This window comes from Sapajus apella, unplaced genomic scaffold, assembly GCF_009761245.1.
Source record: "Sapajus apella isolate SASKATOON/1434 unplaced genomic scaffold, GSC_monkey_1.0 scaffold99, whole genome shotgun sequence".
In the NCBI taxonomy this organism is placed as follows: Eukaryota; Metazoa; Chordata; class Mammalia; order Primates; family Cebidae; genus Sapajus; species Sapajus apella.
The window spans coordinates 5,684,223-5,748,979 of NW_022437039.1; the positions used below are offsets into that span (position 1 = coordinate 5,684,223).

General features: G+C 47.8%; 2 protein-coding genes across 7 annotated transcripts in view; one reads left to right on the top strand and one right to left on the bottom strand.

Annotated features, from left to right (window-relative positions):
* Window positions 1–2,486, bottom strand: part of TMEM114 (transmembrane protein 114) — a 45,238-nt gene extending 42,752 nt beyond the window's left edge. The window contains exons 1-3 of one of the 5 annotated variants that reach the window (XM_032258069.1): window positions 2,307–2,486; window positions 1,617–1,867; window positions 1,233–1,313 (exon numbers count right to left, since the gene is read on the bottom strand). In XM_032258069.1, the coding sequence (XP_032113960.1) occupies window positions 1,233–1,313; window positions 1,617–1,836 (301 nt within the window). In that variant the 5' untranslated portion in view covers window positions 1,837–1,867; window positions 2,307–2,486. The other 4 variants (XM_032258068.1, XM_032258071.1, XM_032258070.1 and 1 more) reach the window with 4 other exon arrangements.
* A 30,955-nt stretch (window positions 2,487–33,441) lies between these two features.
* Window positions 33,442–57,772, top strand: METTL22 (methyltransferase like 22). 2 transcript variants are annotated; one of them, XM_032258072.1, is made up of 12 exons: window positions 33,442–33,577; window positions 37,517–37,823; window positions 40,480–40,860; window positions 46,639–46,679; window positions 46,768–46,912; window positions 50,579–50,650; window positions 51,100–51,216; window positions 52,598–52,651; window positions 53,587–53,667; window positions 53,926–54,028; window positions 56,101–56,269; window positions 57,658–57,772. In XM_032258072.1, the coding sequence occupies exons 2-12, from the start codon at window positions 37,691–37,693 to the stop codon at window positions 57,691–57,693; spliced, it is 1,332 nt and encodes a 443-aa protein (XP_032113963.1). In that variant the 5' UTR covers window positions 33,442–33,577; window positions 37,517–37,690; the 3' UTR covers window positions 57,694–57,772. The 2 variants fall into 2 exon arrangements, with proteins under 2 accessions (XP_032113963.1, XP_032113964.1); XM_032258073.1 differs by lacking the exon at window positions 51,100–51,216.
* The last annotated feature ends 6,985 nt before the right edge of the window (window positions 57,773–64,757 follow it).

Sequence of the window (64,757 nt, forward strand, 5' to 3'; positions counted from 1 at the left end):
AAGACCCTAACTCTATTTTTTTTTTAATTAAAAAGAAAAACTCAAGTGAGCTGCCCACCTCAGCCTTCCAAAGTGCTGGGATTACAGGTGTAAACCAGTGCAGTGGTCAGGAGTTCCAGACCAGCGTAGCCAACGTAGTGAAACCCCAACTGCACTAGAAATACAAAAAAGCCGGGTGCAGTGGCAGGTGCCTATAGTTTCAGCTACTCTGGAGGATGAGGCAGGAAAATTGCTTGGACCTGGGAGGAAGAGGTTACAGTGGGCTGAGATCGTGCCCCTGTACTCCAGCCTGGGCAACAGAGCACCATCCTGTCTCAAAAAAACGAAAACCTGCCCACATTTTCAAAGTCTATGAAACTCAGTCTTCATTTCCTCCTCAGATCCTCCTACAGAACCTTTCTGGGCCTCCTTATTGGAAAGAGAAAGGCAGAAATGGAGATACTAATAACTTCATAGGGTGTGGCTGTGGGAATCAAATGAAGATATACATGAAAAGCAGTTCACTCCATGTCTGGCTTGTAGCAAGCCTCAATGAATTGAACTGTTATTTTCCTCCCACCACAAGCACTCTTTCATTCCATTTGCTTTCTTCTTTCAGTCCTCACACCTTTTACTGAGTTCCAGACGTTCAGCTGGGTGCTAAGAACCAACCACGAATAACAGGGACACAATGGCCCTGGGAGGAGGGGCTGTTCCCGCCTCCTAATTGCCTGGCTCCAATCATAAATTTATATGCAAATTTTTATCGCATCCTACTAGTGCAAAGCCCTTCTTCTAGCAATGAGGATACAAACAATGCTGGCTTGGAATCTGGAATGAGACCTCTCTTTTACCATACACCTCCCCAGGCGAATTTAAGTGCCCGCAGGGGACTCTCGCCTTCCGCTCCTCACGCTGCTTGTCACTCTGAACTGTACGCATTTCCACATTTGTCCCCAACTACACTGAGCTCCTTGAGGGCATGGCCTGTGTCTTAACCATCAATCAAAACGGTGCAAAGAAAGCCATCGGTCAGTGTGAGCTGAAGGAACCCTAAACCATGCAATGTTACAGGTGGATCAGGAGACACCCCGCACCGCTTCTCAAACCCACTCGGTTCTCAGGCTGGGATGTCAGATGCCACCCCAGCCACCTCCTCCGCTAGCCCGGAAGCCCGGCTGTTTGGGGAAAGACTCCAGAACCCGTGGCTAGGACAGGGGCGCTCCCTCCCTCCTCACCCTCCCCGGACTCACTGAGAAGTTGCCGGCTCGATTCGCTGACTGTCACGTTCTCCAGCCAGAAGGGGTTCATCAGCGGTGTGCACGGGCTGTGGACTGGATGGGACGGAGGAAGCCATGGGCGCCAAACCCTGGAGTTCTACGCAGGGCCCCGGTCCGCGGCTTTTCCCCCATGCTTGCCCTAAATACCCCACCCGGGGAGGGCGTGCGGGGAGCTAGAGCAGTTGGGATCGCAGCCGGGAGCCTCTCCGAAGGGCTCTCGCAGCCCCGGCCTTCTTCCCACCTTCCCCCGAGTTCCTAGACACTGTATTCTAGGGACTTGGGGGAGGAGTGCGCGCCGAGCAACAGGTCCCAGGCGAGCAGGGCACTGCGCAGGGGGCGCTCGGGGTGCACCCTTACCCCGGCAGGTCCGCCAGAGGCCGGAGTGGGAGCTCAGAGGCTCGGGCTGGCTGCGATTGGCGGCCCCCAGCCGGTCCTGTGCCCCCGGGCCGCTCCTCTCCAGCCGCTCTGTGTCAATGATGTACCAGAAGTCCGTGCAGATGGCCGCCGCCAGGAGCACAAAGCTGAGCGCCCCGGTCAGCGCAGCCGCGCCGGCCAGCGCGCCCAGGTGCACTCGCATGGTGGAGCCCAGGACTGCAAGCCGCGGGTTCCTGCGGCGGAGGCGAGAACAGTCAATGCCTGCCCCCCGCAGCTGGCCACCGTGGGCTCCCGGCTCCATTGCGGAGCCGCCGAGCTCAGATCTGAAAGCCGGTCCTTAGGACCCCAGGCCCTAGCTCAGACCCTAGCTGCACCCTCAGACCCTCACCGGCGCGCTCCGACTTGCATGCGCGCCCTGCTCAGCCCCGGTCCTCGCTCCCAGCCTCCAATGCCAGTTCTACCTGCAGACCCCCTCGCCTGTGCCGTCTGACCTCCACCTCCGCCTTCAGACCCTCCTGGAAGCCCTAGTCCCTCCCCACCAGCACCTTAACCCACGTTGTTGTTCCTCAGCCTCACTCCACCCTGGGCCCTCCAGGTCCAGCCCAACGCACTCTGTCACTTCAAAATCCTCTTTTTCCCCATACTCCTACTCCCTCCATTCCCCTTCCTCACTCTCCACGAACTCTTCTCCCGCTCTCAGATGCTCCCTCTCTGCCTCTGGCTCTGGCTTTTGGCCCCAGCCTTTTTTCTTGGCCCCACACTGCCAGCTCCCCACGCCCAGCCCTGCGCTCTAGGGTATTCCCGCAGCTCCAGCTCTGGCCGGGGCGCAGTGGTTTGACCCTCTGCGCTCTTCTCGCCAAGGACAAGCTCCGAGTGCGCACGCAGCGTGGATGGGGGCGGTCCCCAGCCCTGGAGCGCTGGAGGCTTCGGGTGTGGAAGGGAAGGCGGCCTTGGGACCACCTGGGGCAGTAAGAAGGAGGGGCGTGGCAGGCCTCACGGTCTCACATGGGTTTGCAAATCACCTCCAGAGCCCCTCCAGCTCCAAGTACCCTTCCTCCAAAATCCACCTTCAAGTGTAGTCTGGGCTGACTAGAATGGGAAAAGGCACGTTCGTTTTTCATAAAAGTTCTCTAAGGCACTGAGGTAGTCCAGGTCCTCAGAATGTGTCATTTCTATCCCCACAGTCTTTCTTCATTATCATAGCCACCACCAGCGACACCGTGGACGAACCATCACCACCACGACCACCACCGTCACCAGCAGCAGCATCACCAACACCATCATCACTACCACCATCACTATCACCACCATTGCCATCACCACCACCATCATCATCACCATCCCCACCACCAGCATCACCACCACCACCATCACTATCACCACTATTGCCATCATCACCATCATCATCACCACCACCACCAACCACCACCATCACCATCACCATCCCCACCACCACCAGCACCAGCACCATCCTCACCACCATCCCCACCACCACCAGCATCCCCACCACCAGCATCCCCACCACCACCATCCCCACCACCACCAGCACCAGCACCCACTCTCCTCCTTATCATCGTCATCACTCTTACCAATTCCACCATCTTCTTCACCACCATAAAAACGTTTATTTTTTGCAGAAATACTTCTGGTACCTTCTATGTGTCTGATGCTATAGTCTATGTTAAGAATATAGTCAAGAACCATCTAAAAACAAGTCCTGCCCTTATATTTCTATATAGGGGGCCAGGCACAGTGGTTCATGCCTCTACTCCCAGCACTTTGGGAGGCCGAGGCGGAGGATCACCTGAGGTCAGGAGTTCAAGACCAGCCTGACCAACATGGAGAAACCCCGTCTCTACTAAAAATACAAAATTAGCCGGGTGTGGTGGCACATGCCTGTAATCCTAGCTGCTCAGGGGGGCTGGGAGAATCATTGAACCCGGGAGGCGGAGGTTATTGTGAGCCGAGATCATGCCAATGCACCCCAGCCTGGGTCACAAGAGTGAAACTCTGTCTCAAAAAATTGTTTTTTATTAAAAAAAAAAAAAAGAAATACAGGGTTCAGTCTTCCCAGCCTTTTACAAAGCAAGGGACACAAAGAAAATACCTGTATGTGTCTGGCCCCTAAATAGAAGAGGCTTCCAGATACTGGGGATGACAACCCTCAGGAGTTACAGCTACTACAGACCCCTTGAGGCTGACCTTATGGCTAAGGAATCAAAATCTTGCCACTCCTGTGATCCATCCTTAAGGAACCATTGTGTCAAGGTCCAAAAGTTGATAAGTGCTGGTCAGGTTGGGAGGAGGATCATCAAAGTGTGCTTAAGACAGGGTGCTATGAGAGAAAGTACCAGAGGGGAGATCTCATTGGGCTTCTCTGAGGAAGTGACATTGACGCTGAGACATGAAGGTTGTAAAAGTATCCATGTCTAGAGGATGGCTTATATGAGGGGTTTGGTACATTCTAGAGAAATCAAAGGAAGGGCAACCGGGCTAGAATGTAGCAAGGGAAGAGAAAGAGGAAAATGAGACTGAGGGTGTAAGAATTGGTCAGGTTATACGGGTCTTGAGATCCATGATAAAGAGTTTCAATTTTAGTCCAAACCACTGAACCATTTCCAGCAGGAAAGTAGAATGGTTTAACTTACACATTAGAAAATCTCACTCTGCTTGCTGTCGTGTGAAATATAGAATATAGAGAGACAAGAAAGGGAGCAAGAAGGCGAGTCAGGAGAACGTTGTAGAAGAAGCAAGATCCTGCTCACAGGCTAGGGTGGGGCAGCAGTGAGCAGGGAGTGAATGGATAGAGTTTTTAAAAGTTGAGGGAGTAGAATTGATAGGGCTTGATGATAGACTGGGGTTGAGAATTATCCTTTTCCTTGTTATTTTATTTTTCCTTGCCAATACCACCTTGGTCTATACCACTGTCATCTTCATTACCAAGGGCATCAGCAGGCACCCTGGCAGAGCCATCACCAGCAAGATTATACCCTCCCTTGATTCTGCAGACCATTCTGTTTCATCACCCCTCCACCACTCTCTTGATGAAGACAGATCGTTTCCAAAACTATCGCCACTGATAATTTTGCTGTCAGCCCCACCGCAGTACTGCTATTAACTTCATTTCCGGCATCATCAAAAGAGTCCTCACCATCAACTTGAGAGATGCAGGTAAAATTCAATTGAGGCGGATCCCAGGAGCCCTAACCGTGTTTTTGAGGTTCAATCTCTTTTCTCTTTCTCTATTTCTTGTCATCTGTCAGTTGTTTTCCTCTTGCTTGACTTCGCTTTTCAAGCAGGCTCTCATTTGTTCAATCATAGGAGCCAGTTTCACAGCTTAGCAACTCCAAGAAAAAGAAACAGTCTCTCAGTAGTGCCAGAGCTCCAGAATTAAATCTCATCGGCCTGTCTTTAGTCATGTGCCCATCTCTGAATCAATCTCTTTCATTCAAAAGGACCAAATATGCTAATTGGCCAAGCTCGGTCACCTGTCTACTCCTGGAGCCAGAGCAGGAGAAGCCAGTCCCACCCTAAATATTTGAGCTGAACTGTGATAGCAAAGGTATAGAATAAACCTAAATACCATCAATAGTAGATTGGATGAAGAAAATGTGGTACACTACACCATGGAATACTATGCAGCCATAAAAAAGAAGATTGTGTCCTTTGCAGGAACATGGATGGAGCTGGAGCCCATTATATTTAGCAAATTAACACAGGAACAGAAAACCAAATATGGCGTGTTCTTACAAGCGGGAGCTAAGAACACATGGACACATAGAAGGAAACGACAGACACTGAGGCCTACCTGAAGGTGGAGAGTCGGGGGAGAGAGAGGGTTAGAAAAAAGAAATAACTAATAGATACTAGGCTTAATCCCTGGGGGATGAAATGCTCTGTATAACAAGCCCCTGTAACGCGAGCTTACCTATCTAAGAAACCTGCACGTGTACTCTTGAAGTTAAAAGGTTTTTAAAAGCCATTTGAGCTGAAAGGTGTTATGATTGCTAAACATGGCAAATAAAAATATAGGAAATCTAGTTACATTTGAATTTTAAATGAATGGTGAATAATTTTTTAGTGTATAACCCATGCACTACTTGAGGTACACTAGAAAAGCTTTGTGTTGTTTATCTGAAGTTAAAATTTAAGCAGATGTCTTTGATTGTATCCAGCAAACCTAGCTGGCTCCCCAAAGAAAAACCAAGGTGCCATTATCAGAACCAAGAGAATGGACAGTGGCAGATCAACACAGCAAATGCCCTTACACCCAGCATGGGCATGTCGCTTCACTGGGTCCCACGCTCCTCATCTACATAAGGAGACCTTCTTCCAGGCTCCTAGGCAAAGATAACCTTACAGGTTTTGAAATTGTATTTTTCCTGAGGGTTTTAATGTACTTCACCTGAATCATGCTTTTTTTTTTTTTTTTAATGATTCTAGGGAGGAGAGGAGCACATCAAACATCATGTGATATCATTACTTAGCCAGTCAGCTGAAGAGGCATGATAAAATCTGAAAGCTCCCAAGGCCAGATCCAAACAAGCCATGGCGTTTCAGATTAAGGTTACACCAGGCACCATGCTAACTCTGTACAGCATGGGGGAGCGCAACAGTCAGCAGGAATTGCAGAGGCTGGTTTTCAGTCTTAAATCAGCATCTGACAGGCCATCTGAGCCCAGAGAAGTTGCCTTGCTTCTTTGAGCCTCAGATTCCTCAGCTGTAAAATGGGGTCACTCATACCTACTGTGTTGATCCATTTTGCATTCTGTAAAGAAACACTTCAGACTGGGTAATTTACAAAGAAAAGAGATTTATTTGGCTCACAGTTCTGTAGGCTGCACAAGCATGGCTCCAGCATCTGCTGGGCTTCTGGTGAGGCCTCAGGGAGTTTTGCTCATGGCAGAAAGTGATTTGGGAGCAGATGTGTCACAGGGCATGAGAGGGAGCAACAGAGAGAGAGGAGGAGGTGCCAGGCTTTTAAACAACCAGCTCTTCCATGAACTAACAGGGTAAGAACTCACTCATCGCTAAGAGGAGGGCACCATTTTCCATTAACCAAACACATCCCACCAGGCCCTACCTACAATGCTGAGGATTCCAACTTGAGATTTGGAGGGGACAAATATCCAAACTATATTACCGACCAATTCCACAGGGCTAACATGAAGATGGGATGAAATGATGGGTGTAAAAGTCATTTGTATGTGTGAAGAGTCATGCCAATGTTGTTATTAAAATAAGTAGAATGCTGGGCGTGGTGGCTCATGCCTGTAATCTCAGCATTTTGGGAGGCCGAGGTGGGTGGATCTCTTGAGATCAGGAGTTTGAGACCAGCCTGGCAAATATGATGAAACCCTGTCTTTACTAAAATTACAAAAATGAGCCAGGCATGGTGGCCTGCACCTGTAATCACAGCTGCTCAAGAGGCTGAGGCATGAGGATCACTTGAACCTGGGAAGCAGAAGTTTCAGTGAGCTGAGATCATGCCGCTGACTCCACCCTGGGTGACAGAATGAGACTCCATCTCAAAAAATAAATAAATTAAATAAATAATAAATAAAATAAGTGGAAAGCAGCCCAGTGCAGTGGCTCATGCTTGTAATCCCAGGACTTTGGGAGGCGAAGACGGGCAGAGCACCTGAGGTCAGGAGTTTGAGACCAGCCTAGCCAACACGGCAAAACTCCTGCTCTACTAATAATACAATATTAACTGGCCATGATGGCAGGTGCCTGCAATCCCAGCTACTCCGGCGGCTGAGCCAGAAGAATTGCTTGAACCCGGGAGGCAGAGGTTGGAGAGAGCTAAGGTGGCACCACTGCACTCCAGCCTGAGTGATAGAGTGAGACACTGTCTTGAAAAATAGGATAAGGAGAAAGCACTTTCAGAAGTGTGGAGGGAAATGCATGTTAAGAATGAAAAGAGGAAATATTTTGAAAGAAAGGGAAGGAAGGGGCTGGGCACAGTGGCTCATGCCTGTAATCCTGATGATTTGGGAGTCTCAGATGTGAGGATCACTTGAGGCCAAGAATCCCAAAACAGCCTGGGCAACATAGCAAGACTCCATCTCTACACAAAAAAAAAAATTAACTAGGTGTGATGGCACATCTGTCGTCCCAGCTACTTGGGAGGCTGAGGTAGGAGAATTGCTTTAGTTGAAGGGTTTGAGGCTGCAGTAAGCTATGCCATGCCACTGCACTCCAGCCTGGGCAACACAGTGAGACCCTGTGCCTAAAAAATAAAAAACATATATTTTTTAAAAAGAAAGAATGAAGGAAGAAGGAGGGAGGGATCAGGATGTAGGGAAGAAAGGTTACCTCTTATTATGTAGCACTGAGCCATCATAGGTTAAAAAAAAAATGCTATATTAAAAAAAAAAAGTCATAAATGAGACCTTGCTTTGGCTTTCAGCTTTTTTACTCACCAGCATGTGAACTTGGGTAAGTCCATTTTTCCTGGAGCCTCAGTTTTCCTCTTTTTTTTTTTTTTTTTTGAGATGGAGTCTTGCTCTGTTGCCCAAGCTGGAGTGCAGTGGCGTGATCTCAGCTCACCACAACCTCCATGTCCTGGATTCAAACGATTCTCCTGCCTCACCCTCCCAATGCACCTGGGACTACGGGCACGTGCCACCATGCCCAGCTAATTTTTTTGTATTTTTAGTAAAGACGGGGTTTCACCATGTTAGCCAGGATGGTCTCAGTCTCCTGACCTCATGATCTGTCACTCTTGGCCTCCCAAAGTGCTGGGATTACAGGCATGTGCCACCGTGCCCAGCCAGTTTCCCTATTTCTGTATGTATCTTACATGTAGAGTTGCAGAGGGATTCAGTAAGATAATGTATTGAAAGTGTCTGAAACATTAGTAGGTGTTCAATAAATCCATGAATGCTTTTCCCTTTTCCCAGTTTCCAGGAAACTCTCTGGCCTGGACAATTTGTCCTAACCCAGACTGAGCCCAGATGGATAAGCAGAGAAATCTTGGGGCATCAATTAAGCATTCAAGGCCAGGCACGTCAGCTCACACTTGTAATCTCAGCACTTTGGGAGGCCAACATGGGAGGATCACTGGAGCTCAGGAGTTCAAGACCAGCTTGGGCAACATGGCAGGACCCCATCTCTCCCAAAAACATACACAGAAAAAAGCCAGATATGGTGATGTGCACCTGTGGTCCCAACTACTCAGGAGGCTGAGATGGGAGGACCACTTGAGCCTAGGGGTGTGGAGGTTGCAGTGAGCTGAGATTGTACCACTTCCCTCTACTCTGGGTGACAGAGTGAGACCCTGTCTCAAAAAAAAAAAGCATCCACCCCATGCCATTGCCACACCCACAAAGTCCTCACAACTATTCAGTCAGAGAGGTGATGCATGCCCATTTTATAAATGCAGAAGCTGAGGTTCAGAGTTTGAGCAACTACCCCAAAGTCAGTAACTTTGCAGAGATGGGATAACTGTCTGACTCAGTAGATGACCATCCATGAGTGCTCTGAAAACTGGACTCTTGATCTCCTTCACGATCTCAGGGTGTTACCGCCTCAGGAGACAGAGCCATCCTCTCCTCTGTTGCCTTTACAGAAACATGGAAGCCATTGAGTGCTCTTCTCACCCACAAGTCCCACAACGAAGACATAACCAGCTCCTATCAGTTCTACTTCCAAAATGCAACATGCATCAGCAACTCTCCATGTTCACAGCCATGTCATTAATACCAGTCATCATTGTCTCTTGCCTGGATGCTACAGAACCTCCTACCTGGTTATAACCAACTGTCCTTTCCAAATCTGGTAGCAGCAATATTGCCCATGCCATGGGCTCTTCTCCAGTGGACTTTGCCACTCCCCAGCAAAATGTTGACTGTACTTCTCTACTGTCTCAAAGCTGAGGAGGCCTGTGCTTGTCTTGACCAATAGCATTTGGCAGAAGGGATGCTGGGCCAGTTCCAGGCACCACCCTTAACTTGCCTGGGAGCCTCCATTTTCAATCTCTTGGAAGCTGGCTACAAGGTAAGGATGCAGCTTCCTGGAGACCACCCTTCTGTGAGAAAGCCAGGCCATGAAGAAAGTTGAGGATGAGATGCTAGAGAGCAGGAGGGTGGAAGCCACCAAGATGCCAGGCTTATGAGGGGAGAAGCCATACTGGAAGTAGACTGTGTAACTCAATCAAGACAGTTGCAGGTAGAAGGAAAGAAAAAAAAAAGGAAGTAGACCATCCAGCTCCAGCAGCTCCATCTGCTGCCACATGGATCAGAGATGAACCACCCAGCTGAGCCCTTCCTCGATTCCCAACCCATCAAAGCATGAACAAAAAGCCAGCGCATCGGGGGGTAACTTGTTACACAGTTACTGATAACTTGAAGACTGGTATCCCTGCTTCTGCTGTGGTCTGCCATTGCCCCATCACCACTATGACCATCCATTCTTACAAGAGCCTGTATGGTCATTGTGAAACACAAGTCAAAATGTGTCATTCCTTTTCCCACAGTTCCTTCATGGCTTCACATTTGTTAAGGCAATCCTCCCTGAGGCCTGTCTCCACTCCCAACCTTTGTTAATTCAGATCTTCTAAGAAGGAGACACAGACAGGGTTAGATGTGCAAGGCTTTCAGTCAGAGAAATACCAGTGTGAAAGGGAATAGAATGGAGGATAAATAGCCCCCAGTGATCTCACCTGTTAGGGCAGGGGAAAGCTCTGAGAATGTTCTACTCTGTTTCCCAGAGGTTTTCAAGGAGACTGAGTTGCAGCATCCCACAGTGGTGTCCTGCTCAATAGCACATTTTTTATTGGTTGTCTTTCTTTCTCCCTCCTCCATCTCAGTTCCCCAACTCCTGTACCAGGATCACTCACCAAATAAAATTACTTTTCCTCAGCCAGGCACAGTAGCTCATGCCTGTAATCCCAGGACTTTGGGAGGCCGAGGCAGGTGGATCACTTGAGGCCAGGACTTCGAGAACAGCCTGGCCAACGTGGCAAAACCCCATGTCTACAAAAAAATACAAAGAATTAGCTGGGTGTGGTGGCACGTGCCTGTAGTCCCAGCTACTCAGGAGGGCGGCTAAGGCAGAAGAATCACTTGAACCTGGGAGATGGAGATTGCAGCGAGCCAAGATCACACCACTGCACTCCATCCTGGGTGACAGAGCAAGACTCCATCTCAAAAAAAAAAAAAATTACTTGCTCTTAAATCCTTATCTCAGGGTCTACTTCCAAAAAACCCAACCTAAGACACGTTATCTAGCACTCCTACACCTTCATAGAGACCTTCCTAATAGTAATTAAGGAATGTTTAACAATGAAATTATTTGCTACCTATGTGTCTGCTCCCTTGGACTATAAAGCTCATTTGGGCAATATGGTAGATTCTATAGAATGGCTCACTCAACACCATTCAGATCCACCTCCCTTTCACATTTCTAGACACCTTCCAGCCAGTAGTGGCCATGACATAATTCAGACCAGTAAGATAGAAGCAGTGTCTGTTGGGAAGGGCTCCCCCAAGCCAAATGACAAGGCCTTGGGAGAAGGCTTTTTGTCCACCTGGAATGTAAATGTGATGTCTGGAAGTGCAGCAGCTATTTTGCAGCCATCAGGATAAACCACCTGTGATGGCAAAAATAGAAGGATACAGAGACCTGAGCACCCAATAGTATCATGGAACATGCAACTCTCCATTGGGTGAACATATGAACGCCCAGTAGTATCACTGCCCCATCTTTGATTTGCCCACCTCCGGAATTCTTGTTAGAAGATAAAAATAAACCCTTATCTATTAAGCCATTACTTTAGAGTTGTCTGAATGCATTGTGAATTGAGGCAGACAGGGATTGCATTGGTCCTATCCAATGAGTATCATTGGCTTTTGAGTTAGTAAGTGACACACAGTATGTGTGTAATAGAAATTGTTGATTTAATAAATGAATCCTGCAAAAAGCCTCTTGTTGCAAGCACAGAGCTTATTTTTCGTAGCAAACTGTAAGAAACCACCTGAAGGCTTTAGAAATACAGCTAGGATGTGGTGCAGTTACTAAGATTGCTGTATTAGAGAGAAATGCCTCCTCTCTCTGTTAAGTTTCATGAGGTCATGATGTTCTGCTGATGGACTGGACTCCCTGGACCTGACCTGTACATAACCATTTAAGTGTAAAGCCTTTATCTGTCCATTAAGGACATCTAGAAGAGCTAGCTGCCACTCTCCATATCCTAGGTGATGCAATTAGCTTAGAATGAAAAGAGATCAGTAACCCACTGGCTAATTTTGCCATTACCCACCTGGCATAACACCAAGAGATAAAGCCTGGGCTGAGCTCTCTTTCTTTGGGGAAACTTCTTCTCAAATTGGAGTAAAAAAATCTTCAGCCAGAGAGAAGCTTCTTCCAGGCATCACGTGGCTAAAGGGCAATAATTTAGACCAGGAACCAGGACAGCTGGGTTCTAGCACCAGCTCTGCCTTTAGCCTGCTGAAAGGTCCTGATCTGGTTACTTCTCCTTTTTGGGCCTCAGCTTCCTTATCCGTAAGAGGGGCTATTAAAAGCCCTTCTCTGGGAATCTATTTCCAGCGATAGCTGATATGTGCCGAATTGTGACAATGGCGCAGGCACATCAGGCACATTCCTTTTGGGACCTTCACATCAATTTTGGGAGAAAGGTATGCCTAATGCAACCATGCTGCAGATAGGAACACCAAGGCTCAGAGAGGTTGAGCAAGTGAATCAGTATCACACAGCTATTAAGTAGAGGATCCAGGATTCAAACACAAACTTGTCTAACTCCAAAGCCACACTTTTTAATGTGGGATTGGTTTCATGCATTTGAGTAACAAGAGCATAAAGCAAGACCAATGTGCCAATATTCATTCATTCATTCATTCATTCATTCAGAGACAGGACCTCACTCTGTCGCCCAAGCTACAGTGCAGTGGCAGGATCTCAGCTCACTGTAGCCTCCACCTCCCAGGTTCAAGCAATTCTCCTGCCTCAGCCTCCCAGGTAGTTGGGATTACAAGCCCCCACCATCATGCCCAGCTAATTTTTGTATTTTTAGTAGAAACAGCGTTTCACCATGTGGGTCAGGTTGGTCTCAAGCTCCTGGCCTTAAAAGGATCCACCCGCCTCCACCTCCCAAAGTGCTGGGATTACAGGCGTGAGCAACCAGTCAATACTTATTAATTCGTATTGCCTGGCAATAGCTTAATATGTGAGATGTAGTGGAAAGGACTGAAAAATCAAAGAATTCATTTCAAATGCCACCCCCACCACTTATATGCCAAGGGACACTGATCAAGGGCTTTAGTTGTTTGAACTTCATTTTCCTTTTCAGAAGAATACGGTTATAGTCTAAATTAAATCAGGCAATATATTAGAGGCTGGGCACAGTAGCTCACACCTATAATCCTAGGATCTTGAAAGACCAAGGCATGGAGGATGGCTAGAGCCTGGAGTTTGAGACCAGCCTGGGCAACATAGTGACACCCCCATCTACAAATAAAAATTTAAAAAATTAGGCGGGCATAATGGTGAGCACCTGTGGTCCCGGCTACTTAAGAGGCTGAGGTGGGAGGATCACTTGAGCCTAGGAGTTCAAGGCTGCAGTGAAAGAAGAGAAGACGTAAAGACAATCCTGACCACAAGATTATGAGGACACGACCTGGAATCACTCATGCCAAACCCTGAGCAGAGTCCCAGGCAGCCCGTAAAAAAACAGCTGGTAAACATTAGCTCCAGCTGTTAGCTCAAGTCCCTCTTCTACGGAATGCCATACGGCAGCTCAGGGTTGGGCCCAGCAAGGTCACAGAGCTAATAAGGCATAAACCTGGCATTTAAACCCAAGCCTGGCTCCAAATTCAAGGCTGTTGCTCCCCAGGTATTAATCTGAACAATTAGGTCTGACACGTTCGTCTGCCTCACAGGTAGCAGACAGCCTACCCCGCTCCTCCCCACCGAAGCATCTGCAGTTCACCAGGACAGCATCTCTACAGATTGTTAAAGCCAGAATCACCACATCAGTGTCCGGCACCAGCCTCCAGCCAGCTCCGCCCACCCCCGCCCACTCTATGTGGCTAGGGCATACAAGGGCCATGCTAGAAATTCACTGACAGATATTCTGAGCATCACAGGGCATGGCGGGTGCAGGGACAGGAGTCAGACGGGTCTCCCTGGGTATGTTGCCTTGAAACTGCTTGCTGCTGGTGCCCCTGGCAACCCACTCCCCCAGCCCAGGCCTGCAATGAGAGCATTTGAGAGACAGATTTTGTCCTTCTCCCTACTGTGGTGTGGTGGGGATCCAGGGTGGGGCAAAGCACGGGAACCACAGAGCTGGGAGAAGCCGTAGTATCTGCCCATCATATAACAGAGAAGAAAAGTGAGACCCAGAAAAGAAATAAGACAGTTACTCAAGGCCTCACCAAAGACAAGAAGAAAGGTATCTCAGCTCAGCCCAGCCACAGCCTGCCTCCAGAGCCCGTATGCTGACTACAGACGCCACAGCTCCTCTGATAGAAACAATATCTGCCTCCCAGGGTTGTTGGGTTAATGAAAGATGATGGAGGCGATCAGTGTCTGACCCACAGCAGGAGTTCACATCCAGCAAGTGGTGCTGTTGTGATGACTAACACTTGTCAACCCCAACATTGTCATTGCACCATCATCCTCCTCATCCTCATTCCTGAGTTCTTCTCATCCTGTTTCCTCTTGTTCAGGCCTAGGTAAGTCAGATATAGACTTTTAAAAATCTGTGCATGTATTTAAAGCACTCGTTTATTGAGCACCTACTGTATGCCAGGCACTAGGGATACAACAGGAATAGGACAAGATCCTCTGCCTCCTCCAGGGAGCTTGCAGTGTCCTGGGGAGAACAGACAAGGAAAGAAATACATGTAACAACATGTCGCACCTGTAGTCCTAAAAAGAAATAGAAATAATACTATTTAATGATAACCACCATTTGCTGAGTGCCGAAATTAAAAAGCGCTTCACATAGCCCCCACACCTGCCTTCACCCCAGTGACTCTCCCGTAACCTCATTGTGGCAGTGAAATTTTATCTTCACAGCAACTCTGTATTAGTGTCTCATGGCTGCTGTGTCAGATTCTCACACATTTTGTGGCTTAAAACAACACAAATGTATTCTTAGAATTCTGGCGCTTGGAAGTCTGAAATCAGTCTCTCTGGTCTAAAATAAAGGTGTCGGTAGCGCTCTGCCCCTTCTGGAGGCTCCAGGGGAGAAATCATTTCCTTGCCATTGCTGGCTTTTAGAGGCCACCTGCATTCCTTGGCTTGTGGCTTCTCCCTCATCTGCAAGTTGACCTCTGCTTCCACCCTTCCCTCTTCTCTTTCTGATCCTCTTGCCTGTGTCTTATAAGGTACCTTGTGTTCACGCCAGGCCCACCCAGATAGTCGAGAATAATTTCACTACCTTGAGATCCTTAACTAAGTCGCACCTGTAAAGTCACCTTTGCCGTAGTCACAGGTTCAGGGGATTAAAATGCGGACATCTTTGGTAGGCCATGATTGTGCCTTCCACAAACCTTAATAAGGTGGGACTCATGATCACTCCTGCACTAGAGTTAAGGAAACTGAGGCTTAGGGAGGTAATGCGGCATGCGAAGTCACAAAAGCGGCTGGGGTTGGAACCCAGGTTTATCTTGTCCATGAGACCAGGGTCTGGTTTTCACTGTGCTGCAAAAGGCAATGCAGAAGTAAAGAGTAGGCTGGAGAAGATGGCTTCCAGGAAGAGGGGGTCCCGAGACAAGTTATGCAAGATAAATAGGGCATTCCAGCGTGGCAACTCTACACCGTGGCTCTCCAGAGTGCCGCCTATGCATGCAATGTCCCCAGAACACACCAGGCCAGGTTCCCCTACAATTCCATGACGTCGAGGCAAAAACAGTAGCTGGAGTAAGGGCTTGAACAAGTCAGCTGGTGATCTCCATTCCAGAATTCAGGTGAATGTCTGGGACCCTTCTTGAAGATCAGTCTCCTGTCTGAAAAATGGGCATTACGAACGCCTGTTAATGCAAGCACACTAGCCATTCTCCTCTACCTGCTTTTTTTCTTCTTTCTGACCCTGGAGAGTTTTTTCTTGTTGTTGTTGTTATTTTGTTGTTGCTGATGTTTGAGACAAGGTCTTACCCAGGCTGGAATGCAGTGGTGCAATCTCACCTCACTACAACCTCTGCCCCCGGGGCTCAAGCAACCCTCCCATTTCAGGCCCCCTGTGTAGCTAGGACTACAGGCACGCCACCATACCCGGCTAATTTTTGTACTTTTGTAGAGACAGGGTCTCACTATGTTGCCCATGCTGGGCTCAAGCTGTCCTTCCACTTTGGCCTCCCAAACTGCTGGGATTACAGGTGTGAGCTGTCTTGCCTGGCCTTTTCGTTTGTTTGTTTTGTTCTCTTTTGTTTGGAGAAAGAGTCCCGCTCTGTCGCCCAGGCTGGAGGGCAGTGGTGCAGTCTCCGCTCACTGCAACCTCCACCTCCTGTGTTCAAACGTTCTCCTGCCTCAGCCTCCTAAGTAGCTGGGACTACAGGCACGAGCCACCATGCCCCCTAATTTTTGTATTTTAGTAGAGACAGGGTATCACCATGTTTACCAGGCTGGTCTCGAACTCCTGGTCTCAGGTGATCTGCTTAGCCTCCCCCAGTGCTAGGATTACAGGCATGAGCCATGGTGCCCATCGCTTGTTTTTTAATAGACTTTTTAAAATGTGTGCAAATGTAGCAGATCCAGGTGCAATTTTATTACATGCACGTATCGCCTAGCGGCGAAATCTTGGCTTTTAGTATATTCATCCCTCAGATAAGGTACATTGTACCTATTAAGCAATTTGCCGTCGGCCACTCCCCTTCTGCCGCCAATCTTCCAAGCCTCCAATGTCAGTCATTCCACACTGCATGTCCATGTGTACACATTAGTTAGCTCCCACTTATAAGTGAGAACATGCCCTATTTGACGTTCTGTTTCTGAATTTTGTTTCACTTAAAATAATGGCCTCCTATAACCCCAGCTACTCAGGAGGATCACTTGAGCCTAGGAGTTCAAAACCAGCCTGGGAAACATAGTGTGACGCCATCTCAAAATGAAATAAATACATAAACTTTTTTAGAGAGAAATCTTAGTTTCAGAGAAAAACTGAGCAAAAGGTACCCAGACTTCCTGTGTGCCCCCTCCCTATGTCTGTATAGCCTCCCCCATTATCAGCATTCTGATATATTATGATCTCCCAGAGGCTGGGGTTTTGTTCAAAAACGTCTTCAAGTATTAACGAGCATCTTGTTTCTACAGCAGGCAAGGGAAATAAGCTGTCTAGACATAGGCCAGACTAGCCTGGCCTTTTCCAACCTCAGCCATTACTTAAAGTCTGAATAGAATCCCTCAGAGGACTTGCAAGCAGAGACTCCTGGGGTCATCCAGGCTGGGAAGGAATAAATATGCTTATTCTAAAAATCATATGTAACTTTTTTAAACTTTAGGAAAAATAAGAAAATACAAGTCACCTATGATCTCACAACCAGAGAAAATTCTATTAACATGTCAGGAGCATTTCTTTTATGATGCTTTTTCAATTAATAAAATAATGATAATGGCACCTACTGAACTTATCCTGTGTGCAGGGACCTATTTTAAGTGTTTATGTGCATGGTCCCAATCCTCTATGCCACCCTTCAAGGCAGGGGTATTACCGTCTTAGTTAACAGGTGAAAATATGGAGGCAAAGAGAGATGAAACTATCAAAGGATGAATAGATGGAAATATATATGAATGGAAACGGAAGCCAGGATGGTGTATGAGAGTATTGTCTTTGGAGGAAGACTGTTTCCTATTTTTCTCTGATTTTGTATATTCCTTATATAGGCAGTATTGATGCAAGTTGTAAAACGCATGTGTTTTAAAATTCAAAAGGTAAAGAATGCCATACTGTGAAAAATCCCCTTCCCTCTCCTGAGCCCAGCTACTCAGAGGCAACCACAATTAGCAGCTTCTTTGTATCTTTCCAGAGTTGTTTTATGCAGGCAAATATAGCTTTAGAGAGGGGTGTGTGTGTGTGTGTGTGTGTGTGTGTGCGCGTGTGTCTGTGCATGCATTTCCCTTCACACAGGTGACAGTATATTCTACGCTTTGCTTTGTTAATATAACAAAACATTTCACAGGTCATTACATGTCATTCAAGAGTGGTTCCTAATTTATCAGTTGCATGGTCTTAGGAGGATATTTAACTAGTTCCACCTCTATTTAGGTCATTGTGAGAAGTAAATAAAATCATGCAGGTAAAACACTTACCCAGAGCTTGTAACATAGTAAGTACTCACATGTAAGATATTATTATTAGAATTTTAATCATTCTGCGTGTAGACTTTTCCATTTGGTTCTTTTTAACTAAAATTATGTCACTTCATTGGCTATCACTTGCAAAAGTAAAAATAAACCTCTATTCTTACCTTGTACCATATAAAAAATTAACGTAAATGGATGCCACACGTGCACATGGGACAGCTCCTGGCTAGAAACTCGTGTCCCTGTCTCATTTCCATGATACTCATTTTCACAGCTGGTTTCTCTTCATGGCAAGAAATGACACTTTTTTGTTTCAGTAGCAGCACACAGAATTGTTTTAAAAATTATTTTACCAGGATACGTCAATTTAAAGGAAAGTATTAAGTGAGTAATGGGAAATATAGATTTTGGCAAAAATCGTGAAGCAGGAATTTAGGGGCAGATGTTATAAAGCATATATATTACAGCTGTGCTGTCCAAAATGATAACCTCTAGTCACACATGGCTATTTAATTTTAAACTAATTAGAATTTTAAGAGCTTGAAGTGTGGTTCTTAGTATATATGCAGTATATAGCATGCACTCTGATAAGTACTTGTTGGGTGAATAGACACATTTCTTAGCATGAAATCTCCATCAAACATGAAAAACAAATACACAAGAAGAAAGACATGGAGGATTTCCCATTTCAAGAAAAAATAGGTGACAGCATATTCACCTACAGATGTGTTTATAGAAGCAAAGGACATATTGGCATAACCAGACAGCCCTCTGTGAGTATTTCAGTTTGGGTCCCCTAGTCTACAGAGAGTATCAGTGAGATCTAGAGAGAGGTGAGGCTCTAACTAAAAGATACATATGTTATCTATACAAGGGGTTGGCCATCTTTTTTTTTTTTTTTTTTTTTTTTTTTTTTGAGATGGAGTCTCATTCTGTCACCCAGGCTAAAGTGCAGTGGTGCAGTCTCAGCTAACTGCAAACTCCATCTTCCAGGTTCAAGTGATTTTCCCACCTCAGCCTCCTGAGTAGCTGGGATTACAGGTGTGCGCCACCACACCCGGCTAATTTTTATATTTTTAGTAGACATGGGGTTTTGCCCTGTTGGCCAAGCTGGTCTCGAACTCCTGACCTCCGGTGATCAACCTGCCTTGGCCTCCCAAAGTGCTGGGATTACAGGCTTGAGTCACCGTGCTTGGCCTTTTTCTTAAGGGCCAGACAGTAACTACCTGAGGCTTTCCAGGCCACAGCATCTCTATCCCAGCTGCTCAACTCTTGACACCGTAGCAAAAAGGCACCCATAAACAAGTGTAAATAAAGGGACCTGGTTGTGTTTCAATAAAGCTTTATTAACAAAAGCAGATGGCCAGGTCCACTGGCTCACGCCTGTAATCCCAGTGGTTTCAGAGACTGAAGTGGGAGGATCACTTGAGCCCAGAAATTTGAGACCAGCCTGGACAATATAGTGAGACTTTGTCTCTAAAAAAAAAAAAAAAACAGAAATTAGCTGAACATGGTGGCATATGCCTATAGTTTCAGCTACTCAGGAGGCCCAGGAGGTTGGAGGATCACATGGGCCCAGGAGGTTGAGGCTGCAGTGAGCTATGGTGGTGCCACCGTCCTCCAGCCTGGGGCACAGAGCAAGACCCCATCTCTAAATAAAATAACATAAAGGAAAATGTGCTAATTGAACAACAATTATCTACCGGTACCAAGTTGGGCTGTTTCATTTAATCCTTAAAACAACTCTGTCAGGTGGGCACTCTTATCTTCATTCACAAATGAAGGAAAATGAGGCTCCCAGTTACTAATAACTTGTGCAAAGTCATGTAGCTCATTAGGGAAAGGGGCAGAACTTGAATCTAAGATGCCAGAGCCCAGGCTTTTGTGCTTACATCACGCTGCCTCCCCTGGATATCCCATCATAGGTCCTTTGGTGCCCGTGTGCCCCCGGGCATTCTAGCCTCCCCCATCCAGCTCTCCCAGGCTCCCTCCCTCCCAGCCCATGCCGCCTCTTTCGCCCTCTTCTCCACAGAGCTCGGCAGCTTTGCTCTGTCTGCACACATTTTCCCAGGTCGGAAGGAAAAAGTCGAAATTTTGTTTTCATACAAGCAGTCCTTTTCGCCTGTGGCTAAAATTCCCCCCATAGAACAGGAATAACAACCAGTCACACAAAAGGGAAGCTGGAAACTTGGCCCTCCTTCAGGAATATTCATTGAGCTTGCACCGTGGCCAGCAGCTGCCTGGGGGTTGGAGAGATGAGGAGGAAGAAAACCAAGCCTCCTGGGGCACTGATTGAAACAAGCACAGGTCCCTCATAGAACAGAGGCCCCTTAATTCAGCCTGCTCAGGCAATGGACTAAATCTCCAAAGGATGGAGAGTGTGGAAAGTAAAAAAGTTCCTCTTCAAGGTTTCCTTTCTTGTTAAAAAATAAATTTGCTAATAACTCCTTGTTAAGCCCTATCCTATGTAGCTGTTAAACATGCCATGCTTACAGGCACGTAGTATATTCTATGTCCTTGAACTTTAACCAAGACATCTGTGCTGGACCTGTTCACAGGCATGTGCCAGCTCACAGCCTATGCCCCTTACCTGTTTAAAAAGTTTTACGTTGTTAGCCAATCGGGTTTTAGTTTAAATTGTGAGGTCTGGCTCCTACCAATGGAAATCAGACACAGCGGTAAGGACAACCCCAAATGCATAAGGGATAAATATGTCTGCTTTTCCTTTCTTCATTGTACTGCCATGGCAAAATGGCTAACAAGGGTACCCTTCCACAGTATAGGAAGTAAAAAAGTAAAAATTGCTTTGCTAAGAGATCTGTTTTCTCAGTGCTAATTTTTCTTTGTGACACTAAGCATCTGTTTCCAACAGAGAGCTTGAATAAATTAATCAGTGGGCAAGTCAGAAGGGAGAGCATTTCAGGTGCAAAGATCCAGAGGGAGAGCATGGTCTCTGAAAAGCAACCAACAGCCCAGTGTGGCTGTCACACCAGGAGTGAGCAGGGGCTGTGTGGTGGGCATCCAAGGATTAGGGCTGCCCAGCACCTCTTCTTCCTTCTTCAGGTCATAGTACCCCAATTTTCCTTAGAGGAACCATCTCTTCCCACTGCACAGTCTTAGTGGGACTGCCAATCAAGTTGACCCACCCACCTACAGCCAAGGTAAACCGGAGCTCTCTCCCTGGAATTTGCATCATAAATAGAAAAGATAATGATGGAAAGTATCTGGGGCATAAGGCTCACTCATTTCTGAGATAATGCCTTGAAGAAGGTCCCTGCTTTTGTCCTAAATTTCCTGAGCCTTTCTAGACCCTGTCTTTTTCAAGACTTGGGTTTTCCAGCTTTTCTTTCCATTTGGTGTGAGATACGCATCATTACATTTTTTAGCATAAATTAGCCATTGCTGGTTTCAGGGCTGGTTGTAGAGGCTTCCGATCAAGCCATACAAACAGATGCAGAAATGTGTGACGTCAATGGCCAAGAGGAGTGTGGTGAACGGATTAGACATTATAAGGAGTGAGTTTGGGGTCAGAAATGCCAGGTAAAAGGCTACAGAAGATACACAGGTGAGCAACGAGGTGGCCTGAACTGTAACAATGACCTTTGGAATACAGAGAAGGGCTCATGGCCCGACCCAAAAACTACACATATGTATCACTCATTCAATCACAAGCATTTCTTAAGCACCTAAAGTGTGACCAACATTTGCCCATCTTTGTGGCCACCTGCCTGTTTCTTTGTCATCTGCCATTTGTATCCTGGATCAGCTACCTATTGCTGTGTAATATATTACCGCAAAACTTACTAGCATAAAACCATAACTATCATGAAGGTCCACTGTCTTCTGTGGGTCAAGAATTCAGGAGAGTCTTGGGTGGTCTCATGAGGTTGCAGTCAAGATGTCAGCCAGGGCTGCCATCACTTGAAGGCTTGACTGGGGCTGGAGGATTTGCTGCCAAGGTGGTTCCCTCATATGGCTGGCAAGTTTCTGATTGCTGCCAAGGAGTGGTGAAAAGAACACCACCTCTAGAAAAGGGCTTGGAGCATAAGCAGCCATGTGGAGAGAGAGGCCAGGAGCCATCAGTATAGCAGACACATGAGTGAGGAATCCAGCCCGGAAGTGGATCCTGCAGCTCTAACTACCCTGGCCCACACCACATGTATCAGAGAAAAACAGCCCAGCCAAACCCTTCCTAAATTCCTGCCTCATAGATCTAGAAGCAAAATAAAACAGTTGCATTAAGACACTACATTCTAGAGTAGTTTTTTTCCCCTTTCTTCTTTTTCTTTTGAGACAGAGTCTTGCTCTGTTGCCCAGACTAGCATGCAATGGTATGATCTTGGCTTACTGCAACCTCCACCTCCCAGGTTCAAGCGATTCTCATGCCTCAGCCTCCCAAGTAGCTGAGATTATAGGTGCCCACCACCACATGTGGCTAATTTTTGCATTTTTAGTAGAGACAGAGTTTCACCATGTTGACCATGCTGGTCTCAAACTTCTGACCTCAGGTAATCCCCATGCCTCAGCCTCTCAAAGTGCTAAACTTATAGGTATAAGCCACTGCACCAGGCCAATTCCTGTTGTTTTAAGCCACATAGTTGTGGTAATTTCTTAAAACATGTCTAGGAAACTACCATACTTGCTTCAAGGCACAAATGCTGAAATGTAATTTATGCTCCATAAACCCACAGAATCAGGCTGAGGCTGGACCCTCACTTGAACTTGCCCTCTGCTGGTCTTCTTCCCCTTCCCTAGTCTACTTTCCTCACTCCACTTCCAGTTAGTTTCTCCTGGGAGCCCTTCCTCAATAAATCATTTGCACATCAATTCCCATTTTCAGCCAGTTCTGGGGGAATCTGACTTAAGACAGAAAATAAGCGTCGAGGCCAAGATTTGCACTGAGGCTATCTAACCCCAGAAAGCTAGAAGAGTCGCGTCATTTATTACCTGGGCCAGCCCCCTAGGAGCTGGGTGACCATAGGTAAGTGGCTTAGCATCTCTGAGCCTCAATTTTCTGATCTGCAAAATGGGGCCAGTCTTGCTATCTCCCACTTAGGGCAGCCAGGATAATTAGAGATGGCGTATATAAGGATGCAGGAGCTCAAGCCTAGGGCACTGTGTTCTGCACCACTGGGTAGGTAAGGGGCAGATACATCCAGCCAGGTGTGATGCAATCTCAGGTGATGCAATCTCAACCCCAGGTAGTGCTCTGGAAGATGTGGAGCCTCCATGAGCCCTTGGTGCCTTGTATTGATTAGATTTGGTTTTCATAATGTTCCCAAGATGACAGGAGCTGCTGTTGAGTCATCTTATCAAAGCGTATTTGTTAGATCTGAAGGCTCGTGGTGTATCATCAGCTGAAAAAGAGAAAAATGACAGTTGAAGGGGGAAGGAAAAAATCACAAAGGCCAGGAACACAATGAAAAGGGCAGGCTGTGTTCTGAATCTCTAACAACAGCCCCACGCTTGTTCTCAGGGAATGGTGCTGATAGGTGAGGCATTTCAGGTATGGAGACATTGACTAGGCCTGTCTCATTTCACCCATGAGGAAGCTGACCCTCAGAGAGGTTGCTCAGTGTCTCACTGGTGGGGTTGAATCCAGGTCTGCTCAAGTACAAAGCCCACACTCTCAACCCCAGGCTCCCTTAAGCTGCCTGAGGTCTCTCCTGACCTGATTCCAGTCTTCCCTTCACCCTCCAGCCTAGTCCCCATCCACCAAGTCCAGCATTTCAAACCACAGTGTGTTCTTGGAGGTTTTCACTCAATGTAGCTATGACACCCAGAGGAGTCTCGGAAACAAACAAGAAAGCATCTCTATGAGCAGAACCACAATCACTCACTGCATCATGTCATGGATCCATAGTCATCTATCATGGCACCAAATGTCAAGACCACACCTGCACTGGAGATTTCAAGATGCCACTAATAAATAGGTAGCACTCAGCACAAAATGTTCTCTGGAGCTAGTTTGGACATTTTTTGTAAAGAAGAGACCTGGTGGGATAAGCTGAGATGCCTCAATGCTTTTGATTACATGAGTCATTTCCACTCACATAGGACTGGACAGTTTAGAATGTTACTTGCTCTGCATGCTACTGTACCACTGAAAGGGAGTTGAAGCTGCTTGAGCAAATTAACTGTGTCAGTTTTGCTACATGTGGGTTGACACCAGCTTAATACTGTGGCAAGAACAGAGATGAAACAGCTAAAATGGAATCAACCCAATGTACATTTCAGTGGTTTGAATAAATCATCATAGTACATTCATTCCTTGAAATATACTGCTATGAAAATGAACAAACCATACGGGACACAGCATAGATTCATCTTCTAATTTTTTTTGAGTTGGAGTCTCAGTCTGTCACCCAGGCTGGAGTGCAGTGACACAATCTTGGTTCACTGCAACCTCTGCCTTCCAGGTTCAAATGATTCTCCTGCCTCAGCGTCCCGAGTAGCTGAGATTACTGAGATTAAAGGTGTGAGCCTCCACGGCTGGCTAATTTTTTGTATTTTTAGTACAGATCACGTTTCACCATTTTGGCCAGGCTGATCTCAAACTCCTGATCTGGATGATCCGCCCATCTCGGCCTCCCAAAGTGATGAGATTACAGGCGTGAGCCCTGACGCCCAGCCAATTCATCTTACAATATTGAGGAAACAAAAAAGCAAACACAAAAGAATACAACACAGTGTGATTCTATTCAAAGTTCAAAGCAAGGAAAGCTAAACTATATTGTGAGGGTGCATGCTTAGGCAGCAAAACTATAAAAGCAAGCAAACAGCTGAGTACCATGGAAGAAAGGATGGTGGGTATTTCGAAGAGAGTGAAGGGGAAATAAACAGGGGATTCGCCGGGCACAGTGGCTCACACCTGTAATCCCAGCATTTTGGGAGGCTGAGGCGGGAGGATCACAAAATCAAGAGAGCGAGACCATCCTGGCCAACATGGTGAAACCCCCATCTCTACTAAAAGTACAAAACTTAGCTGGGTGTGGTGGCGCACACCTTTGGTCCCAGTTACTAGGGAAGCTGAGGCAGGAGAATCACTTGAACCTGGGAGGTGGAGGTTGCGTTGAGCCAAGATGGCACCATTGTATTCCATCCTGGGCAACAAGAGCGAAACTCCGTCTCAAAAATTAATTAATAATTAAATAAGTTAATTTATTAATTAATAAATTAATTTGATTAATTAATTAATAACTAGTAAAATAAACGGGCTTCTTGGGGTTCTAGCAATATCTATATCTTGAACTGGTTGGTAGTTACATGGGTGTTTCCTTTATAACTATTTGTTATACTGTATATGCTGTGCATGTTGCATAGACGTGTTATATGAATGCTATTTATCACAATAAAAATGTTTTAAGAATGTCATTAGGAGCCAGGCATGGAGGCTCACACTTGTAATCCCAGTACTTTGGGAGGCCAAGGCAGGAGAATCACTTGAACCCAGGAGCTTGAGATCAGCCTGGGCAACATAAGACCTTGACTCTACTGGAAATAAAATTTAAACAGTTAGCCAGGCATGATGGCGTGCACCTGTAGTCCCACCTATTCAGGATAAAGAGGTGAGAGGACTGCTTGAGTCCTAGGGTTTGAGCCTGCAGTGAGCTATGACTGCACCACTGCACCCCAGCCTGGGTGACAGCACAAGACCCTGTTTCAAAAAAAAAAAAAAAAAAGAATGTCATTAGGGAATTATAAATTATAAACAACAATGGATATCATTACACACCTATTAGCATGGCCAAAATCCAGAATACTGTCAGCACCAAATGCTGACAAGCACGTGAAGAAATAGGAACTCTCAGCCATTGCTTATGGGAATGCAAAACGGTACAGCCACTTTGGGAGTTTCTTACAAAGCTAAACATACTCTTATTATATGATTCAGCAATTACACTACTTGGTATTTACGCAAATGAAGTAAAAATTTATGTCCACATAAAAACCTGCACACAGATGGTTATAGCAGCTTTATTCATAACTGCCAGAACCTGGGAACAACCAAAATGTTCTTCAGCAGGTGAATGGATAGAAACTGAAGTACATCCGACAGTGGGAAGTTATTCAGTGCTAAAAAGAAATGCGCCATCAAGCCATGAAAAGATACGGATGAACTTTAAATGCATATTACCCAATAAAAGAAGCCAGTCTGAAGGGGGTTGGGGAGGAAGAAGGGATGAACAGGCAGAGCAGAGGATTGGTAAAGCAGTGAAACTCTTTTTTATGATACTTGAATGATGGGTGCATGTGGGTACACATTGGTCCAAACCTACAGAAGGTAGAACACCTAATGTAAACCATGGACTTGGGTGATAAATGATTGATAGAGTTTGGCTGTGTCCCCAATCAGCTCTTACCTTGAACTGTAATAATCCCACGTGTCAAGGGTGGGCCAGGTGGAGATAACTGAATCATGGGGACAGTTTGTCCCATAGTGTTCTCATGGTGGTGAATAAGTCTCACGAGATCTGATGGTTTTATGAAGGGGAGTTCCCCTGCACAAGCTCTCTTGCCTGCTGCCGTGTGGGCCATGACTGTGCTCCTCATTTGCCTTCTGCCATGATCGTGAGGCCTCCCCAGCCATGTGGAACTGAGTCAACTAAACCTCTTTCCTTTATAAGTTATCCAATCTCAGGTATGTCTTTATTAGCAGTGTGAGAACAGACTACTACAATGATGATGTGTCAATGTAGGTTCACCGACTGTAACCCAAGCACCATTCTGGGGGGTAGGGAGGTTAAGGACAGGGGTCAGGGAGAATATGGTCCAGACACAGGGAAATCTCTGTATTTTCCACTCGGTTTTGCTGTGGACCTAAAACTGCTCTAAAAAATAAAATTTATTAATATTTTTAAGAAATAAAGAAAAAGCAAAGGAAGAAAAGAAAAAGGGATCTTGGGCATGAAGCTTACTCTCTGCAACTCATCTGTAAAATAGGAACAACAATATTTCACTCAAGAGTTGTGAGGACAAAAAGTGAGAAAATGTACAAGATGTCCAGTGTATCTTCCATTCATCTGGGAGTTACTGACCAGGATGTGAGTTTGTATGCCAGAGCCACTGACCCCTTACCAGCAAGAAAAAAACCAACTGGCCGGGAGCTCAGGCCTATAACCTCAGCATTTTGGGAGGCCATGGCAGGAGGATTGCTTGAGCCCAGGAATTTGAGACCAACCTTGGCAATGTTAGTGAGACCTCATTTCAGTGGCACATGCCTTTAATCCAGCTACCTGGCAGGCTGAGGCGGGAGGATTGCTTGAGCCCGGGAGATCCAGGCTGCGGTAAGCTATGATTATGCCATGCACTCCAGCCTGGGTAACAGGCTCTAACTGGGAGGGGAAAAGAAAAGCCCACTAGCGTGAAGGAAACAGAAGTTGGTTGTTTGTTTGTCTGTTTGTTTGTTTGTTTTGAAACAGGGTCTTGCTCTGTTACCCAGGTTGGAGTGCAGTGGCATAATTACAGCTCACTGCGGCATTGATCGTCCAGGCTCAAGTGATCCTCCCACTTCAGCCTCCCCAGTAGCTGGGACTACAGGTGCATGCCACCACACCCAGCTAATTTTTTAAATTTTTGTAGAAAAAGGATCTCACTATATTGCCCAGGCTGGTCTCAAACTCCTGGCCTTATGCGATCCTCCCACCTTGGCCTGCCAAAGTGCTGGAATTGCAGGAATGAGCCACTGCAAAATAGGATAAATAATAAATAAATAAAATTGAAACAGAAATCAAATGAAAGAGCCAACGGTGGTTGGACAGTGACAAGTTGAAAAGTGGCTAATCCTTCCCTGGGGCTGACTGCACCCTCATCTCACACTGTGGCTCCTCTGTGTATTTCTGGCTGAGGACTGAAGTCTGCTGGGATCCTACAATCAGTGCTAGGGTTCAAGGAGGAGGAGGGAGGCTGGCCAGGAAGAAACGCTTCCCACGATCCTCCACCACATTTGTGGCATCCCCAGCGTATGGGAATAATCTAGAAAGAAGATAAATAGAGCAGGCCTGTAACAATTGAAAGCATCTATTTTTCTCCCAAAGCCAGAAACAAGAAGGAACAGGATGACTTCTTCAGCTCATCTCAAAGAGAACACTTTGATCCAGGTCTAAATGATCACTAAAATCTCTTCTCCCCACTGAGTGGGTAGAATGTCAACAGCCCAGAGCAGCAGTGCCCTCAGCCGTGGTCCAAATGTCTTCAGTCTCTGATTCATTCTGCAAATAGCCCCACCTCCAGCTCCAGCCTCTGCGAGGAGCCAGGTGCTGTCATGACAGCAACCAGGCAAGGCTCTGCTCTCAGGCAGCTTACATTGTAGCTCAAATTTAAAAAAAATAACAAATTATTCCAGAGAGTGACAGTTCTAAAAAGAAAACATAAGTGACCAGACGCAGTGGTTCATGCCTGTCATCCCAGAAATTTGGGAGGCTGACATGGAAGGGCTGATTGAGCCCAGGAGTTCGAGACCAGCCTGGGCACCATAGCAAGATCCCATTTTTACTTTAAAAAAAAAATGAGATAAGAAAGAAAAGTAAAGCGTGTGTAAAGGGGAGCTACTTGGGTAGATGGTAGGGGCAACACATGAGGAATGGGCAGAGAAGGGCAAATTGAGCAGATGATTAAGCTGTGAGGCGGGTGCAGTGGCTCACATGCCGTAATCCCAGCCTCTGGGAGGCTGAGGCGGGCAGATCACCTGAGGTCGGGAGTCTAAGACCAGCATCACCAACATGGCGAAACCCTGTTTCTATTAAAAATGCAAACATTGGCCGGGCATGGCGGCGGGCGCCTATAATCCCAGCTACTCAGGAGGCTGAGGCAGAAGAATTGCTAGAGCCTGGGAGGTAGAGGTTGCAGTGAGCAGAGATAGCACCACTGCACTCCAGCCTGGGTGACAGAGTGAGACTGTCTCAAAAAATAAAATAAAAATAATTTCAGCTATGTTGGATAAGAAGGACCCAGTTGTGAAGGTGGAAATGGGTGAGAGGGCTTTCTGAGCCAAGAAGAATGCAAATGAAAAGACCTTGAGGCAGAAATTAGCTAAAACCTGTATTAGTCTCCTAACTAAATACAAACTGGGTGACTTCAAACAACAGAATTGTATTCCCATATGGTTCTGTTTTTAAATGTTTTATTTCTGTTTCTAAATGCTTTGGTTTTTTTCCAAGAAGGAGTCTTGCTCTGTCGCCCAGGGTGAAGTGCAGTGGTATGATCTCAGCTCACCGCAACCTCTGCCTCCCAGATTTAGCCATTCCCCTGCCTCAGCCTTCTGAGTAACTGGAATTACAGGCACGTGCCACCACACCCAGCTAATTTTTCTATTTTTAGTAGAGACGGTGTTTCACCATGTTGGCCAGGCTGGTCTCGAACTCCTGAACTCGTGATCTGCCTGCCTCGGCCTCCCAAAGTGCCAGGATTACAGGCGTGAGCCACCACGCCTGGCCTCCAGCACAGTTCTGGGGGCCAGAAATCCAAAATCAAAGTATCAGCAAGGCTGGGTCCTTCTAAAGGCTCTGAGGGAAAATCCGTTCGGTGCTTCTGTCCTGCCGCCTGGAGGCTGCCGGCAATCCTGGGCGATCTTTGGCTCATACCTGCCTCACCCCAATCTCCGCGTCTGTCTCCACGTTGCCCTCTTCTCTCTGTGTATTCTCCTCTTTTGATGAGGACACCAGTCATTGGACTTAGGGCTCACCCTAAATCCAGGATGATTTCATTGCAAGATCCTTCACTACCTGCCTCTAAAATGACCATATTTCTTTCTTTTGTTTTGTTTTGGTTTGGTTTTTGTTTTCTAAGACAGGATCTCTCTCTCTGTCACCCAGGCTGGAGTGCAGTGACACAAACACCACTCACTGCAGCCTCAACCTCCTGGGCTCTAGTGATCCTCCCACCTCCGCCTCTCAAGTAACTGGGAACACAGGCATGTACCATCATGCCCAGCTAATTTTTTAAAAAAACTTTTTTGTTTATTTTGCTTTATTCCATTTTATGGCTGCATAATAATCCATTGTATGGACAGAGCACATTCTGTCTAGCTTGAGAAAACATATGTTTTGCGAGTTTTTTATTTTACATAATTGATCTTATACAGTATGAATGGCACTGTAACTTTTTTCCATCTACCAATGTGACTTGGTGGAGTGAGTAATATATTTAAAGTATAAGAGTATACTTTAAATAATATTATAAATATAAATAATAAGTATAATATTATTTAAAGTATAAGAGACACTGTCAGATTATCTCAAGAAATGGAAGAGAGTTATTGCCTGGAACTCTCCACAGGTGACACGTCACTCATTCTCACAACACATCAAGAAAGGTGTTATCAGTATTCAAGACACTAAGAAATTAAGTTTCATAGAAATAAAGCAGTTACCCAAGTACCAAGCATATGAAAAGCTCTTCAAAATAAGGTATTGAATGAATGAATAAAATGAATCAGTGGCCGAGCTGGGGATTTGAACTCAGCTCTGTGCACCTGAAGGTCAATCTCCTGCCTCTGCACACAGAACCAGAATCCAGAGCAGGGACCGCTGTGTATTTAAAGCAACTGCTGTTATAAGCTGATGGGAGGCCGAGGCAGAATTATAATCACCTGCTTTCAGCAGTCCTGGGGGACAAGCCCTCTCTCCAGGAGGACAAAATTTTCTAGGGCTGACAGGGAAAACATCAAGCATTTGGTAAATGCACGACCTTTGGAGAAAGGGCTGTTCTGAATAACCAGGCTAATAATAATCACCTGACAGCAATTTCCTGCAAGCTGGTTTCTTATAACACATCTGGCAGTTCATCTGCTTTCCCTCTACTGCAGACGAGGTTTGTCATCAGTCCAGGTGGTGGGAGTGACGGACACTGCAGTGTGTGAGAGTGTGCACCTTAACCCTTGCTTCGTCAAGTCTGGGGGAGACCTGCCTGGGACACTAGGAAGGACATTTAACCCTAAGGCTTCACCCAACAGACTTACTGGGACATTTGAATATGTGAGTCTGAGACTGGGTGCAGTGGCTCACGCCTGTAATCCAGCACTTTGGGAAACCGAGGGAGGGGGTGGATCATGGGAGGTCAGGAGTTTGACAGCAGACTGGCCAACGTGGTGAAACCCCGTCTCTACTAAAAATACAAAAATTAGCCGGGTGTGGTAGCGAGCGCCTGCAATCGCAGCTACTCAGGAGGCCGAGACAGGAGAATCGCTTGACCCCAAGAGGCAGAGGTTGCAGTGACCTGAGATGGTGTCACTGTACTCCAGCCTGAGTGACAGAGGGAGACTCCATCAAAGAAAGAAAGAGAGAGAGGAGGGAGGAGGGAGGGAGGAAGGAAGGAAGGCAGCAAGGAAGCAAGGAAGGAAGGAAGGAAGGAGAGAAAAAAAAGAACAGAAAAAGTGAGTCTGCATCTCACTGTTTATGTAACTTTGAGCAAGGCACTTCGCCTCTCTGAGCTTCTGAGTGGGTGTGAGAATGAAGAAAACCACAAGATGAAGAGGCCAGCGGTGTGCCTTGTTCATAACGGAGGCTCAGGAACAGAGGGTCCTCTCCCCGACTCCCCCAGCTACCGTCCCTTCACAGGCCTACCAAGAAGGGCTGGCTTTCTTTCCCCTTATCTGGTGACCCATTACTGTGTTGAAAATCACCTCAAAATTTGTGGCACTAATAATCATTCTTTTCCGTGTTCCTAAATTCTGTGGGTCAGTCTCAGAGGCCATGTGGGCTGCTATAGCAGAATATCATACATGGGGAGGCTGATAAAACACATTCATTTCTCATGGTTCTAGGGGCTGCAAAACCCAAGATCAAAGCACTGGCAGATTTTGTGTCGAATTCTTCATCATAGACGGCTGTCTTTTTGCTGTGTCCTCATGTGACAGAAGGAGTGAGGCAGCTCTTTGGGGCCTTTTTGTAGGGGCACTAATCCCCTATAAAAGATTATAGGTTTGATGAGAGGAGAGATATGATCTGACTTTTGATTTTAAAGGATCCTTTTCCCTGCTTTAAATTTGAAGACAAAACTCCCAAGTGTAAGAACAATGCCTTCCTAGTGCCCTCACCACCTCCCAACATCCTCTGGGGATAACTGAGAGAACCCTCAGTGAACTAGAGAGAAAACTAGGAATAGAATCTGATCCCAAGACACCTAATTGGCTCTCTGTGTACTGTCCTGGGGGATTTCAGGAAACACAATCTGTTTCTTTAAAAAAAAAAAAAAAAAAACTGGTTATTTGTGTCACTTAGTCACCCTACCAGCTCTCCACGTTTTATCATCAGTAACCATGAAATTGATGTTGATTTACTTCTGTTTTGAAAAGAGAAAAAATAAGTAATTTAGAAAAAGGATGCCAGCTGAGGCCGTGTGTGTCTGTGTATACGTGAGCATACGGGCATATGGATTTTACATATGTGGACTCTGCACATGTGCCTGTGTTTATATTTGTGTGTCGATGTTGACATGTCTGAGAGTGGACACCACTGCATGTGTCTGGCCATGTCTGTGAACACATCAGTGTGGTGTATATTCCTGGCAGCTCCCCACTTCATGCACAATAAAATCCAAGTTCTTACAATGTCGTAAAAGTTCTAACCCTGGCTACATCTGTATCCTCGCTTCCTTACAGCCCATCCCCTGGGTTGCTCCACTGTGGCTAGGCTGACTTCCACGTTGTCACCGGAATACACAGGTTGAGAAAAGGGCCAGGATCGTTGACTTTACTTTTTCTAAAAATGCAGTGACTCAGGCAAGAGGCATGAGAGCCTGTGGTCTATCCTGCTCATCCTCTTCAGGGCATCCTTCGGAGGGCTGCGCTCAGTCACCGACTCAGAGGCTTTGTGAAATTCTGCAGGCAAGGCCAAAAGGAGCAAACATGGATTCTTATGTTGGCTATTTTGTCTCACCTCCCTGGTGTTGGAAACTTGATGAGCATATAATTCAATGAAATCACTACCACCTATTAAGAATAAAGAGAGGGCCGGGCGCGGTGGCTCATGCCTGTAATCTAAGAGCTTTGGGAGGCCAATGCTGGAGGACTGCTTGAAGCTAGGAGTTTGAGGCCAGCCTGGACAGCATAGCAAAACACAATCTCTACAAAATTTTTTTTAAATGGTGGCAGGCAGCTGTAGTCCCAGCTACTAGGGAGGCTGAAACAGGAGGATCGCTTCAGCCCAGGAGTTCAAGGCTGCACTGAGCTATGATTACACCGCTGCACTCCAGCCTAGACAACAGAGCAAGACCGTCACACAGACACAAAAAAGAAAAAATAATAAACGAGTACTAAGAGCATGGATAACAATAACACCAGTGATAATAAATGCAGTCGCTGGCATGCTGGTTAAACAGTACCGGCTCTGGATCCTACACCCCGGGTTCGAATCCAGGCTTTACCACTTAGCAGCTGGGCGAGTTATTTAATTCCTGTTTAACTCCTTTAGAGGAGTGAATTGGCCACGCACGTGCAGAGGGCCCCCCACCCCCCAGTAAACACGCCTCGCCAGTGACCAGAGCGAAGGTTGCAGGTGTACGTCAACACCCCCGCACGCTTACGCGGCCCGGGCAACTAGGTGGAGCCACGGTGCGCTGCGGCAGGATGGACGCACGCGGGGGCGGGGCCGCGCCTGCGCAGACCTCCCTGTTATGGCGGCCGCCTAGGTCCCACCGAGAGGGTGGTCGGGTGGGACTCCAAGCTGGGCCCTGCGCTGGTAAGTCCCTGGAAGAGGCAGCGGGATAGGGTAGGGTGCAGGGAACCTCTGGGTGCCGAGCCTGACTTTGAAACCCGAGCTCCCACGGATCTGAGGCCCAGATCCCTAAGGCCCGACCCCACTATTGGCCTCAGTTTCCCCTTCTAAGCACAGGTGTTGGGGGAAGAAGTCCACGTCCTCACCTGGGTTTCCCCGTCCTGGGTCCAGGCAGCTCTCCTTCGGTTCCGAATTAAGAAAGGTGGGCAATGTCTGACCTGTGACTGCCTTTTGAGAGGGCAGCAGTTAACCCACAAGGGTGGCGTTAGGAAGGCGACAAGGGAATGAGGACGAGAAGCCCCACGGGGGACGTCCCGGAGCCCCTCACTACGACTCTGCGCGCCGTGGCCGGGCCCCCTCATTACCACCCCGACCCCAGGCCTTCACACCCTGCCCTCCGTTACCCTGCTTTTGGCCCTAAATCGTCATGGGGTCGTACCAAATTCCAGATTGTTGAGTGAGTTGCACTTAGCAGAAAGAGGAGGAGGGAAGTTATTTTAACATAGTGATCCCAGCAAACTGCTTATTTGGGATAACTGATTGGGGACCTATAGGAGGGGAGGGCTGGCAGCGTCTCAGTCTAGCCCCCACAGCCTTAGAAGAGCCAAGAACACGTTAGCTCCTGCTGCGGGGATGAGCCTGCAGCCCTATGGAGGGTGGCGGGGCGGGTCCCCATCCGCAACCTGGGTCTCCTTTCTCAGCTCTGCCCGGTGAAGAGAGGAGCCCGAAACCCATACATACCCTGCATTCCCGGAGGGAGGCTTCCTGACTAGAGAAACTGTTACCTTTTCTTTTTCTTCCCAGCATTCACTTTAATAATTATTATATTGCTATAATTACTATCGTTGCTTATTAAACGTTTACTAGATGTCGTGAGCCCTAAAAGTGATCATTGTCTCATTTACTCCTCATACAGGCCCTGAGATAGGTTCAAGAGAGCCTCCTTATTCCCAGATAGCTGATTCTGCGGTAAGTCCCTTAAAGGGAATCTCGTTCACCTGGGACTTACCTGCAGCATACATTTCTTGGGAAGCCTGGTTGGATTGAATTTAAAAATGGAAAATTCAACTAGAGATTAAGAATTTGAGTTTTCTTTTTGTCTATAGTTAAGAAAATTTGGTGTGTAATATTACGCTTGCTTTTGGAAAAAGCAAAGAACACTGATTTTTCTGGGATATAAGTTTTCCAACAAGATTGCACTGTAGGCCACGCACAGTGGTTAACACCTGTAATCTCAGTACTTTGGGAAGCCAGAGTGGGTGGATCACCTTGAGATCAGGAGTTTGAAACTAGTCTGGCCAACGTGGCAAAATCCTGTCTCTACTAATAATATAGAATTGTCTGGGCAGGGTGGCGTGTGCTTGCAGTCTCAACTACTCAGGACACTGAGGTAGGATCGCTTCAGCCCAGGAGGCAGAGGTTGGAATGGGCCAAGACGGCGCTACTGCACTCTAGCCTGGGCAACAGAGTGAGACTGTATCTCAAAAAAAAAAAAAAGAAAGAAAGAAAATGCACTATAGGAAAAAAAAAATGGCATCCTTTGGTTTGCTTTGATTTTCACAGCAATGTTAGAGAGGATCTTTTTTTCCCCCAAAACTATGTGTGAAAGTCCCCAGTTTTCCCCCAGGACATCTCTAAGTCCTGAGAAAGCTTGATCTGCCTTTGAAATGAGTGGTAGGTATAAGCTGTATTTTCTCTTCCAGAATCTGGTGTGGTTTTGCCAGTCTCATTGATGAAGAGTGTTTGCCTGAAGGTCAAGCATTTCTCCACTTTCGATGACACCATGAAATTCTGCACTTATTTGCCAGCTTCACAGACTTTCTTTACAACCCACTTGCATTTTGATGGCTTTATAGTGTTGAGTAGGAAAGCCAGCATTAGGAATCATCTTTCTCCTAAAACTTTTTGTGTTGGAACAACTTTTGCTGCCCCATGGCAAACACTTAAATATAGGAACTCCAGCCGTGTACTGGGATCATTGGGACAGCCTGAGTCATGATGACCTCGTTTTGCAGTTGAAGAAATGGGGACCCTGCAAGATCATGCCTAGGGGATATACCTACCCCAGTAGGAACAGTTCCTGCAGGCAGTCAGGGGTTATGGGCAGGTTTGGGTCAAATACCTGAAACCAACCCCAGGACAAGAAGTTTGCTGGTGTTTTATTAACACCTACTATAGACCAAGGACTCTCCCACCCAGTAGTACGACTGCATGAGAGTGTGGTTGAAGAAACAGATGCAGAAAAGTGATGTGATTTTCCTGAGATTACATAGCTAGAAGGCGAGAGACCAGGGATCCCCATGTGGGCTGTCCAGCTTCAAAGCCCATCAGAATACTGCTATTTGTTGATGCTTTTCAATGAGATGAAACATTTGGTTGGAGGGAGATCCTCCCTGTTTTTGACCACTTTGCCTCAGCCATGGTTTTCCAAGTTTTAGTTATTGCTATATCACCTGCATAATTTTTCCATATCTGCATATCATCTGTATAGTGATCCCCTTAATTGCTTTTCCTTTATATCCATTCACCTTTTTTTTGTTCAATTTTTTTTTTTTTTTTTTAGATGGGGTCTTGCTTTGTCACCCAGGCTGGAGTGCAGAGTGCAGTGGGGCATTCTCAGCTCACTGCAACCTCCGCCTTTAGGGCTCGAGCAATCCTCCCACCTCAGCTCCCAAAGTAACTGGGAGTACAAGTGTGCACCACCACGCCTGGCTAATTCCACTCACCTTTTTAAATTCAGTAGCAAAGCTTTAGGCCAGGCATGGTGGCTCATGTCTATAATCCCAGCACTTTGGGAAGCTGAGGTGGGAGGATCGCTTGAGCCCAGGAATTTGAGACCAGCCTGGGAAACGTAGTGAGACCCTCACCTCTACAAAAAGAAATTTTTAATGCCAAGCATGGTGGTATAGCTGTAGTCCTAACTACTAGGGAGGTTGAGGCAGGAGGCTCTCATGAGCCCAGGATTTTGAGGCTGTAGTGAGCCATGCCTATACCACTGCACTACAACCTAGGCAACAGAGCAAGATCCTGTCTCTAAAAAGAATTTTTTTTTTTTTTTTTTTTTGAGGTGAAGTCTCACTGTGTCACCCAGGCTAGAGTGTAGTGGTGCAGTCTTGGCTCACTGCAACCTCTGCCTCCCGGGTTCAAGCGATTCTCCTGCCGCAGCCTCCCGAGTAGCTGAGACTACAGGCGCATGCCACCACACCTGGCTAATTTTTTGTATTTTTGATAGAGACAAGGTTTCACCATGTTAGCCAGGATGGTCTTGATCTCCTAACCTCGTGATCTGCCCGCCTCAGCCTCCCAAAGTGCTGGGATTACAGGCGTGAGCCACCTCACCCATCCAAAGAAATTGTTAAAACGTTTAAAATAGGAAAGCTTTATAACAACAAATGATACAGGAGCAGTTTATAACAGCTTCTAGAATTAAAAAGAAAGAGTAAAGGGCCTTAATGACTAAATGTAAAGCGTAAATTGTTATTGGATACTGCTTTGAGGGGAATAACCTCAAGGACTTTGAGGAAATTGACTTTAAATGCTATTCGGGAATTATTAATTATCTTACATTTGCTAATGGTCTTATGGTTATATAGGGAAATGCTCTTAGGGGACAGACATTGAAGAATTTAGGGGCAAAATGTCATGATGTCTGCAGTGTACTCTTAGCTCGAGAAGAAACCAGAGAGGGCAGGCACATGTGGCAAAATGCTGACGATCGTTGAATCTAAGCAGTATTTATATGGTTATGATATTCCCCTATATTCTTACTGTTTGAAATTTTAATAAAAAAGTTGGAAAAAAAAATGAGAAACTTTATCCCTACAAATGGAAATTTATATCTCTTGCTATAAATAAAAGGTTACTATGAAAGTGAATATATTAAACAACGCAATTCAATTCTAGCTGGATTCTCTTCCCTGGCCAAGTCTCTGAGACCTCCTCCCAGGGTGATGCAAAGCTACTGACTGTCTACCAGCTTGGACCTGTCTGCACTGTTTCCTCTGGGACCTGCCATACTGAGAACCTGCTCTCACCTCGGAGGGGCTCCTGTCCCAGGACTAAGGTGGAGCCTGGGCCATGGTGCAGCTGGCTCCTGCTGCAGCCATGGACGAAGTCACCTTTAGAAGTGATACTGTGCTGTCAGACGTCCACCTCTACACCCCAAATCATAGACACCTCATGGTGCGGCTGAACAGCGTGGGGCAGCCAGGTAAGGTCCTGGGCCCAGGTGCCCTGCAGATCCTGTTTTCTGTTTTCTCATACCCATCTTTTTGGGGAAAATATCAGGAAGACTGGATTATGTAACTGTTATCCTCAGACTGCTTCTGAAGTGCTTTTTCCTTTATTATTTTTAAAAAAACCTTGTACTCTGCAATTTTTGTATGTGTGGGTTTGTTCTGCTTTTGTTTTGTTTGCTTTTTTTTAAAGACAGAGTCTCACTCGTCACCCAGTCTGGAGTGCAGTGGCACAGTCATGGCTCACTGCAGCCTCAAACTCCTGGACTCAAGCGATCCTCCTTCCCCTGCCTCCAGAGTAGCTGAGACTACAGTCTCGCATCACCACACCTGGCTGGGTTTTATTTAGTAGAGATGGAGTCTTACTGTGTTGACCAGGCTGGTTGTGAACTCCGGGCCTAAAGCAACCCTCCCACCTTAGCCTCTTGAGTCCCTGGGATTACAGGCGAACTGCTGCCCACCCCCCTTTCGTTAAGCAAATTCCTGTGCTTTCCTGAGCACCTACTGTGTGCCTGGCCTAGGACTTGATGCTGGGAATGCAGACATGAATGAGCCAAGCTTTTCCCTGAGCAAGCCCAGGGTTCAGTGGGGAGACAGAGTGCTGGGGCTCCATCTGTTCTCTGCTTTTTTTTTTTTTTTTTTTTTTTTGGAGACAGAATCTCACTCTGTCACTCAGGCTGGAGTGCAGTGGCCCAATCTCGGCTCACTGCAACCTTTGCCTCCTGGGTTCAAGCGACTCTTCTGGCTCAGCCTCCTGAGTAGCTGGGATTACAGGCATCAGCCACCACACCCAGCTAATTTTTGTGTTTTTAGTAGAGACAGGGTTCCATCATGTTGGTCAGGCTGGTTTTGAACTTTTGACCTCAGGTAATCCACCCACCCCAGCCTCTCAAAGTGCTGGGATTACAGGCGTGAGCCATGGCATCTGGCCCTGGCATCTGCTCTTTATCCCCACTCCCTTCACCCTAGTCCAGCCACCTCCGTTCCTGGTCTGGCTGCCTGTCTTCTCCCACTGAGTTCACTGCAGCACACCCTCCCCACTTAGCTGCAGCGGCTAAGGGCATCTTTTGAAAATGCAGATCAAGTCACAGCACGTCCTGAGTTAGACCTCTAGTGGCTTTCCATTGCTCTCACAATAACATCCAGGTTCCTCAACTTGGTCTGTGAGGCCAGCCTGACAAGCCTCTGCCTGTGTGCCTACCCTTATGTCACTCTCCCTTGCTCTTCTTGGCCACTCAGCTTTTTTCTGTCCCTCGAACACAGGGAGAAGAGGGAAGCAACCATAAGATACAAGGTCAGGGAGGAAGCACCTACTTTCCTCCCCTCCCTGGCTCCTCAAGTATCATCTGCACAGACAGCCCCTCCCTGGCCACCCTCCCTAGCTCCAGTTACCCTGTATTAGCTTGTTATGGTCTGATGATTAATCATTCCCATTGCCCTCCTGCCCTAATTTGGATGGTACATTATACCAGAGGTCTGTAAACTACAGCCTGTGGGCCAAATCTGGCCTACAGCTATTTTTATAAAGTTTTATGACGCCACAGCCATGCCCATTCATTTCCGTGTTTTTATAGCTGCTTTTGTGCTATAACGGCAGAGTTGAAGAGTCACAACAAAGATCACAGGGCCCGCAAAGCTTAAAACTGGGTATATTTTATGAGACAGGGTCTTATTCTGTCACCCGAGCTGGAGTGCAGTGGTGCGGTCTTGACTCACTACAGCCTCAACGTCCCCAGGCTTGGGTGATGCTCCCACCTCAGCCTCCTGAGCAGCTGGGACTATAGGCACATGCCACCACACCCGGATAATTTTTTTGTAGAGAAGGGGTTTTCACCATGTTGCCCAGGCTGGTCTCAAATTCCTGGGCTCAAGAAATCCACCTGTCTTGGCTTCCCAAAATGCTGGAATTACGGGTGCGAGCCATCGTGCCCAGCCACAAAGTTTTTCATCTAATCTGTTACAGGAACAGTTTGCTTACCCCTGCCTTACATGGTTGCCATATCTTTGTCACACAGAATGCAGTTTTCCTGTATTCCTGGCAGTTAACACAGTGTGGTGTAATGATCTTGTTTAATGTTTGTTCTCCAACTTCACTCCTAAAATGTAAGCCCCTGACATAATCAGATTCTGCTTTGTACCCCCAGCACCTAGCATGGTACTTGGCACGCAGTCAGTGTTCAGTGATCAATGGATGAGTGGATGGATGTGGATGGGTGGATGGATGATTGGACAGATCCAAACACTGGCATAAGCCCAGGATGCTGTGGGAGGTTAGAGGAGAGGCCCCTGAGCTCAGTCCTGAAAGTTGTGTTGCCTTGATCAGCTCGTTTCTCTAAGCTTCAGTTTGTGGGTCTGTAAGATGACGCTGATAACACTGTCTTCACAGCAGTTGTCTTCACAGATTGAATGAGATGATGTGAGCCAAGTGCCTCATAGATTCTCATGAAATGGTGGCTGCTGTTGATGGTGGTCGCAGCTGAATCATCTGGGCCTTTTCTGCTGTCATTAATATATCTCTACCTGGCCTTTAAAATCTTCCATGTTGGTAATCAGATGTTCTCAAAACAGAAGAGGAAGAAAAAAAAGAAAACACCTTGGAATTCTCATTTTGCTTTTTGTCTTGCCTTTCAGTTTTCCTCTCCCAATTCAAGCTTCTCTGGAGCCAAGATTCTTGGACAGACTCAGGGGCCAAGGGTGGCGATCACAGAGATATTCACACAAAGGAGCCTCCTTCTGCTGAGACGAGCGGCACAGGGTCCCTGCCAGGAAGTGGCCACGGTAACGAGGGTTTCTCCCTCCAGGCCGGGGCTGACACCACTGGCCAGGAAGTGGCTGAAGCTCAACTGGACGAGGATGGGGATTTGGACGTGGTGAGGAGACCACGAGCTGCCTCTGATTCCAGCCCAGCAGGGCCTCTGAGAGACAAGGTACATCCCATGATTCTAGCGCAGGAAGAAGACAACATCGTCGGAGAGGAAGCACAAGGCAGCCCCCACGATATCATCAGAATAGGTAAATAGAGGTCTGGCTCACGTGTCCTTAAGGCAACTCCACAGTATCGCTGCTCAGGGCTCAGTGTGGTCTGAGCGTGGATTCTGCAGGCCCAAGCAGCACAAGTTGTCAGAACCAGCTCGGATGAGACTGGGGAAGCTCTCCACCACCCCGGTCACTCCTGCCCAGCTCACACCACAGCCTCACCCTCCTGTGTGCTTTCTTGTCTGTGGTCTGCCTCCTTTCCTAGAGTGCCTGCCCCCAGCCTCTGCTCCCTTAACATGTTCCCATTGCCTTACAGTTCCCAGCTCAGCCACACTCCTCCAGGAAGCCTCCCTCCTGCTGCCTCCCACATGTGTGCTCTGCTCTAACTCAGCGTGTCAGGGGTGTAGGGTAGGCTTGGCCTGGCTGGGGTGCCAGCAGGGTGCCATGGGAGGTTCTGGTGCTGCAGTGTGGCACAGGGAGATGGGTGTCGGTCACAGTGAATGGGGTGTGAGCCAGTCGGATGGACTGGGAACTGGGAGCTAGAAGCCAGGTTAAGACGGGAGGTGATTAAGTGGCAGGAACGGGGACAGGAGAGAGGTTTGGACAGATACCCAGAGGTGGGATCAAAGAGGAACTGCCACCAAGGTATGGGGGCAGAGGAGAGGGGTTTGCTGACTCTAGGATTTGAAATCTAGGGACCCGGCACTCTAGAAACACTGGGAACTATAGGGAGCCGGGCCAGGAAGTGCTGGGTGCTGGTTAGGCACCTGCTGTGTTGTGGATATCTTCACCAGTATCGCATTGCATAGTCTGCACAGCCCTTTCTAAGGGGTGCTCGGATGAGGAAGTGACGAGCCTAGTGCCATGCAGCTTGGTGGTGGTGAGTGGGGTTCCAAACCGTGCAGTCAGTGTCCACACCAGGGCTCTTGCCTCCCCTGGCGCTGCTCGTGTAGGGAGCAGAGCTGTGATTTGGGGCTGTTCATTGAGATCCGGGGTCCCTGGTAGTGTCTGAGTTCCTGGGGAAAGGCCTCCCCCAGCACTGGCCGTGGTCAGAGAATGGGGGTCAGTGGGTCACTCTGAAAAACAGACAAAACAGCAGCTCAGTATCTACCTGCTCAGCAAACAGTTAGTGAGCGACTATACAGTGCTACCAGGCAGCCTCTCTTCTAGACTGTCCCAGAGAGGGCAACATGGAACTCACACCAGAACCCTGCTCAGTGTTTCCCATGGGTGACCTCTGCCCTCATGGCCCCTGCAGGAAGGGATGAGTATACATTTCACAGAGGAACAGACTGAGGCTCAGCGAGGTTGAGGAACTTGCCTGAGGTCACACAGCTAGTCAGGGACAGAGCTGAGACTCGTACCCAGGTCTGTCTGATGCCACAGCCCATGTTCTCATTCCATATCATGGGAACAGAGCATTCAACAGAGGCTTGGGAAGTCCTGTTGTTTCTCAGGGGGGCTGATGATGCCTCATTTCCCTCTGAGCCCTCACTGTATTAGCCTCCCCGAGCTCGGGAGCAACCCTGTCAGTTACTCCACAGCGAATGTTGTCTCTAGTGTGTGTACGTTGAATGTTTCGGGTATCTACCATCCTATGAGCTAAGAATAAAGTCCCTCTGGAAGGAGCTGGCCTGTGACCAGCTTCTCCACCTGCCCTGTTCCACTGATGTCACCATGAGGCCCCTTGTCTGTATACCTGGAAGTTCACTTTTTCAGCTCTCATTTGCTCCCCACCTGCCCTAAGGGAGGAGAGTGGAAAGGTAGCTAATGCGTGAACCTAGGTGGTAACTCATCATTATTTCAAACCGACTAGAGCACTTTCATCCCCAAAACTTGATCTAATCCTGCAGGGCTGGATTTTGAGCCCAGCTCCACCTTCGCAAGCCGTGACCAGAGACAAATGTCTTATTCACTCAGAACCGTATAGGGTCAGGGGAACTACTCTCCCTGGGTTTTAGTGCCCGGTGAGTGCGAGGAGCAGGGCCTGGTGCAGAGTGGATGGTAAGCACGTCACTCTCCTCACCACCCTTTTCCTCTGACCCATAAACCATCCCATTTATTTCAAGTTAGAGACCCATTAAAGAAACTGATTTTTCTAAAGAAAAAGAAAAATATGTATTTTCTTAACTATTCCAAGGGTTTGACAAAACCTTAAAAAGTTTATCCAGGAATCTGCTAGGAATCCACATACCCAGGATTCAAAGTAAATTATGTTCAATTTCCTCTTTGTAGAGATAAACAGACCCCTTTAGAGAACTCGAGAGAGGCAGGGCTAGAACTCAGGCTGTCAGATTCTGAATCCCGTGCCTTCCTGCTGGAGAATTGGGCAAGTCGCTTAGCCTCTCAGCTCAGTTTCTTTGTCTGTACAGTGGGTACAATCTCCTCCTCTTGTGAGGAATTAAGAGGGAGGGCACATACAAAGCTCTTAGCATAGTGCCTAGCACAGATTCAGTGTTCCATAAATGTAAGCCTCTGTCTTGGGGACTGGCCCAAGCTGGGAGAATGGAGACTGGCTGAGGAAGAGTCTGGGTTCCTGCAGGTCTAGAGACACAATTTGCAAATGAGATAAGGCATAATTCTAGAATCTGATAAGGACAGGTGAGATTCTAACACTTTCTTCTCCCATTGCTAGCCCTAGAGTTTCTCATGGGCTTAGTTCCCCAGCCTGGCCTTTTATGTTCTTAAGATAGCTTTGGAATTATTTACATATAAACTGACTTTTCACAGGAGTGGGAGCCACAAGATGGCCCTGGATAGGGAGGTCCCTAAGTCACCTAGGCCTCTCTAACCCTAGACTGTGAATCCTCCCTCATCCCTACTCAGCCACCTAGACCATTCCTGGCCCAGGGCAGACATACTGGGCATTTGTTGTGATCTCTGATTATGCTGAGTCATGACGAAGCATATTTCCCCATTCAAACACTAGTGAGAGCCTGAAACAGGGCAGGGGTGGGGTGGACCTCAGAATGTCTGTACTCCAGACTCGAGAGTATCAGACACAGGAAAGGAGAGTGCCCTTGAGGTTGGCCACACTCGGCTTCCTGGGGAATTCATTCTGGCTTTTTCCATCTGGTCCCAGAGAGCCGCACGGCATCTGCTTCTTCCTTTGATGCGTCCCTTAGCCTCTCGTTCTCTCCCCTGTCCATTCGCCTTAGGTCAGTTTTTGGTCAGACTCCCAAATGACTTCATTTTAAATCCTCTTTTGTTTCCATTTGGCTTTAGAAAAACATGGGTCTCACTTCGTTACCCAGGCTAGTCTCCAACTCCTGGCTTCAGGCGATTCTCCCACCTCAGCCTCCCAAAGTGTTGGGATGCTAGGTGTGAGCCACTATCATCCTTGACACATTATGATCTAATTCGATGTTTTTTTCTCAGACTATAACCTTGGGCTGGTCATGTGCCCCCTCTGGGCTTCAGTGACCTCTACCTGTGCAAGTGTTGGGGGCTTTGACCATCTCAGTGGTGTTTAGATGTTTGCCAATCCTGTGCTCTCTCAGAAGCGCTGTCTGGTTAAACCCAGTTATAGCCTCACAAATGAGGGATGGTGTTGCTTCTGCATTTTGCAGAAGAGGAAACTGGCTCTGTCCTCCATAAGTGAAGTGACTCGTCACCCAACTAGGAAATGACAAAACTGGGTTCTCATGCAGGTCCCTGACCTCAGGGTCCTCATTCTCTCTTTAGGGAAGCTGGCCACCCCTTGAGAACAGCTGTGAGGCAGAACTTATGTCCATGAGACCCCTGGAAGGAAGTGACCAATCACATAGGACTGAAATCACTATGGAAAGGGTCCCCTGGCAGCAGGAGCCCTCAGGGCAACTGGGGTTAGGGAGCAGATGGTGAAGAGGGAGCTTTTCCAGCAAGATGGAGGGAGAAGAGAGGAGAGGAGAGGAGAGGAGGCTATGAGCCACACCCAGGAGATGGCGTGGGCTGGACTGGGGAAGAGGAGATGAGCAGGGACCCGGAGTACACCACAGACACCCCTTTCCCTCCATGCACAAGCACGCAAGCCTTCAGCCTGCCAAGTGAGTCCCTGTGCCTTTCATCCTGGGAGGCTCTGCCCCAAGCTTTTTAAACCATGTCCTTGGCCTAGTTCAGATTCTGTATCTCCCTTCTGCAAGCGGGCTGAAGAGCCAGAAAAGGCTGTGCACAGTGGCGCACACCTGTGATTCCACTTTGGGGGACCAAAACAGTGGATCACTCGAGCCCAGGGGTTTGTGACCAGCCCTGGCCACATCCTGAGACCCTATCTCTACAAGAACTATTAAACTAAAAAAATTTAGCCTGGCCTGGAGGCACACACCTGTAGCCCCAGCTACTCGGGAGGCTCAGGTGGCAGGATCACTTGAACCTGGGAGGTGGAGGCTACAGTGAGCCTTGGCCATGCCACCACACTCCAGCCTGGTGACAGAGCAAGACCCTGTCAAAAAGAGCCAGAAAACTGCAGACAACCTGACTTGGAACCCCGCGTCTGCCACTCACCCCCTCTGTGACCCACACAACCTGCTGACCTTCACCGCCACATTTTCCTCATCTTTAACACAACACCCCAACCTGTCATTGGGCAATTTCGTGGATTAAGTGACAGTTTTTAGCCCAATGCCTCACGTAGAGAAGGTGCTTTTTGTTTCTATTAACTTTACAAACAGTAATGCTGAGCTCCAGTCAGTGTCTTCATCTGTAAAATACGTGTGAGCCAGTCAAGTAGAATCCCAGTGGCACGCAGGCCTGCCTCAGAATGTGTCTAGTGAATGCTGGTTCAGTGAAGGAACTTGGCGTCACATGGCTCGGCGGGTATATTTCTGATCCAGTTTCAAACCAGGTGACTACGTGTTAGGCCACAGCAACCTGAAGCCCTTCTGAAAACATGTTTTATTAAAAGTGCCTTCGAAGCCACCATGTCACATCTAGCCAAGTTGCTGGTGGATGATGCATTAGTCACTTTATTCAGAGATAAGATTCTAACTCTGCACATAGGGCTGAAATCTTTGGCCCAATTTTCCCAGGAGGAGTCCTCAGAGGACATTGGCCCAGGTGCCCAAGAGGACCCCGCACAGTCATTTTCTCTCTTGGTTTGGTGACAGACAGAGCAGTTGGCTATAGCCATTACTGTCTCACTTAAAAATACTTGAGCAAGTTATTTTCCCCCCACCGGGAGCTCTTAGATGAGCAGGTTCTTATTTAACAGCAAAAAATGTTTTGCTTCATTCCTTTTCTTGATCTTTTTCCATTATCTTCTTCCAACCACCAGAATTTGATCCTAATGTATTTTACACTTGAGAATACTTACTATGCTAACTTATCATACTTCTTTCACCTTTTTAAAAAAGGATGTAAATTTAAACTTAGTTTGTTAACTTCTAATGTAGAAGTTAACTATATTTCTAAGACAATAATGAAGTTAAGTATGCTTCTAAGAAAATACTTTTGAATGAGTTGTGATTGTTAGTAGTATATAAATAAACATAATGATTATAAATTTGCAATTCTTGGCCATTGAAAAAGTAGTGCACTGCATGTGTGTGTAATTAAATTGGGTGAAAACCTGAGACCCTCCCTAGCCTTGGGCTGTGGGCGGAGATACCCAGGTACAGGAAAAAGTGTGAGCCCCAGCTTCTGGCCTCTGAGTGGCGCTCGAAAGTCACCTCGCAACTGGTAGCACAGCCTGTGTTTCTGCTGCTCTCTAGACCCCCTAATTCCAGCCTCTGACACCCATCTGACCATGCTGGCGGGTTGCCGCACAGCCCTGGCTTGTGGTTTTCTGTCCATCCCCGTTTCACAGTGGGTATTTCTCTTGGTTTCTGTCTCATCCAGAGCACACCATGGCCACGCCCCTGGAGGATGTTGGCAAGCAGGTGGGTAGGTCCCGTCCACTTCCTGTGGCCCTGACGGGTCTCCGCAGAGCCTCATGCTGCTTGTCACTCCTTGTCCTCCTCCCTCCAGGTGTGGCGGGGCGCCCTTCTCCTGGCGGACTACATCCTGTTCCGACAGGACCTCTTCCGAGGATGCACGGCGCTGGAGCTCGGGGCAGGCACCGGGTTCGCTAGCATCATTGCGGCCACTATGGCACGGACCGTTTATTGTACAGGTAACGAGGTGACATCTCAGGCTGCGGGGAAGTAGCCACCTTCACAAAGTGTGCATTGACTGTATGAAAAGTCAGAGGTACAGGAAACTGGCTGTTAGCTGCTGTTGATTTTGCCATCCTGGTCCCCTGGCCCTCTTCACTCTCCATTTCTTCTCAGTGACATCAGAATGACCCACCAATCTTGAGTCAGTGGCAGCAACATCACCCAACCACTCTAAGGCCATTGAGCCTTAGGAGGTGTCTTGCACCCCTACTGGTACCTCTTTCCCCACTCCTGAGAAAGAGCAAATATCTCCCAAAACAGAAGGAATACGCCCTTTTAGAAGGCTTTAAAAACAAGTTTATTATTTTTTTTCCTGGTTATAGAAGTCTTGCCTGTTCTTTGTCGATTTTCAAAACAGCAAATAAAAATTAGTCATAATTTTACAATCACTAGATTGAGTCAGCAATATAGAATTTATTGGGCACCTCCTATGTGCTACACAATTCTAGATGCAGGAGGCCTGGCAGTGAATGGAGTTGACCGGGCACTGCCCTCAGGGCAGTTATGTTGTAAGAATGTCCTCCAAATAATAGCCAAAATCAAACTACAGCAACACTGTATCCTGAAAATGTTGAGAAATATTTTTTACGAGCATTTTCTTTTTTAAATTTTTATATATTTAGGGGGTACAAGTACAGATTTCTTATGTGCAGCTATATTACAGTGATGACATCTGGGCTTTTAGTGGACTCATCACTCACATACTGAACCCTGTACCCAACAGGGAAGTTTTAACCCCCCACCCTTCCCACCCTGCCAGCTTCTGGAGTCCCCAGTGTCTGTGAGTCCACTCAGTATGTCTGTGTATACTCATTGTTTAGCTCCCACTCATATGTGAGAACATTTTAAGAGCATTTTCTCATGTCATTAAAAAGTTGCTATATAGGCCAGGTGCAGTGGCTCATAGCTGCAATCCCAGCACTTTGGGAGGCCGAGGCGGGTAGATCACCTGAGGTCAGGAGTTTGAGACACCCTGGCCAACACGGTGAAACCCTGTCCCTACTAAAAATCCAAAAATTAGTCAGGCATGGTGGTGGCAGGCGCCTGTAATCCCAGCTGCTGGGAGGCTTGAACCCAGAAGCGGAGGTTGCAGTGAGCTGAGCCTACGCTACTGCACTCCAGCCCGGTCAACAGAGCAAGACTGTCTCAAAAGGAAAAAAGTGTGTATGTGTGTGTCTCTTTTAATGACCAGGTAATATTTCATCTTTTTTGTAACCCTTCTATTGCTGAGTATTTTGGCCATTCCTGTAGGGTTTCTATTTCTGTTTGTCAGTTAGACTGTAATGAACATCTTTGTATATTGTCTAATAATCTGTCAAGTAGGTTCCTAGAAGTGGGTGGTGTTAGTTACACTGCAGTGAACATCTTTGTGTATTGTCTAATAACCTGTTGCCTAGGTTTCTAGAAGTGGGTGAGACTATTAAAGCTTTTGATACACATTACCAACTAATTTCTTTTTTAGTACTTAATTTTGAAATAATTTCAGACTCATAGAGGAGTTGTTAAAGTAATCCAGCAAGTGCCATGTCCCCTTCCTCTGGCTCCCCAATAGTGACATCGCACACAACCATGGTACAGTGATCTGTACCATGCCATCTATTTTAAATCTTTAATATCTGCTGGACAGAAAGAGGCACCAGCTGACGTGGTTTATACCTCGTTGCTTCCTAGTGAATGTTTCTGACACAGACTGTTGTTTCTGAGATAGGAAGGAAGAAGCTGGAGCTCACCAGTCCCTGAGGCAGTTTTCAAATATACCAAATTAACCACTGGTCAGGAGTCCACAGTGCAGCCATGCTATTGGCTGCTTCTTGACAATGTCGTGTAAATTGTCAGTGAGCACTTCTCAGCGCCAAGCCATCCAAGAGCTTTGCTTCATGCCTGGTACCTAATAGCAGGATATAAAGAACTCATCCCTGAGAGAGATTTAGCAGCATGGGGAAGAAAGCTTGCATTAAGATGCCATGTTCCGGTTGGAAAAGTCCTTTCAGATGCATCAGTGCCTGGCTGTCACTTCACAGTGACCCTGGGCAGAGCCAGGAAGCCTGTTCCTATCTCTGTTGTCCAAATGGGCAGACTGAGGCTAAGGTTAAACTGCTGGCCCAAGGTCATCCACAGTTGCTGATGAGACTGAGGCTCTCAATGTGGACCTGTGGGCTCACAGGGCAGTGCCCTTTTCAGGTGGTGGGATTTCAGATTCTGTTTCATGGAGCAGAGCTCCCGTGAACCGGCCAAGTGTTGCTGGGGAAACTGCACTCAGGACACTGGGGCTCCTGCCCCACTCAGCCAGAGCTGCTCCTCTCTTACCTGTTTTACGTGTTAGAAGCTTCTGACAGAAACTATCATAAAGGTTTAAAAACTGCTGAGCCTGGCCAGGCACGGTGGCTCACACTTGTAATCCCAGCAGTTTGAGAAGCGGAGGCTGGTGGGTCACCTGAGGTCAGGAGTTCGAAACCAGCTTGGCCAACATGGTGAAACCCCATCTGTACTTTAAAAAAAAAAAAAAAGGGCCGGGCGCGGTGGCTCAAGCCTGTAATCCCAGCTACTTGGGAGGCTGAGGCAGGAGAATTGCCTGAACCCAGAAGGCGGAGGTTGCAGTGAGCCAAGATCCCACCACTCTACTCCAGCTTTGGCAACAAGAGCAAAACTCCATTTCAAAAAAAAATAATCAAAGAAAAAAAAAACTGCCGAGCCCATCGTGTGCTGTCGGGCACACACCATCAATATTCTCTTGACCTAGGAGACGGTAGATCCTTCCCTTCTGCGAGCAGGGAGCTGCTCTCTACATGGCTCTGTGTGACCCCTGGGGTGCAGACTCTAGTCCCAGCGAGTTTACAGTTGATGGGGGAGTCCACGCCGACAGTGGACCAAGCAAATGCCATTAACAAGACATCCTGTACTTCCTACACACACATTTTTCTAATTAGAAATTTATTTTTGGTAAAGCACTGCTTCCCCCAGTGAGGATTCACTGTACTATAAGTCAGTTCTTGAAATGATGAGAAATCCCACTCATCAGAGTAGCATGCAGCTGGGAGGGAGATCTGCGCAGCAGCAAAGTGAGTCACACTCGAGAGGGGGCTCAGCCTCTTTGAATCTGCTCTGTGTCCTGATGAATCATAAGAAAACATCTTTCTGACCAGAAAACTGGTCCAGTCAGTTTTCCTAGGGTGTCCACAAACGAGCCTAAATTTGAAGTTAGAAAAACCTGGATTCAAATCCCAGCTCTTGCTCTTACTAGCTATATGACTTTGCTCAAGTCACTTAATCTGTGAAATGGGATTCATGATCCTGGCTCCTGTGTGGTTATAAAAATGAAAAGGATGAAGCAGGGAAAATGCATGCGTGGTTTATACGCTGGGATGATGTTGAGAGCTCACACGCCTTCCCTCTAGAATGCACACTGTCTCTCCCCATCAGGATGAGAATCTCTTATTTAGGGAACGAGCCAATGAAAAGAGCCTTAAGGTGAGCGTATTTAATTTTGGCAGTAAGACACACAGGAGAAACGTTTCTCTAATTTCTGCAGTTGTGCTATTGACAACAGTTCTCTCCAGGCAAAACCGTGGAGATAAAAGCATCATAACGGCCGGCGCTTTATGGCTTGCCCTCTGTCATTCCAGATGTCGGTGCAGATCTCTTGGCCATGTGCCAGCGAAACATTGCCCTCAACAGCCACCTGGCTGCCACTGGAGGTAAGGCCCACAGGGTCTTCTGCCGGGGAGGGAGGTTTCTCTGGCAGGTGGACAGACACCCAAGACCATGACATTGGGAGGCAGGGCTCCACCTGTGTCCCTTGTACCAGGTGAGTAAAGGGAGCAGACATCATCTGGGCTTCACAGAGCTTCAGAGCATCGAAGGCTCTCCTTGAGTCACCTCCTCATTCCCACATTCACCGCATCATCCTGTTCCAGCTCTTTCTCTCCCGGACACTGGAAGAAGGCCCCCCAGCTAGTTTCCCCAGCTTCTTTTTGGACCTGGGGAAGCTGTCCTCATGTAACATCCAGAGTGACCTTTCTCAGATGCAAGCCTGTCTCCTCTTCCTGCTGAAAACCTTCCAGGGCGTCATCACCCATGGAATTCCCAGACCTCCCTGGCCCAGCCCCCACCTGCTCTCCCTGCCTTTTCCTGTCTCCTGTCCAAGCCCTGCATCCAGCACGGCCAGAGGTCACTCACTTCACAGGCTCGTCCCTCTGCCCGGATGGACCCCCACCCCCATCTGCCTGGTCATCTGCTCCCTGCACGGCCTGCAGGAATGAGTGTATGTGATGGGTGACGACAGTTATGTCCTAACTGGGCTGTCCATCCAGCCTTTCTTCCTCCGAGCAGCCTCACAGGCTTCAGGCGCTTCAGTGGTTTCCCGTTGCTCGTCTCGTCTTCTGGGGGATCTGACCCCTGCCTATCTACAGCCTCCCCCGCCCAGCCATCCTCACCATCTTTCAGATCACTTTCCTTCAAGTCCTCTGCCTTTGCTCTTCCCTGCCCCTGAGTGCTCTGCCCTCCCTCCTCCTCCCGGCAAGTCCTCATCATGCTCAGGGCTCCAGACCTCCAGATTTGAGGCCAGGGCCCCCAGCAGACTCCAGGAACACCTTACACAATTGCGTTTTAACTTCTGCTTGTGTGACTGATGGTGTTTTCCATTCCCACCAGACTACATGTTGGTGCAGGTGCCCCATCTGTGTTTGCTCTCCACTGTCACAATATTTGTTGAGTGCTCAGGGTACAGTAGGCAGTCAGCAGAGATTGGGAGGAGAGAGGGAGCATGCTGGTGGACGCCTTCCCTGACACTCACTGTCTGACACGATTTCCTCTCTGTCCTCCTGTGCATTGGCCTCATCCTGCAGACATCACCCAGCCACACAGTCTTGCCATTGTCAGTTAACCCTCCAGTCTTCCCTAGGGGAGCTGGTCCATAAGGATGGGGAGCATGGCTCTTAAATCTTTATTTTTTCTGTGTCTGGCATAGTCCTTGACACTTAGCACTCAAAAAATGCTGGAAGGATGGACAGATGAATGGAGGGAAGGGACAGAGGGTAGATGATGGATGAGAAGGAAGGAGGGAGGATAACAAGGATGGGCAGGTGGATGGGTGAGAGGGTAAAGGCTAGAAAGATGGGTAGATGAGACGGTGGGTGGGTGGGAAGATGGATGGGAAGGAAGGAAAGAGGGAAGGAAGATGGGTGGGTATATGGATGAATAGATGGAAGGACAGGAAGATGGGCAGACGGACAGATGGATGGATGGATGGATGGATGGATGGATGGATGGATGGATGGATGGGTGGGTGGATAGATGGAAGGGCAGGAAGATGGACGATGGATGGATGGATAGATGGAAGAGTAGGAAGATAGATGGGCAGGAAGATGGACAGATGGATAGATGGAAGGGCAGGAAGATGGATGGATGGATGGGTGGAAAGACAGGAAGATGGACAGATGGATGGATGGATGGATGGATGGATGGTTAGATGGATAGATGGAAGGGCAGGAAGATGGGCGGGTGGGTAAATGGATGGGTGGGAAGATGGATGAGAGAAAAGGTGGGTGGGTGGATAGATGGATCTTGGTATATAGTGTAAAAGTTTGTCTTTTTTCCTAATTATGTTTAGAGTTTGGAGGGTTCTCTTTGTGTTGTTTTTACAGGTGGTGTAGTTAAGGTCAAAGAACTGGACTGGCTGAAGGACGACCTCTGCACAGGTGTGTTTCCCTCTGGCTTCCCCCAGTATGAGTTAGTGATTCCTTTGTAATACCTCAGTCCCGGCTCTGTGGCCTTGATGGAGCTGCAGCCCCACCTGCTACCACCGTCCCACCAGTGTGTGGCAGGTTCTCTCCACTGGCCGATGGCATCAGCTGTCATTCTCTGCGCGCCTGCTGCATGCTGGGAACCTCATATTCACTTTGATCTTCAGGTCTTGTGGTTTTTCTGTATGGTAGCATGATAGTCCCTGAATCGTGAGTGCAGACTACCCACGGGCACAGCTGGTACGCAGCAGCGTAGGGGCATGGACCTGAGTTTGTCAGACTCTGGGGCACGGACCGTTTCCCAGCAAACGGCAGTTCCGGGAAGCCCCCAGGGTAAGAGAATTTCCCGTATTTCTTGCACAGGGTACTTCAGACCTGGGTGCTTGCTCTTTCTTTATATAAAGATGTCTTTTTTTTCCCCTGTCAGATGGCAGCTGGGGAAAGTCATTTCTTGAGTACCGGTCACCTGCCTAGCACTTTGCCCATCACAGGCCCTTCGGCCCTCCCAGTAGACCTGTGACGGAAGTAGTACTGTGCTCTTTCTGTAAGGGCGAAACTGAAGCTGTTTTCCTTGGCCACCCAGCAGGCAGATGGGGCAGATTAGGTCCTGCACTGGGCGACAGGCCAAGGCAGCAGGTGAGGCTGAAATCCACCTGCTGCTCACTGGCCAGAGTGGACACTCAGCAGAAAAGGCATCTCCTCCACCATTATTCTGCACCCAGGCAGCGGTGGCCTGAAGCAGGGAATCCTGTCTGCCTGACGGTTCCCACCGCACTGAGCTACCCCCAGCCCTGTTTCTTCTCCTGAAGGGACTTTTTGTCAGTCCCAGTGAGAGCTGGTGGCCAGGAGAGAAAGCGATGGACACAAAATGTGCTTTTCTTCTTTGTCAGATCCTGAGGTCCCCTTCAGTTGGTCACAAGAGGAAATTTCTGACTTGTACAATCACACCACCATCATCTTGGCAGCCGAAGGTAAGAAAATTTCTCCTTCGCCTTACATGGCCTTTGTCACAGCATGAAGTCAAGTACAGTCTCTTCACCTCCCCCCGAGTTCAGTTTTATAAGAGACTTTCCGGGACATGCCACCATGTCTGTGTGCGGTTTGCATTCTTGGAGCTGCTGCTGTTGGGCGGTGAGAAGCATTTTCTCTGTGTGTGTATCTCCCTGAAAAGTCGATTTCTCTAATATTTGCATGTTTTCCCCTAATGCTGGCCGTTTTGCTTCCCACAGTGTTTTACGACAACAACTTGACGGATGCTGTGTTTAAAACACTCTCCCGACTTGCCCATAGATTGAAAAATGCCTGCACAGCCATCCTGTCGGTGGAGAAGAGGTGAGCTTTGCGTCATGGGGACCGCGCTGGCGTCCCGTGTATCAGCGGAACTCTCACCTCCTAATTGCGTCCTTCTCAGTGTCCTCATGATTGTTACTCATTGCCACTTCTTGAGCACCTACTGTGTGCCAGGCCTGTTACTCAATGCTACTTTTGAGCACCTACTGTGTGACATGCCTGTGCTCCTCCTCTGTGTCCGTTACCTCACTGACTCTGCATGCTAGCCCTGTGTGCTAGCATGCTGTCCCTTTACAGATGAAGAGAGGAAGGCTGGGAAACATCAGGGCCCTTGCCCAGGGCACAGCTAGTTAGCGATAGACCATCACTTGAATGCCGACTGCACTGAGCCTCAGCGCTTGGCCAGCACACTGTCTAGAGCTTCTCTTCCTGAATGTTCTCGCTCTTTGTGGTGCCGTCTGCCTCTTCAGCTCCCCCAGGTCTCCTTCTCTTACTGATGCAGACAGCTCTTCACCCAACAGCCTCTCCAAGACATTTCCACTTGAATATCCTAAAATGTTTGGTTCCGTTTATTGAGTGCCCACCTTGTGATAGCTACACACATTTTCCTCTAATACCTGAGAGTAGTCCACAGCTTTTCTGAAGATAGTTTGTAATCCATAGCAAAAGCTGTGAAACTAAAGAGACTTCTTCACCCAGCAGTTCAGCATGTGGAAATTCACCCTGTGGAAATGCTCATGGTTATGTACAAAACTGTATGTACTTGCACATTTATTGCAGTATTGTTTATACCAGTAATACCGAGCGCTTGCTTTGAGGCACACATTGAGTCATAGCAATGTACAGACCTCATTTGGATCCTGATTTTATAAACTGTAAAGGAAAAACATCGGACAGTTGGGAAAAGTTGGATACTGAATATTTGATGTAAAAGGATTATTGTTAAACTTTAGTTGAAAAGGTCTCCATCTTTTTGAGACACATGCTGACATTTGCAACTTCATAAAGGAAATGGGATGATGTCTGGCATTTGCTGTTTAATAATTCAGTGGAGGGAGGGGGACCCGGGAAGAGCCAAGGTGGCAGAGTGGCTGAAAGTGGACAGTGGCTGAAGCTGGGAATGGGTTCATTAGACTGTTCTTTTTTTCTTTTCGGATGCGGAGTCTCACTTTGTTGCCCAGGTTGGAGTGCAGTGGCGCAATCTCAGCTCACCGCAGGCTCTGCCTTCCAGGTTCAAGCAACTCTCCTGCCTCAGCCTCCCGAGTAGCTGGGATTACAGGTGTGTGCTGCCATGCCTGGCTAATTTTTGTATTTTAAGTAGAGACAGGGTTTCACCATGTTGGCCAGGCTGGTCTCAAACTCCTGACCTCAGATGATCTGCCTGCCTCAGCCTCTGTCAGTGCTGGGATTACAGGCAGGAGCCGTCGCGCCCAGCATAGACTGTTCTTACTCCTTTTACATGGCTGAAATTTTTCTTAATAAAAAATTTTGTAAAGAAAAAGTGAAAGAGCTTGAATTTGAAGTTAAGTCTTCTTGTAGACTGAGATTTCGAAAGGTAGGTGGCAGGGTTGGGAGGCCTGTTTCTGAAGGCACTCGATCTCTGAAATCTCTCAGACAGCCAACTGTCTGGCAGTTTTATCTCTGTTCTCTGTGCTCTCAGAGTTGTCTGTACTGCCCACTGCCACGCCTCTCATTCATTCATTTCACAAATAATTACACAACAGCTCCAGGCACTGGATTCTGTGCTGGGTGCAGCCAGGACATGGAGAGCTGTCCTCAAGTGTGAATCTTACACCATCTGCCTCTTACACCAGTCCTAGCTCCTCAGAGGAGCTTTATCTTTATCTTTCCCGTGACGTCATTGTGGATACATGACTTCAGCGTTGTGAGCCTCAATTTCCACATCTATAAAGGGCGAGCCGTTTCCACCTCCCAGGCTATTATGCAGCTGTAGGAAGGAATTGCCCTCAAACATGCAGCATGAGACAGGCACTCAGTAAAAGTCCATCCAGGGGATATGAGATCAGTGAGGGACAGGAAAGACACATGGGCAGAAACAGCAAAACCCTTCCCGGTGATGACAACAGTTTGTGTGTTGGCTGGCTGGTTTGCAGGCTCAACTTCACACTGAGACACTTGGACGTCACGTGTGAAGCGTACGATCACTTCCGCTCCTGCCTGCGTGCCCTGGAGCAGCTCAGGGACGGCAACCTGCACTTCGTGGTGGAGCCCGTAGAGGCCTCCTTCCCGCAGCTCCTGGTGTACGAGCGCATCCGGCAGCTGGTAGGTCTGGGCCCCCTAAGCAGGGCTGTTGGTTGCTTTATAGTGAAGCAGGTGACTCCTGGGCAAAGGAGGTGATGAAGCAAACCCTCCAAGCTTAGGCCCCACCCTAGGTCCTGCAGGGTGTGAATGAAGCCTGCATGCCGGGCACCGTCTGTAGTGGAACCGGTTGAAGGAGCTGCGTTCTGTTCTTAGCAGCCACCGTGCCTGAAGGTGGGCCTATGGGCGAACCTTAACTTTCTTCTTCATAGCACACTTTCCCCCGTGGGCAGCTCAGACTCCAGGGGAGGCAAGACTGAGGCAGAGGTTGTTTGGGGAACAGAAAGTCGGTGGAGAGGAAGTTGGTGGGCTCCAGATCTTGGTGCAGGGGCCCTGCTGTGGTAGGTGCTGGTCACATCTTCAGTGTGGATGTATACCAGCCTCTTGGTCTGAACAGGCTTTTCTGTTACTGGAGTGCAAAGATTGAGAATTAACTTCTTTTTTTCTGTTTGCCTTTTGCCTGTGGCCTTCCTTTCTCTGTGTCTTCAGAGACTCAGGCCTAGTTCTAAGGAAAAAGGGAGGAAGGGAGTCGTGAGGGGCTGCCACCCTGGTGCTCTGCCTCGTGTCCTGAGCAAGGGCAGCATGGAATTCGTGTGGTTTTGTGTGTGAGGGGGATCTTGTATTTATTGCTCTGCCGCTTCTGGGCAGCAGTAAGAGTAGTATCACATGAGCAAGAACACACACTTCTTACAAATCAGCAGCCCCAGTACATGATGCCTAAGACGTCCCAAAAAGGCCAGATGTGGTGGTTCCCACCTATAATCCCAGCACTCTGGGAGGCTGAGGTCGGAGGGTTGCCGGAGGCCAGGAGTTCGAGACCAGCCTGGGCAACATAGATCCCATCTCTTCAAAAATTAAAAAAAAAAAAAAAATTAGCTAGGCATGGTGGTGCACACCTGTGGTCCCAGCTACTCTGGATGCTGAGGTGTGAGGATTGCATGAGTTCAGAAGTTCAAGGCTGCAACGAGCTATAATGGTGCGTGCCACTGCGCTTCAGCCTGGGCAACAGTGTGAGTTCCCGTCTCTAAAGTAAAACTGTATATAAAGATCTCCCCCAAAATGGAGAGATTGTGGCAACTCACTACCGTTCTGGTCTCTTGACTGTGTGACATCCTCCGATGCTGCTTCTGTTAATCCCGGAACTTCGTCCATCTAGCCTCTCTGCCGCAGTCAAGCAACAGCCCAGAGCAACAAAGAAAGGAGGAAGCCGCCGGCCCACTCCTGCCCCAGCTCACCTGCTCCGTGGCTGGCATGTTGTCCAACTACTCTGCTTAGCTGATCACGTTCCTTCATGAAATTGCCATGGTTTTGTACGTGCATGTCAGGAACCTGTTCTTTTCTGTTTGCTGCAGGAGCTCTGGAAGATTGTTGCAGAACCAGTAACATGACCCATTGCCTCCACAAGGCACGGCATCTTGACTGTTCTTATGGTAGATTTCTATTAAAATCAGAAGCTCACCAAAGCAACGTGCTTGAGATTTGTCATTTTTAAAATATGGTTACATGGACCTTAGACGATCCAAGATGGTTTTCTAGGGTGTGTCCCTGCCTCCCAGTCGAAGCCAGAGAAGGTTGTTGCTGTGGGCTGGGGGTCCCCTTAGTTATCTGTTTCTCATCCTTGTAATGTGGGCTCCAGGGTCAGGCTGAGCAAGGTTGGTTCTCAGCTCATTTCCACCCAACTCAGTCATTTCATCTCTGCCCTTCACTTGGGGTTGTGGCCCTGGCTGTGAGGTAGATTCTTGTACTGCCCTCTGCCGCTGTTTACAGATGGGTTAACTACCATTTCCACAGTTGCCATCATATCACCTCTCGGCACAAAAGCCTCACTTCCTCCCGGTGTTGGGTATGCTCCGCCCCATCCCTCCAGTGAGGGCCCCAGGAGGAGAGGAAGGGGCAGGAGCTGGTGCCAGGTGTAGACTGGCATTGGCCTTTGTATATCATTTTAACTCTTTATAACCCAAATCAGGTATGTTTAGAATAAGCCTAAGAGCCATTCTTTGGGGTCACATGCAGCCGACTGGGGTTTGGGCAGTGATCTTCCTCAGAGGTGTTCCCTTCAGCCTGCGCTCATTTTCCCTCCTTCCGTCTTAAATCACATGTGCATGTGTCTGTCTGGTTTTTATCTTCTCCACCTGTGACTGTCTCCTCCCATCCACACCCCTTCCTGTCATCCTCTATGTCCTGCTGTCTTTCTCCTTCTCTCCAGTTTTGGTTCCATCTTCCTGCTACCCTTGGCCTTCCTGCAGCCCCTTCCCCCTGCCTTGCTCCTGCCGCGTTCTGCACCAGGACCTGGCCCGGCGCCATTCCACCTTCCCTCGCAGCTCAGGTTTCCTGGCTTCTCCATGCACCGTCTCTGCCCACGCTGTCCCAAGCACCCAGGTTTCGTCCCCAGGGCCCATCATACCCCTGGCATGTGCGAATCCCAGACGTCAAGGGCCAGGCACTTGCAAGTCTAACTTGATTTCATCTTCCCAACAAATTTAGGAGGTCCGCAGCCTCGTTATACCCACGTTACACTAGAGAAGACTGAGGTCCATGCAGGAAGAAGTCTCCATGAGGTCAGAGACCTTGTTTGTCTTAAATATCACTACATCCCTGGTGTATGGTTTGGCAAACATTCGACGCTGAGCATATGTTGCTGAATGATTTACTAATGTAAGCTACTAATCAGGGCATTACTTCCTATATGTGAGTGATTTTGCCTCCAGGAACACTTGGCAATGCCTGGAGACACATTTGGTGGTCACAAGTAGGAGAGATGGGTGCCACCCGTATCCAGTGGGTGAGGCCAGGGATGCTGCTCAACTTCCTATAATGCGGTAAGGCACAGAACAGCACCCACAACACAAAATGATCCAGCCCAAAATGTGACTGGTGCCATGGCAGAGAAATCCTGACTTGGAAGAAGAAAGCCAGCTACTTCAAGGAAGAAAAACGGGCCTCAGCTGAACCTGTATTGCAGAGCATGCAGGTGACCCTCACCCTGCCCCTCTGGGAGCAAGAAGAAAACCTATACATGTATGTTACCATAAAGCTTCCAAAGAACCTACAAGGCAGAAGTGATCCCTTTTTATATATGAGAAATCCAAAATTCAGAGAGGTTAAGCAACTTGCCCAACATCACACAGCCACCAACGGATAAGTCAGGTTGAAAGCCCATGTCCACCCATGTCCATCTGACTCCTAGGCCCATGCTTTTCCCACATTCCCACTGTGTAGTCCCTGGACCAGGAGCAGCGTCTGTGGTGGCACCTGCATGCTTGTTAGAAATGCAACATGAGACTGGGCATGTTGGCTCACTCCTGCAATCCTAATACTTTGGGAGGCCAAGGCAGGGGATCAATTGAGGCCAGGAGTTCAATCTGTCTGGACAATACAGCAAGACCCCATCTCTACCAAAAATTAGCCAATTAGCTTTGCATGGTGGTGTGTGCCTGTAATCCACCTACTTGGGAGGCTGAGGCAGGAGAATTGCTTAAAGCTGGGAGACGAACGTTGCAGTGAGCCAAGATCGTGCCACTGCAGTCCAGCCTGGGTGACAGAGCAAGACTGCCTAAAAATAAATAAATAAATAAAAAATAAAAAGCCAGATAAGCGTCTGGGCATGGTGGCTGACGCCTGTAATCCCAGCACTTTGGGAGGCTGAGGCAGGTGGATCACCTGAAGTCAGGAGTTCAAGACCAGGCTGGCCAATATGTTGAAACCTTGCCTGTACTAAAAATGCAGTATCACCAGGCGCAGTGGCTCACGCCTGTAATCCCAGCACTTTGGGAGGCCTAGTCGGGCGGATCACGAGGTCAAGAGATTGAGACCATGGTGAAACCCCGTCTCTACTAAAAAAAATACAAAAATTAGCTGGGCGTGGTGGCATGTGCCTGTGGTCCCAGCTACTCGGGAGGCTGAGGCAGGAGAATTGCTTGAACCCCGGAGGTGGAGGCTGCAGTGAGCTGAGATTGCGCCACTGCACTCCAGCCTGGCACCTGGTGACAGAGCAAGACTCTGTCTAAAAAAAAAAAAAAAAAAAAAAATGCAGTATCAGCTGGGTGTGATGGTGCCTGCCTATAATCCCATCTACTTGAGAGACTAAGGCAGGAGAATCACTTGAACTGGGAGGCAGAGGTTGCAGTGAGCCGAGATCATGCCATTACACTCTAGCCTGGGCAACAAGAGCAAAACTCCCTCCCCAAAAAAAAAAAAAAAGTGCCAGGCATAGTGGCACACACCTGTACTCCCAGCTGCTCAGGAGGCAAGATGAGAGGTTTGCTTGAGCCTAAGAATTTGAAGCTACAGTGAGCCATGTCTGCACCATTGCCCTCTGGCCTGAGCAACAGAGAGAGAGATCCTATCTCCAAAAAAGGAAGAAAGCACCAGGCCTCAGCCCAGGACCTACCTGATTCCGAATCTGCATCTTGACAGGACACCAGGTGATGTGTTTGAATAGTAGTTTGGGAAGCTCTGGGGCCTACCACATAACCCTATTGCCCCAGCCTATTGCTGTTTTCTAAAATTCCTGCACAAACCCCCTTCCTGATAGACTTGCCATAATGGAGCAGAGTTGCAGATCACGAAGGGGAATATTAATAATGAGTCTTCACATCAGAACCCACTAGACAGAGCCCCCAGCTGGCAGTACGTCAGCACTAATGGTGACCATTTCCTAGCACTCCTGGGGACAAACCCATAAATGTAATTGGCACCAAGCAATGGAGTTGTCACAGCTTTCACGTGGTGCGTTAGGGCAAACTACTTTTATGTCTAAACCACTCGGCCTGAAAGCTTCCTCTAAGTAGAGCCTGGAATTAATCTTGATCCACTATAATTCAAAGTACCATCAGATTTTCATTTCTCAGAGTGAAAGTGTGCCCACATTGCCATGTTTTATGGCCTTGTTTGAGCCTCGACAAGTGCTGGTTTGGCAGCGATATTTCAGAATCACCAAACCATGGGATGTTCTGCTAGGTAATTAGCCCAGGCCACTGGACTCCTTTGTGTTTTTTGACACATTCTAATGTTTTCAGAAAAGTATATGGCCCAAGGAGGGGACTTGGCTGTTCAGCTGCAACCTGCATGGGAAAGAATTGTTAAAAACCAACAAGGCTGGGCGTGGGGGCTCACGCCTGTAATCCCAGCAGTTTGGGAGGCCAACACGGGCGGATCACCTGCAGTCAGGAATTCAAGACCAGCCTGGCCAATATGGTGAAGCCCCGTCTCTACTTAAAATACAAAAAAAAATTTAAAAAATGAGCTGGGCATGGTGGCAAGTGCCTGTAATCCCAGCTACATGGGTGGCTGAGGCAGGAGAATCACTTGAACTCGGGAGACGGAGGTTGCAGTGGGCCAAGACCACAGCGTTGCACTCCAGCATGGGCAACAAGAACAAAACTCTGTCAAAAAAATAATAATTATAATAATAATAATAACAACAAATAATGACACTGTGGTCCCCAAAGCTTCTCAAACTACTGTGCACAAGAATCATTTGGGGTCTGTGAAAATACAGTTCTGACTCAGGCCTTGGTGTGGCCTGATGCTGCAGTTTGACGAGCTCCCAGGTGCTGCTGCTGCTGCTGGCCTACAGGCCACACTGAGGAGTGAAGTTGCAACGTGTCATCCCTGGTTAGGAGCACAAACTCTAGACTGGGTGTGGTGGCTCCTATCTGTGATCCCAGCACTCTGAGGGGCGAAGGCAGGAGGATTACTTGAGGCCAGGAGTTCGAAATCAGCCTGGCCAACACAGAGACCCTATCTCTAAAGAAAAAAAAAAAAAAAATAGCCAGGTGTGGTGGCATGCACCTGTAGTCCCAGCTACTCAGGAGGCTGAGGTGGGAGGATCGCCTGAGCAAAGCAGTTCTAGGCTGCAGTGAACTGTGATTGTGCCACTGTACTGCAGCCTCACTGCCTCACAGAGTGAAACCCTATTTCTAAAGAAAAATGAAAAACACCACTCTGGAGTTGAGCAAGCCAGCGTTGAAATCCTGCCTCTGCTGTGTACCACCAGCAATGACCTTGGACGCATGACCTAGCCTCTCCCAGCCTGAGTTTCCTCACCTGTGAAACAGTAAAACTGACAGGTTGGTGAATGGGTATAAACTTAGAAGAAACACCTTCTAGTGTTTGATAGCAGACTAGGGTGGCCACTGTTAGCAGCAATATATTGTATATTTCAAAGTTGCTAGAAGAGAGAACTTGAAATGTTCCCAACACGTAGAAATGATAAATTATCAAGGTGGTGGATACCTCAAATACCCTGGCTTGATAATTACTGTGCATATAAAACACATTCACATGCACCCTGTAATATGTAAAATTTTATTTATCAATAAATGGAAAAAGGCCGCATGTGGTGGCTCACACCTGTAATCCCAGCACTTTGGGAGGCTGAGGCGGGTGGATCACAAGGTCAGGAGTTCAAGACCAGTCTGGCCAACATGGTGAAACCCCGTCTGTACTAAAACTAAAAAATTAGACAGGTGTGGTGGTGGGTACCTGTAATGCCAGCTACTCAGGAGGCTGAGGCAGGACAATTGCTTAAACCTGGGAGGCGGAGGTTGCAGTAAGCTGAGATTGTGCCACTGCACTCCAGCCTAGGTGACAGAGCAAGACTCTGTCTCAAATAAATACATACATACCTACATACATACATATGTACATACAAAAAAAGCCGTGCTTTATCCTGCTGATCCCAGCTCTACTGCATGGGCTGCCAGTTGTGGGGGAAATGCTGCCAGGGACATAGCCTCAGAGTCCATGCTCTTCAGTGCAGAATTCAGGTAAAAGTGAGATGTAGGTCAGGCACGGTGGCTCACGCCTGTAATCCCAGCACTTTGGGAGACCAAGGTGGGAAGATCACTTGAGGCCAGGAGTTTGAGACCAGCCTAGCCAATGTGGCAAAACCCCATCTCTACTAAAAATACAAAAGCTAGGATCACTTGAACCCAGGAGGCAAAGTTTGCAAAGAGCCAAGATTGCGTCACTGCCCTCCAGTCTGGGCAACAGAGGGAGACTGTCTTAAAAAAAAATAAATAAGTGGGATGTAGTGTGTGTCCTTGCTTGCTGTGAAACCCTTGTGTGTGGCCAGGTACAGTGGCTCACACCTGTAGTCCCAGCACTTTGGGAGGCTTAGGCAGGAGGATCATTGAGCCAGGAGTTCGAGACCAGCCTGGGCAACATAGTGAGAGCCGGACTCATTTTATTAAAAATTAAAAAAATAAATTTTTAATAAAAGAGAAATCCTCATGTATGGACTCTTCTAGACTAGGAGAGCTGGGAGTAGATGGCCATACCTTGGCCCTATGTGACTGTGATGGAAATATTCATAGGTAATCAAGCTTATGGATCTGTGCATCAGTGACCCACACACATGATGGCTGTCAGCTGTGGCAGCCATGTGTCCCCTGAGTGGGGAAGGGCAAAAGGAGCTATGTGCCTGGGTGGTGGTCGTCCTAGTGGGATCATGATGCTGTGTTTCCTGTCTGAGCTTTCTAGATGCTAAGTAAATGTGCTCTTAGATGAGAGCCCATTGCATCTCAGGTGACTGCCAGTTCAAAGCCACCTCTGCTGCTCGACCACTGCATGCGCCAGGCAAATGTTGGTGATGCTGATATTGCAAGCAGGCAGTGGATCCCAGCTTCAACCAGGGAGGCCTTCCAGACTGCTGTTTCTTACATGGCAATGAGATACAGTGGCCCCACGCAGGTATCAGCAGAAATTTGCTTTTCTAACACTAGTTACTGATAAACAGACTGATCAATCACTCTGACAGTTTTGTGAATTTTAACTCCCTGTTAAAATCACAAGGGGCAATGCTAAGGTTTTTGTTTTGGTTTTGGTTCTGGTTTTGGTTTTGGTTTTTGAGACGAAGTCTTGTTCTCTTGCCGAGACTGGAGTGCAGTGGCACTATCTCTGCTCACTGCAACCTCCACCTGCTGAGTTGAAGCAATTCTCCTCCCTCAGCCTCCCAAGTAGCTGGGACTATAGGCGCACACCACCATACACAGCTAATTTTGTGTATTTTTAGTAGAGATGGGGTTTCACCATGCTGGCCAGGCTGGTCTCAAACTCCTGACGTTGTGATCCACCCGCCTCAGCCTCCCAAAGTGCTGGGATTACAGGCGTGAGCCACCACACCCGACCCAATGCTAAGTTTTAATATTTAAACTGGAACTCTAATGGGACAGGGTCAGCCCCTTAGACTGAAAGAGACCCGTGGAGTTGGGTGATGTCAGATGCCTCGGACTCTGACATCATCCCCACTCATGTGGGGACAGAGATCAGGGCTGTCCCCACATGGGCACCCACTCTTGTCAGACCTACCTGGCATTCAGTGATGACTTGAGTTGACAGGAAAATATTGATGGGATGAATGGAAAGGGAATAAAACATGGGAGAAGAAACTATTCCCGGGCCGGGCGCGGTGGCTCAAGCCTGTAATCCCAGCACTTTGGGAGGCCGA

Excerpts from the sequence above, each read along its gene's own strand:
- METTL22 (XM_032258072.1), top strand. The coding sequence starts at position 37,691 with ATGGTGCAGCTGGCTCCTGCTGCAGCCATGGACGAAGTCACCTTTAGA. Across the intron at positions 37,824-40,479 it reads GAACAGCGTGGGGCAGCCAG|TTTTCCTCTCCCAATTCAAG; the intron begins GTAAGGTCCTGG and ends CTTGCCTTTCAG. Across the intron at positions 46,680-46,767 it reads TGGAGGATGTTGGCAAGCAG|GTGTGGCGGGGCGCCCTTCT; the intron begins GTGGGTAGGTCC and ends TCCTCCCTCCAG.